A 72,089-nucleotide genomic window follows, 5' to 3' on the forward strand; every position below is an offset into this window, starting at 1 on the left:
CAGTTTATGAGCCTAGAAAGGGTTCCTATTCACAGAATGGCTTTCTGTCTACAGCCTGCCGGCTGTGGAACTCTCTGCCCAGGGCCATCCAAAACTCCCCCACTATTGCTGTCTTCAAGAGGGGTGTGGAGCCACATCTGCAACAATAGGTTGCAGAGGGTGCTTGGCCACCACTCTTGAAGAACAGGAACATGACATGCTGTAATGAGGCTCTTAGAAAATTGTGTTGTCTATTTTATCTACTTGTTGTATCTATTTTATCTTAACTCTTTCTTTGTGATTTATTGTATTTTTCTTGGGACCATGTTGGAAACAAGTCGACAGACTTTCACATGTTATCCTTGTACCCCTTGTTTTTATACTATTGTAAAAATTGTATGTACTAAATAAAAATCAAATCAAATCATCAAATCAACACACGCATGCACACCACACTAAGACCTCCATAAAACATTCTCAAATCATTTTAGATAAAACATTTTGAACGGCATTGCAGGATATAAGCAGTAAACACACAAGCTGTGGCCGCCGGAAATAGATGACGCAATGCGGCCAAAAATATATATATTTTTATTCAATCTGCAATGGCGTCGTTTTCAAAAAACGTGTTTAACATGGGAGTCAATAGGGACGTTTTTTGACCAAAGGGGTAAAAGTGTGCAGTGTTTTGTTGCAGGGCAAACTATAGACTAAAAAAATAAAAATAAAAATGCAGACTTCATTTTGCCCCAGAAAACCTGACTGACTTAATTTCAGGGCATATGCATTAAATCAAGACAAGGTTATCCCAAGTACAGTATGTACAGTATCTACAGTTGGGACGTTTTTTGTCCCAGGGGTGCAGGTAGGAGATTGCTTCTGCACATAAATTAGAGTAGGCCTACTATCAGATTGACGCAGGTTACATGGAAATAGGCTCCTTTTAACGGCCCAATCAGTGATCCAAACATAAACTAGAAAGGTGCGCTCAGTAGACATAGGAAGTATGTTAGGAATCTTAGGAAGGGTGGTAGGTATGAATGAATGAATGAATGAATGAAAACTTTATTTAACAGATTGCAGAATGGGTACAATACAGTACGGCTCAATACATAAAATTGTTAAGGGGATGCAGACCAGAGAAAGACTTTCGTCTTGTTTACATTGTCAACGTCATTGTAAAAAACACATGTGTTGCTTATTCAATAAAATCCCGGTTCATAGTGCGCACAACTGTTTTATAACCTTGAGCAACATTCCTCTATTTTAGTCCAAAATGATAAACATGACTTGATGCTTTTTTCTTACATAGTACTGTAATATTTGTATGTTTCTAAATGTCTTGATGAATTTAAAATTAATTTAAGTACCTGTATTATTCAGTACAGTCAAATTAAACTTCCTTCAACTTGAACCTGTGTGGTATGTGTATCTGATCATCTGTGTGTGATGGAGGAGATATGGTCCTTCCTGCAGGCTGCAGCGTGTCATCCACTCTGCTGAGAAGGTGATCGACTGCAATCTGCCATCTCTCCAGGACCTGTACGCCTGCAGAACTCTGAAGCGTGCAGGTAAGATTGTGGCCGACCCCTACCACCCCGGTCACAACCTGTTGGAGTCACTCCCCTCCGACCCCTACCACCCCGGTCACAACCTGTTTGAGTCACTCCCCTCCGACCCCTACCACCCCGGTCACAACCTGTTGGAGTCACTCCCCTCTGACCCCTACCACCCCGGTCACAACCTGTTGGAGTCACTCCCCTCCGACCCCTACCACCCCGGTCACAACCTGTTGGAGTTACTCCCCTCTGACCCCTACCACCCCGGTCACAACCTGTTGGAGTCACTCCCCTCCGACCCCTACCACCCCGGTCACAACCTGTTGGAGTCACTCCCCTCCGACCCCTACCACCCCGGTCACAACCTGTTGGAGTCACTCCCCTCTGACCCCTACCACCCCGGTCACAACCTGTTTGAGTCACTCCCCTCCGACCCCTACCACCCCGGTCACAACCTGTTGGAGTCACTCCCCTCTGACCCCTACCACCCCGGTCACAACCTGTTGGAGTCACTCCCCTCTGACCCCTACCACCCCGGTCACAACCTGTTTGAGTCACTCCCCTCCGACCCCTACCACCCCGGTCACAACCTGTTGGAGTCACTCCCCTCTGACCCCTACCACCCCGGTCACAACCTGTTTGAGTCACTCCCCTCTGGCAGGAGGCTGTGGTCCATCAGGGCCAAAACCTCACGCCACAAGAACAGTTTCTTCCCCTCTGCAGTGAGCCTCATCAACAAGGCTCGGGACCCTCACTGACACCCCCCCACTGTGTTACATTAACACACCCTACTGGATTATATACTTGCCCACCGCATTGTTACTCATTCTAATTAGTGTATATAATTGACCACATCTGCCCAGTTGTACAACCCTGGCCTATTCCTATTTTATTTTTTTACTTATAATTGTACTATATTCTATTGTGCTATATTTAATTTAGTTTATATCCCATATAATTATCCCATATATAATCAACCTCTTATTTAAGTTGTACAGCCCTGGCCTATAATTAATTTCATAATTATATTATTCTATTGTGCTTAACTTAGCTCATATTTCATTTTACTCCACCTCTTTATTGTATTATCTGTCTGTTAATGTCTGTCCGCCAATGTTGTACCGATAACATCCAAAGCTAATTCCTTGTATGTGAAAACTACTTGGCAATAAAGACCTTTCTGATTCTGATGTAACTCTAACCAGTTCATTAATTAGTCTCTCCATCTATGTAACTCTAACCAGTTCATTAGTCTCTCATCTATGTAACTCTAACCAGTTCATTAATCTCTCATCTATGTAACTCTAACCAGTTCATTAATCTCTCATCTATGTAACTCTAACCAGTTCATTAATCTCTCATCTATGTAACTCTAACCAGTTCATTAATCTCTCATCTATGTAACTCTAACCAGTTCATTAATCTCTCATCTATGTAACTCTAACCAGTTCATTAATCTCTTCATCTATGTAACTCTAACCAGTTCATTAATCTCTCATCTATGTAACTCTAACCAGTTCATTAATCTCTCATCTATGTAACTCTAACCAGTTCATTAATCTCTCATCTATGTAACTCTAACCAGTTCATTAATCTCTCATCTATGTAACTCTAACCAGTTCATTAATCTCTCATCTATGTAACTCTAACCAGTTCATTAATCTCTCATCTATGTAACTCTAACCAGTTCATTAATCTCTCATCTATGTAACTCTAACCAGTTCATTAATCTCTCATCAATGTAACTCTAACCAGTTCATTAATCTCTCATCTATGTAACTCTAACCAGTTCATTAATTAGTCTCTCCATCTATGTAACTCTAACCAGTTAATTATTCTCTCCATCTATGTAACCAGTTCATTAGTCTCTCCATATATGTAACTCTAACCAGTTAATTAATATCTTCATCTATTATCACTAGTTGGGTTACATTTAGAAATATATAGTCCACTCTGAATTGCTCTTAAATTCTGACTCTACAAGATCCCATGTATAAAACTCATAAAGTGTTCATATGGAGAGTTCCTTCTCCATCGCGTTTTGTTTACCATTTCAGTCACATTGTCATATGAGAATTGCACGGGACACAACAGAAGATCATTCTTCTTTAATTCGTAACCATTAACAAAAACAAACACTTGTGTCCTCCATAGTTATGTAAATGCTGTGGACAGTGCACAGCAGATTCTAGGAGGAGTCTTCCCCATTCAAGATAGGCCAACATAAATCACCAAGCACCTTTCTCCACAAATAATCACGTGCTGCTCAAACCGTAAGTGATTTACGGAGTAGCTCTATATTTCGACGGCATATTCCCAAAGCTCTTTATGAATAACAGCACTGATCCAGCATAACTCACTGGGTCAGGTCAGATTAACTCCAATAAAACCCGGGAGATAGAGAGATCAGCAATCTTATTCTTATTGAGCGCAACACGTTTAGAGAATAAAGCCTTTTGAATTGTAAACATTTAAAACAGTTGTCATGAGAGTTCTTGCAACATGAGTTTGTTAACTAATTCACAGGAACGGTGCAAAACAAAACTATGGAGCCATAATGATCTGGAGTGAAAAGGTTTACAGCATAATCTCAATATGTAAGACACGTGTAACGACATCAGTCATCACGACACCTCCCAGGATCACTGCTGGTGGCCAAGGTGGCATCCTGCACTGCTCTCTACCTGCTGTAGGGCCCTACGAGATCAGCAGCCATTATTCCACAAATCCCCCCCCCCCCCCCCCCCCACCCCACCCCCATTTTCACACCTCAGATTGCACTAAAATTGCGTGGCGACTTAAATGTGCTTTATACATATTTGTGTTTTCCTCCAATCATATCAGGCGGGCAATCAAAAAACAAGTGTATTCTCTTATAACCAGAGCCATTGACTAAAAGTATCAGTCTGGTCATAACCATGTTGGAACTGAGCTAAAGTAAATGAGGGCACAGAAAATAGAAAAAAACAAGTATGTATTTAACTTAAATGTTGTGATCTCATTCTAAATCTATGCCAAAACATTTCCTAACCCAGATTGATGAGAAGCAACATTCAGCTTTATTGGAAGGCAAGCATTAGATGCGCACGCACACACACTTTGAAGCTACACAGAGCTTCCCACACATTGCCTTGCTCGACTTCCATGGTAGCATGTGGTTTAAAGATCGAATTGATTTTTTTTTGCCAAACTTGCCACCAGAAAACTTTACCAAAAATTACACGTATGTCAGATTTAAATTTTCAAGCTTTGATTCATCCATGTTTCGGCATCCACAGAAATCATAGGGCCCTTCTTACGCTTCCCATCATTACAACCTACGACACTAAGACTCCAGCTCCACCTTTAGACCCGCCCCCCTCGCTGTCCTTGGAGGACGCCGATTTGCCCGGTCCATCACCGTCACCTTCTCCCACCAATCGGATGTTGTAGCGTTCCCTGTACTCTGTGAGTTCCCGGCCTTTCGTCTGCATCTGTGTGTTTAGGCTCTCCACTATCTTTGAGATCTGTGAAAGACAGGAGCATATTGTAGCACATTCCATACGGTGGATGGTACGGAGAACAGGAACATGACACTGGCACGCTCCAGCTAATTATGGACGTCTGTACAGCAGTGTGACAGTTGAACAGTGTGACGCGACATGAAGACAATGTATTTCACCAGCTAATATTATCCAGGGTATCTGCAGGTTGCACTGAACTGGCGGCAGCATTTAAATTCTCGCACATTCCATACAAGCTCTCACCAGATGCACCAAGCTCCCGGTATCCCCGGGGAAAAAAACAATGACTTGAATTAAAAAACATTTCATATTTAATATTATTTCATCTTCACAGCCAGGCTGCCCCCTCCAACATCGGATACCTGTGCAAATGTTTTATACCTTTTAAGGCCACGTAGTTAGTTTCTGGCAATAAAAAACAAATGACCAAACATTCAAAAAAATGTCATGGCTAGAGAGAGTGTTTATAATTTTAGAGGGACATTAGCTTTAAAGCAACCTACCTCTTAAAAGTATGTGCATTGCAGTTTGTGGGGTATCACTCTGGAATGGTCTGGATGCGAGTATAAAATTAAGCAAAAATATCAATAGATTTAAAGGTAGCTATAAACAAGCACTTATGGACACATATAAGAGAGGAGCTTGAGCAGTAATGTGACTGCCTATTATTTTTTCTCATTTGGATATATAAAAAAACTGTACTTTTATTTTATTTTTTATTATTTGTTATATTATATTTATTTTTATTAAATTATAATGTCAAATATTGTAAGGAAGGGGCAGGGCTTGATAAGTTGTTTTACTTCCACCTGTTCCTTCTCGAACACTTATTGTATGGAAATAGTCTTTGACTATTTACCCTTTTGTTTTTTTAAACTTGTTTTATGTGTCTATGTTTGAGACAAATAAAAATCAAATCAAAGTTGTTGGTATAATCCAGGTTTGTACCAATTGCTTTGTGCAATTGAAAAGGCTAATTTTTTTTTGTTTTTGTTCACTTCTTATCCATAAAACAATTGCTCTTTAATGCTTCATACGGCCCTCAGTATCACTTGCATTTGATATAATTTGGAGCTGTACGGGAGTGAGGCGCTATACGGGAGTGAGGCGCTATACGGGAGTGAGGCGCTATACGGGAGTGAGGCGCTATACAGGAGTCAGTAGCTATACGGGAGTGAGGCGCTATACGGGAGTGAGGCGCTATACGAGAGTGAGTAGCTGTATGGGAGTGAGTAGTGAGTAGCTATACAAGAGTGAGTAGCTATACAAGAGTGAGTAGCTATACGGGAGTGAAGAGCTGTAAGGGAGTGAGTAGCTATACAGGAGTGAGTAGCTATACGGGAGTGAGTAGCATGAGTAGCTGTAAGAGAGTGAGTAGCTATACGGGAGACTCGGAAGTGAGTAGCTATACGGGAGTGAGGAGCTATACAGGAGTGAGTAGCTATACGGGAGTTAGGAGCTGTACGGGAGTGAGGAGTGAGTAGCTATACGAGAGTGAGTAGCTATATGGGAGTGAGTAGCTATACGGGAGTGAGGAGCTATATGGGAGTGAGTAGCTATACGGGAGTGAGGAGCTATAGGTCAAAGCGGTTTTAAATGGTAAATAAATGGCTGCATTTATCCAAAGCGCTTTACAATTTGTTCCTCACATTTTTACCCCCTCACTCACACACCGAAGGCGGAGGCAACCATGCAAGGTGCCAACCTGCTCATCGGGAGAAATTAGGGGTTTAAGTGTCTTGCTCAAGGACACTTCGACACGCTGCCCAGGAGGAGCAGGAATGGAACCGGGAACCTCCGGATTACCAGAAGACTGTTCTACCTCCCGAGCCACTGTCGTACACGAGGTGAAAAACCACCAGACGTGCTGCGTTCATTTAATCATTTAACACACACCTACAAGTTGATTATTCCTTGAAATATTATTCCATTTTTGGTGTGTTTTCCTTCCCGGTCGTTAGTTTATCAAGTTGATTAGTCAGCTACACTTCTCCGCAGTAGATAACGAGTAAAGCTTTGACAGCTGTGCTTAATGTTGCTACGGTTACAGGCTGGGTGGCGGATGGATTCAGAACGGTGATTAAACTTGAGCCAAACTACGCGTGCATTAAGCGGTTTTAACGCACACCTTCCGGGCCAATCAGAAAAGAGTATTCACCCAGACCACGGTAGAAAATTATAATAACCGTTTCCGTAACAACCGTGTATAAGAAAGGCAATTCTGGCTTAAATCTCACCAGATTTATCCTCTATAACAGTGGTGCCCAAACGTTTTCAATCAAGCCCCACTTGGGTAGTTGGAAATATTCTCGAGCCCCACCTAACCTGGTCCCCACCTAGATGTAGGCTCGAATTACTTTTAGGCTACAAACATGCCATTTCCTCTACAACAAGATTAACATAACAAGGCACAAAGACACAATTATAGTTTTATATTTTATTTGAAAATGAACAAAAGCTTGGCAAATGATCCTGTGCCACTGTGAAATAATTAGGCATAATTAACACTTTGGGTGCCGGGAAACGCTTAAACACGTCATTCCCGGCCATGCTCAAGTTGCCGAAGACGCTTTACAGCGTCTTTAATATCAATATTTCAAAAATCTGGGATCGGATTCATATGTCCCCTCCGCTGGCCTGAGATCCACCAGGAGGACCCACTGAGCTCTCTGGCGGTTCAGGAGCGCCATCTGGTGGCCGATCGGCGCAATCGCTTAACAGGAAGTGCCGTAGAGGTTGTGCTGGACGGCCGTATTACTTCCGGGCACTCGCTAATAGGTCCCGGGACTCGATCTCGACACACTACATAGCGATCGATTGCCAATAACTCGATAAACAACATGATTTGGACGTATATACCATTATACAAGCTGGAGATGGACCGGGTAAATCTACATCCCATAATGATACAATTTCTACTCTACGATGATCGCCCAACGGCGCGCGGTGACTGGGGTGAGTTTTAGCGTGTAACGTTACCGTCTTCGATACTAACTGCTATTATCAACATTTGACCCACATTAGATGATTGGTATAACGCTGCCCACGGAATTATAAACGCCCCCTAGCCCATCCGGTCAACATCAGATGACGTGTAGTAACTTCTAGAAGTACGTCTAGTTGGAATTTTTTATATCGCGCTGATTGCCATAAAACTGTATTGCATCTTCAATATAATGTATTTGGGGCTATAGATCACGTTCTGGAGAAAGCTGCAGAAAGAGATGAAAACATACTTATACATTAGACCATTCTTTACTATGAATATGTGAATGAAAAAGTTTAACGTTGCTACACAATGAACAATACATATAGGACTTTGAATGGGCCCTAATAATGGCAATGTAGCAATAGAATTCAAAAAGTTATAGCCCTGCAAAGAAGGGGACTTTCTCTATAGACAAATAGAGCCGGCAACCTACGGTTGATAATGAATTTAACCCATGGCAGCCAAAGTGTTAAACATGTAGTTGTAGGCCTACAGTAGGATAGATTTATTTTCATTAAAATAATAATAATTTGCATAATAATATGCCACCTTTTGTGGCAAAACGTATTTAGGCTTCTGAATGTGCTCTGTATAAAGAACAACACAACACATTACAGTACATTTCTTTATAATATTTTCTTTTCGCGCCCCACATGCAGTACCTCCGCGGCACACTAGGGGGTCACGCCTCACACTTTGGGAACCACTGCTCTATAACAACGTCCTGCCTCCAGGATTAATTAGACGTGGGCCGATGATGAGATGGGTGGAAGGATAGATCAGTGGATTAAGGGCATTACCTGTTCTTTGTTGTTTTCCAACGCCGGTAGGACTTCTTTGACCGTCCTCTCCACGAGCACCCCTCCCACCAGACGAAAACACTTCCTAGAGGGGGCCACGTCTTTCAGGGTGTCGATTACTAAGCTGGACAGAGAGACAGAGAGAGACAAACAACGTGACGCCTTTGAAAAGGAAGAAGTGCAAGACCAAAAGTTTATTATAAACTTGAATGCCTATATGATGTATTTCTACTATTACCCTGCCCATTCCTTTACCTACCCTCCCCCATGCTGCTATGATGCCGGAATTTCCCCAATGGGATCAATAAAGTATATTCAGTGTTTTCAGATCTACTCTGTCTAGCCCTGGAGAATAGAGCCACATGTTCTCTGTGGGTGGCGCCTACTCTAGATCAGCGTTTGTCAGGTCCATGGTCTGGTGCTCCTCAGTCCTTAACCCTTTCACTACCACACTAACAAATGGTTAACACGTTCACTGTGACACTACAGAAGGTTAACCCTTTCCCTACCACACTGCAGACGGTTAACTGTCTGTAGTGTGGTAGTGAAAGGTTAACCGTCTGTAGTGTGGTAGTGAAAGGGTTAAAGCTGCACTATGGGAGATTGGCACCCTGTGGCTGTGAGATATTTTTAACAAAGGCGGATACGAGAAGACAAAAAATACATTTCTTCAAGCAAGGCAACCGTGGACACCATTTTTGTCATTCACATTTTATGCTCTTGAAATGAGACTGTAGCCTTTTACACAGTTCTCTAAACAGGTAGTTAAATTTCATGAAGTATTACCGTCCTAATATACCTACACTGTAGCACTCAACACTTTGATGAACATTGTTACTCAGCTGATAAGAGTTGTACCCTTCCTGCTGACTTGTTGAACAAAACTTGTAAGTCGCTTTGGATAAAAGAGTCAGCTAAATGACAAAATGTAAATGTGAGTACTCCTTCAATAATGCAATTGAACCCGCCACAACAATAAACATAAGCCCCTTTTCCACTGCATGGTACCTACTCGACTCTACCCTACTCGCTTTAGGTACCTGGTACTTCATTCCTTTTCCACTGCAGGTACTAAGTACTCAGTTTGTCTCCGTGTGGGGAGGCGGGGCCGCTGGTGATCAGCATGAGAGCTCCAGCATAGCTATGTCCGTGAGCTTGGTAGCCCCTTTCGTGACTGTGATGCACCGAGTGAATCCACAGTCACTTGCTCCTCAATAGGAAACCAACCTAGATTTACCCTGAAGGACTGGTTCTGGCCGAACCGTTCGTTATACAAGTATCACAGAGACATCTCAAAGGTACTCACAGTTGCACGAGGGTTTCGGACAGAGATACGGGATGATTTGAAAGCTCGGCGTTGCTAATAAACATTTTAAATATTTTTTATAAACTTCTCAAAACTGCATTATTTCCGGCGTTGGGTGCATGATGCGCATGCGCTGTGATCACACCAGGCAGCCAACGCCGGAAATAATGCAGTGTTTCGGCAACTTGAGCATGGCCGGGAATGACGTGTTTAAGCGTTTCCCGGCACCCAAAGTGTTAATTATGCCTAATTATTTCACAGTGGCACAGGATCATTTGCCAAGCTTTTGTTCATTTTCAAATAAAATATAAAACTATAATTGTGTCTTTGTGCCTTGTTATGTTAATCTTGTTGTAGAGGAAATGGCATGTTTGTAGCCTAAAAGTAATTCGAGCCTACATCTAGGTGGGGACCAGGTTAGGTGGGGCTCGAGAATATTTCCAACTACCCAAGTGGGGCTTGATTGAAAACGTTTGGGCACCACTGTTATAGAGGATAATTCTGGTGAGATTTAAGCCAGAATTGCCTTTCTTATACACGGTTGTTACGGAAACGGTTATTATAATTTTCTACCGTGGTCTGGGTGAATACTCTTTTCTGATTGGCCCGGAAGGTGTGCGTTAAAACCGCTTAATGCACGCGTAGTTTGGCTCAAGTTTAATCACCGTTCTGAATCCATTCGCCACCCAGCCTGTAACCGTAGCAACATTAAGCACAAAAATATTTAAAATGTTTATTAGCAACGCCGAGCTTTCAAACCATCCCGTATCTCTGTCCGAAACCCTTGTGCAACTGTGAGTACCTTTGAAATGTCTCTGTGATACTTGTATCAGCGTTTCCGTTAGCCGGTAATTACCGGTATTTGACCGGCAAAATATGTTGAAGTCCGAATATTTAAATCTCTCCGGTCTTAATGTCCGGTGAAAATAATTCCTCTAAGCACAATTTTATTATTTGAATTGTATTAATTAATTAATAATTAAATAGCCTATGCGATGAACGAAACAATAATTCCATTTTCAGTTTAATTGTTGCTTCACTCTGATAGGATGGCGCCGCTCAGATGTGAAACTTATTTTTCATTTTTTTTGAGCCTGCACGCTCTGGCCACCATAACGACAAACAGGTATACGAGGAAGAGAGAGAGATGGCGAAACAAGCTAAGCTTAGTAAATATTTCATGAAACCAAGCACAAGCAGGTCTAATAATGACAACGAAGATGAGTCTTCTGAACTTGAAGTCACAGAGACCGCTGACGCTGATGCCGTGGTGGCTCCCGCGGAAAAGAAACAAAAATGTCGAGCGTACTTTTACTATTAATTTATTGATTGAACCACAAAGAGCATCCCCAGTCTGCTGCTACCGTTGCGAGCCTCGCCTGTTCCAATGGGGATCTATTAAAGTCGAACCAGCAACTAAAGTCGCTGTTCTCGCAGCCGTCGCAGGTACAAAACGGATAGGCACAACGAGAGACGGGGTGAGTGAGTGTTGACATTTTTAATCATATGCAACTGTTGGTTGACTGCCGTGTCACATAGTAATGCATATTATTGATTATAACTAAATGTAGGCTATAACCTATAATGAAATTAACAAATGCGTTACACGCATGTGGCTCGTCCTCTCTGCATGTGGCGACGAGCTAGCAAACGAGGCAATGTGATGATCAACTACAGTTTGCTGTGTGTAGGCCTGCCACGATAACAAATTTTGCTGGGCGATTAATTGCCCCCGAAAATATCGCGATAAGCGATATTATTGCGACCGGTTAAAAAAAAAATTTGAGAAATGTATTTCCCAAAACTTTTATTTTGAAGCCCACCGCTCCGTCTTTTCCGGTTTAAGACTTTTATTTTGAAGCCCACCGACCGGACCGGAAGTATTGTTGCGATTATCCTAGCCGACAACTTGTCTCGTCTGGTTGTGTTTTTTAGTTTTAACGTTAGCTACTAACGTTAGATGCAGCTACTACAGGCAATCAACGATGAGGAGGACGCGTCAAAGCCGTATATAATAGAATAGCTGTGGTGCGTAGGCACTGCAGCACGACTCGAAAACGACCCGTTATAATAAATTAATTCATGTTTAACTTGTCCCCGTCTCCAGTGCTTTGACTAGCCCCACCCGTTCATTGTAAACAATGATGCATGTAATTGTATTAACGTTATTCTGTGTTATTCTAACGTTACACTACAAATAACGCTACTTGGTTAAAAGGAGCAACACTATTGAGAAATGTAGGTAAGCTAAATATGTGGCGTTGCTACTGCCCCACGGAGCTCCCGTGCTGTGCTCTGTAGTAACGCCAGCGGCCAACCCACACGGAGAGTGACTGACAAGGGGCACTGGTTCCGCCTCATTAAAACAAACGCGCAAATAGCAATTAATCGCGCCCGTCAAAATCATTGCATTCATTTTAATTATCGCGGCAATTAATCGATTTATTGCTTATCGCGGCAGGCCTAGCTGTGTGTGAAGTTGAACATTATGATATGTGTGACGTGTCTGATACAACGAGGTGAAGCGATGTCGACTCGAGATTCATTTGGGGGTGCGTGTGACAGAGCTTAGAGCCATATGAAATCCGCGATCACGGAATCGCGGACGGAATCGCGGAATTGAGCAATAAAAATGGAATTACCTGTTAAACGTGGAATATTGCAGAATTTGCCATAATTTGGACTGTAATTCCGTTTTCGGGATAACGGTAGGGGTGGGAATCACCAGTTTCATCATGATACGATACGATATCGATTCTTTGGACAACGATACGATATTTGCCGATATCACAAAGTCTCTCACGATACAATACGATACGATTAGATTCAGGTGCCTGCGATCGATATGAGATGATATCATATGCCCATTTAACACAATCAGTTATGAGACTCGCCACAGGATTTTCAAAATAAGAGTATCGATATGAATCGATCTTATTACATCGCATCGATCCGATTCAATCGTTGATAATTACATCGATGTATCGATCTGGATCGATGTATCGTCCCACCCCTAGATAACGGTGGAACGTTTGGTGCAAAGCAAACATGACCGGGACGCTAAAGCGTGTTACACCGCGCGCGTCACTTCCACACTGCTTCACAACAACACAGCAATGTCCAAGCGTGTAGCTGCCCCGGTATTAACAGCGTCCAAAAAGCTACGAAATACCACACTAAACCCTAAATTCAGAGCAGAGCAGTATCCGAATGATTTTTATGCCTCCGGCGATAAGTTGTTTTGTAAATATTGTCAACATACTGTGATTGGACCCGCAAAAATACGTGCGATGATCATTTGGTCTCGAAAGGGCATGTCAAAAACAAGGGGAAACACCGTGCTTCCCAAAACACTATAGATGGAAATGATAGCTTCTAGAAGTTCTAGCTAAATCTGGTGCACCCATCCATTTGTTTAATGCAAACGATTGTCATTATACACTGCCCTTTATAATCTAAATAAACTTAAATAGCTATGAAACGTTACAGTACATAGGACTATAGATGGAAATGATAGCTTCTTGCTAAATCTGGTGCACTCATCCATTTGTTTAATGCAAACGATTGTCATTATACACTGCCCTTTATAATCTAAATAAACTTAAATAGCTATGAAACGTTACAGTACATAGGACTATAGATGGAAATTATAGCTTCTTGCTAAATCTGGTGCACTCATCCATTTGTTTAATGCAAACGATTGTCATTATACACTGCCCTTTACAATCTAAATAAACTTAAATAGCTATGAAACGTTACAGTACATAGGACTATAGATGGAAATGATAGCTTCTTGCTAAATCTAGTGCACCCATCCATTTGTTTAATGCAAACGATTGTCATTATACACCGTCCTTTATAATCGAAATAAACTAAACTAAAGGTGCCTAAATTATGCATTACTATATTTCATCACAATATAATAGATATAGCTAGGTTACTGACGTTGTCATTGTGATAATGTCAGTAGTAGCTAGCTGTATCTATTGTTTACACTTGAAATATGTATTTTTATTTTGTCACAATATTAATTGAAAAATATTGTGTAAAATTGAACTGTGTTTCTGAGTTGCAGCACTTAAAAACATTAAAAAAGACTGTTATATCTTATTGAATTGTGGACATTTATTCATTCCCACTTATTAGACACAATTTCTGATGGTAAAATGAGCGTAAAAAGCAAAATACAGAATTCTGCAATATTAAAACGGAAAAAACGGAATTTGGGAAAAAATAAAATGGAATTTGGAAAATAATAAAACGGATTTCATATGGCTCTAACAGAGCTGCTGCAGCGCAAGCCTGCGGGGCGGGAGCTTGATGCTGGTAGCGTATCGCACTAACTTGAGAGGCGAGAAATAGTAATTTGATTCTGCAAATCAATTTCTCATTCTTCGCTTGATGTAATTAATACACATGTCCAATTATAACGGAATTCGTTAGCTCATAAAAATGTGATTATAATAGACTGCTGTTTAAAACTCTGACCGGAATATCTCGAATATGTCCGGTGATAGAAATCTTGCAGGACACCCAGACCGGCACGAATATGTTCTAACGGAAACGCTGACTTGTATAACGAACGGTTCGGCCAGAACCAGTCCTTCATGGTAAATCTAGTTCGAGCGACTCCAGCAAGCTGGTGAAGAAGGCTAGCTCCGTAGTGGGTGGTGAGCTGGCTAATCTAGAGGTGGTGGCTGAGAGGAGGATGAGGGTAAAGCTAGAAGCCATCCTGGAGAACCCCTCCCACTCCATGAGGAGTTAGCCAGAATGAAGAGCACGTTCAGCCAAAGACTCATCCCCCCGCCCCACCACAAATCGCCCGGGCCAGTCCTTTATACCGGCAGCGTGTTGCTTTTTAACAGCGGAGGAGTGCAAGAATGTGACAATGTGACCATGTGACCGCGGCAGCGCGAGAGAGCGGCAGTGCGGAAATAGGCTGTCTATTGCCATTCTCTAAGACAAACGCTAACCTTAACCAGCTCCTTAACTCTTTCAGTGCCACGCCTGGTTTTCCGTTTTACCGCTTGAATGCCACCATCGGCGCCAATGTTAACGTTAATATCGCCTAATCTATGTTTTAAATTATGGCTATGTGTCTAATCTGCCCATCGCATTATCAAAGACTATTTTCCAGTCAGTGCTGTGAAGACAGATTGTTTTTTTATCGCGTCGTTTCCATTTCAGAGCAGTTAGAAAAGCCCCCGTTTTGATATAAAAAACAGCTCATTCAGGAGCATTCTATGAAAATCGTCTTTTAGTGGAATATTCCACAACGTTGATATTCGTCGGCCTTTTTATGAATCGTTTTCAAATAAACGCTAGATGATCAATATTATACGTGCACGCAAGCACATTACGGCCGCGCACTGATAATCGCTCCGTTGATTACCTCACGGAGTTTTACAGTGAAACCGAAAGAAGACATTTCACAAAACAGCTTATAACTTCATCAAACTTACTCCGATTATCCTACCACTGATAACATAGAGTCCTTACCTGACATCAGATGGTATCCAACTGGTATATTCCAATTCCTGATCACCATTCGAAAAAATCGATACGTGTATGGATCCAACGCGACACAGTAGATCTCTATGATCCGCGGGGATCTGAGGCTCCAGAATGAACTCTGGTAACCCCGGCTGGATCAGTGAACTGGAAAATGTGGAGTACCGGATTTTTTCCCCCATTCATTTTCATTGAGTCCATTCCAAAATCACTTATGTCATCTGGGAGACGACAGGGGGCGCTTTTTTCCACAGTGATCGTCGGCGCCCCTCGGCTATACTCGGGTAGGCTCGGGTGATGCAATAATTTTTCAGATCGCAAAAATAAATAAAAAAAAAGAAAATTAGAGAAATCTCGTGAGTGGCATGCAACCACCTATAAAAAAAACACGTGAGTGGCACTGAAAGAGTTAACAGCGCCTAAACTTAACCTTTCTAACCTTAACCAACTCCGAAACAATGCCTAACCTTAACCTTAACCTTAACCATGCCTAACCTTAACCGGCGAAAGAATACACGTTTATAAAAAAAAAAAAAAAAAAAATTGATGGGATTCGAACTTGAAACTGGACCGCCGCGCTGCCAGGTGAGCTTCGAATGAGAATCATGGCGGTTTACGGCTAAATAATGCCGCAAGCTCTGCCGCTCCGCTCTGCGGTTGCCGCGCCTGCCGCGGGGCGTGTCGCAGCCAATCAGGGAAAACGTGGAAGCATTCGGCAGCACTCCTCCGCTGTTTATAAGCAATAGGCAACCAAGGGCTCGGACGACTGGCCCTGCTGCCAGAACTATCGCTGTCAGAACTCGGGACGTGAGAACTCATATCCACGTGCACTCCTTGTACTTTTTTGTATTTTGGACTTTTATATTGTATTTGTATTTAATATTGTATCTATAGTGTATATAGATAGATACTGGATTGCATAGGACTGTGAAGCTCTGTACCCCCCCCCCCCCATGCTGCTTTGACACCTGAATTTACCCAAGGGGATTAATAAAGGATCATCTTATCTTATATAAACGCAGCCCCAGACGCCCCCTGCACGGACCAGCCAATAACTTTCCAGTCAAAACACTATGTCCAAAGCCACGCGGGGGTTGGTCAGGGGCGGGTGAATAGATCTCTGCTACCAACCTGTGTTCATTGATCTCCATCTCAAACTCTGCAGCCTTGGAGGCCATGCTGCGCTGTTCCTGACGCATCCTCTGGAAGGTTGCCACAACCTGTCACACACACACACACACACTCAGCAGTTGCATGTATTTTCATATTCTGATTGATTGAATGGCTGAGACGTCGTTCAACTTCAATATAAAACTGTTAAGATTAACTGGGCTAAAAGAAAACGGAATCAACTGTCTAATCTGTAGTTTGCATTGCTAAACAAATGAGCGTGTGCCCGGCAGCTACTATGAGGTTGAGGCAGTGGCGGCTCGCCACTGGTGGCGCTAGGGCGCCGACCCACCTGTTAAATGAGAGAAGAAGAAAAAAAAACTTTTTTGTTTTTTGTTTTATAGCCCTATAAATAATATAAACATGTTTAAAATGAATAATATTTACTCATTTTAAGTATGTTTGTATTTCCAATGCACAATATAACGTTATTATCTAAATAAAAAAAACAGCGTTTTCATGGGCAGGAAGTGACGTTTTTTTTTATTTTTTCGTATTTCTCGCCCGGGCAAGAAGCGATAGCGCTCTGACTGCGCGTCACAGTTTGATCGCTGTCTCCGTCACAGCCAATCAGTGCATACGCCGTTGTGCGTTGAAATATGACTATTATGTTGGAATCCGAGCGCGATTTGAAGCGGTCTAGGCAGCAAAAGTGAACTTCCGTGAAGAATTTCCATAGCCGCATTTCGCGGAGACGCTCTCTGATTGGCCGACGCGATGCCAGTTTTTTTCCATAGCCGCATTTCTCGCGCCAGGAGGAGGTAGTTCTTCTTATCACAGCAAGTCAGCAAGTTCAGTCGACTCGTCAACAAGTAACAACAGCAACTACAGTTCAAGAAAAGACGCCTTCGGTTTATTCAAGGACTGAGTATTTTCATTTCGATTTATAGTTAGCTAAAGCTACCACCATGGAATTGGATAATTCTGTTAAATCCATCAAATCAACACCGTTTGAAAGACGGACAATGCAAGAAAAAAAAGACTTGAAACTACTTGGACCACACCAACCTGAGATCACCATTAAGCAAGTCGCCACCGTGGACAATGGATGGACATCAACCAGGGATTAAAGCAAAAAAAAATCTCCTGACTGAAATTTTTTTCAGGCCAAGTCATATTCTTATTTTAACCTCCACTGTATTTCTTTTTAATAGCGTTGGCGTTTTAAGGGAGCCTACTTGTTTCGGTTTCGTCGATAATCCAATGTACAGTTACCCCCCCACCCCGCCTACCCAACCCTTCCCTCCCCAACCACCTCCAATGTACAGTCCCCCCCCCTCCACCCAACCTCCTCCAATGTACAGTTTCTTCGTCAAATGTATATGCTCTCTTTTTTAGACTCTTATTGTATCACAAACAATACTGTGTAAATCTGGTACGTCATAAATGTATAGATGTAGCAGTATTATCTATCTGTATGTCATGTATGTCATATATGTTATGATGAATTGAAAATGGGGGACCCTGATGTAAAGAGGAAAGTCTTTCTCTGGTCTGCAACCCCTTGACAATTGTGTGTATTGAGCTGTACTGTATTGTACCCATTCTGCAATCCGTTATAACAATCAATCAATATTTAACCGATTGCAGAATGGGTACAATACAGTATGGCTCAATACACACAATTGTTAAGGGGATGCAGACCAGAGAAAGACGTTTGTCTTGTTTACATCATCAGGGTCCCCCATTTTCAATTCAGTGACATTTATGACATGCATGACATTGACATCATGACATTTATGGCATAGGGACATACTACAGGTATATAGTAGTTACATTTGTGACATATACGATATGCAAATATACAGTAATGTTACCCATAGATCCTGACAGAGAGAATATATACGGTGGGGAGGAGACTGACTACAGATACACCTGTGTGATGTTGCTACGGAGTTAAGCTAATAAACGTATACTCACAACCACAGCAGGGGACTCGCATATTGTACTGTGAAGTAACACGACAATGACAAACGTGTTGTTTCTGTTTTTCTTTTTGACATCGTTGCGGCACACGGAACAAGTTAACTCACCACTACAGCCCCCAGTAGCGCTGCCTAGCCAGTCTCTTCAAACGTCCTCTCCTCTCGAAACTTTTTGTTAGGTGGTCCCGCTCATCCTTTTCATCTGAGAACCCCGCGGTGGGTTCTCTTTTTAGTGGCCGGCTTACTCCTTCCATTTAACAGACGCTATTAAGCTAACGTTAGCTAATCGGTATATAGCAGCGAGTGCAAGCAGCGTGGTGGCTGTGACGTTGGTAAACAAGCAGTTGACGCGTGAGGCTGCAAAAAAGGCGACCTGTCTCTCGAGTCGCTGAGTGATGATGACTGCTTGGCGCGATAGGGAAAAAAAGCCCTTTTCCATATTTGGCGCCTCTGATTGGCTCAATTTTGTTTCAATCTGTATGCATCTACAAATCATGCAAATACTTCCGTCAGACTGCGAATCAAATGGACGGATCTCCCCAATCAAATTGACGGAAATCCGTCTGGAGACGGAATGCTTTAATGCATGACATCAACACAGGCTGGATGGACAATGCCATGGAGTGGATATACTTTATCAACAAGCCAACAACAAGGTAGATTAGCGATCTTAACTCTAGTTTAATACATGATACGTTGTCTACTGATGCCGTTGTACTGCTAGCTGTTAGCTCCGTTAGCTTAGCTGGCCACTTAGTGCATGGAACGGAGTAACGTTAACGTTTAAACGTTATGTCGAGGTCATACAATACTACAGTCGACATAAGGTTAACGTTACCCCGTTTCCATGAAGTGTTTAAATAGCAGCAATCTTGTTGAAAATGTAACTACTAAAATGCTCTCTGATGCTGCTGATGCATAATGAATGAATGGTGAGTTGTTTAAAATGACAACATACATGTGTTAATTATTTGATTTGATTGATCCGAGAGACAGAGAGATCGTCTATGTTTGAATGAATGAATGAATGAGAACTTTATTAACAGATTGCAGAATGGGTACAATACAGTACGGCTCAATACACACAATTGTTAAGGGGATGCAGACCAGAGAAAGACGTTTGTCTTGTTTACATCAGGGTCCCAGATTTTCGATTCATATCGATAGTTTAATAGCTAGCCTTGGCTCGTTTAACAATATGCAAAATATGTGTACAGCCCTGTACTCATACTGAAGTTATTCTTGGTATATAATAGGTCTGATTGTGTAACGAATCGATTTCACGTCGCGCTGTGTGTGAGAGAGAGAAGGAGAGAGGGAGAGATCTGCCTGTGTTTGTAGACGGGCAAGTTTTGTTTCTAACTTTTCTATTTATATATTGTGTTTCAAGTTGTGAATTAGAGTCTAGACTATACTTTATTTGACTGGTTGTGTGTTGTTGTAGTAACAGCTGAGCGACTCGTTCATAAGAGCCGATTCATTGCCGTGAGCGTGAGTCGAATCGCTCACGTCTTGCCATGAGTGTTGCGTGGTACTGTACTGTACTGTACAAAATATTTGGTATAGCGCCCCTAGTGGCGAATACCCACCGGCCGCCACTGGGTTGAGGTGAGTGTTCTACTCCACAATGACGAAAATAGCAAGTCCGTCTGCTAGTGCTAGTCAACCTACAGTAATATCCCCTTATGGGAGGCTCGCGTTATAGTTAAGTCAAGTCAATATAGCCTAGTACTAGATCTTGCTTTGTCAGTGGTAAAACAAACGTGTCCGTGTGCTACCGTATCACCTACATCTCACAGTTTGCAATTCGTTGGAGCCTGATCCGGTGCAAAACCACATAACTCTATAAGTGCAACGCGCTCGTGTGGTGAGGAAGCAGCGGAATGAGACATGGCGATGGGAAGCTAGCCTGTTAGCTTCTGCTAGCTGTCGGTGTGCGGCGTGGCAGCGTTATTATAGCCTCATTTGGACACGATTCAAACGCGAGGAAACGCACAGATGGACTGAGATGACTGTGGTGGAAGTAAGGGTACCTGTTCGGCTGATGGCCCGGACTGTTTTCCTCCAGTACTGTTGCTGGGTTTGGTCACCGTGTTGCTACTGTTCGCTGCCATCTTGGAAGGGTGGCTGCGTGATTTTTTTCCGTAGCCTATGTTTGCGAAGACGCTCTCGAGATAAAGCTGGGAACGAGGTTACCAATCATAGAGGGGCTTCGCTCAACCAATCAGAGAGGGGTCTGCAGAAATGGAGTTCAACCAATCAGAGAGGGGTCTGCAGAAATGCGGCTACGAAATGTAGAGACGCGCCGCGCACAGCGAAGACCCTCTCTGATTGGTTTAGCGCCGAAGGGTCTTTTCCGTCAGTGGCCAATCAGAGAGCGTCCTGCAGAAATGCGGCTACGGAAAGTATAGACGCATATTCTCTGCTTCAAAGTGGTTATGCTTTGGCCCTCTTTCGAAGTGGGTTATGCTTAGAGTTAGGGTTAAGGTTAGGGTTAGGGAACAACATATCAATTGTTGTCAGTTGAATATGCGGAAGAGACCCTTCGGCGCTAAACCAATCAGAGAGGGTCTTCGCTGTACGCGGCTAGCCAATCAGAGAGCGTCTTCGCAAACATAGGCTACGGGGAAAGAATCACGCGGGGGCGTTGGGCTTACAGACTTTAGAGTAGTAGTCTCGTGTGATTGCCTGTGCGGAAACGCAGTCTACTTTGTAAACACAACGCACGTCGTCCCCGCGTTGCACCTGACACACTTGAACGATGTTGCTCAGCAGTTTGCTAAAAGGATGACATTTTGATCATTCAGGACTAATGTATTCGTATTTTTTCTTCATAGATCATTGACCATAACCGAGTTCAAAGTAGAGTCTTGCAGCCGAGAGCAGAGCTGTCCAGTTTCGGAGGTGACAGCTTTGAGACACATGCATGCTCCCAGACTGTGCTGTTTTGGAGGGCAGGGGAAATATTTGGTCTATCAAGCTTGGAGATACAGCGGCGGTTTCCATTTCAGGTATGACGGATGAAGAGGGTAAAATAAATGTTTTGTCAACAATAATGCCAGTGAATGCCAGATTGCTAACTAGTCCTTGCAATTATTTGCTGTTGAAACCGTAATTCCTCAATTTCTTTTGAGATTCAAGGGTGCACTGGAGAACATAGGTCAACCACAAGACCTCATCTTAGTTCTTACAATGGGATAGTTTGATGTTTGTATGTCTGCCATGCTTCTATGAAAGAAAGTGTCTCCGCTTTGAACTGGACTTCTTCACACATATCCCCAGAATGTCCTCCTCCTCATCACACCCAGTGGCTGCAGTCTGCCAGGTGACGGCCACCCCAGACAAAGAGACCAACTTCTCTGCTTGTCAGCGCCTGGTGGAGCGGGCCAAGGATGGAGGGTCCAGCATGGTCTTCCTACCAGAGGGCTTCGACTACATAGGATCTAGTCCAGAGGAGACCCTGTCTCTGGCTGAGAGTCTGACAGGAGACACAATCGCACGATACACGCAGCTGGCCAGGTGAGGGGAAATGTGAGGTCTTCATTGTATTCTCAAGACGTGTCATGCCTTAAAGGGGAACTCCAACATTTTGGGAAATTAGCTTATTTAACATCTTCCCTGGAGTTAGACAAGAAGATACATACCTTTTTTGTCTCTGTGCGTGCATTTTAGCTTTGGGAATAGATGCTCCGTTAGCATAGCTTAGCTTCATCACTGGAAGTGAGGCAGGACAGTAGCCTTACAGTGCCTTACAGTGTATTGCAAGGTCTGACATTGACCAAACTTGATATGCATGACCTTGGTGGGCTCTAGGACAACTCCTGAAAAGGGGGTCAATGTCAGACTTTGCAATCAAAAGTTAGGGGGCTAATAACCCTTGCCATAATTTCAGTGCGCCCCCTAACTTTTGATTGCAAGGTCTGACATTGACCCCATTTTCAGGAGTTGACCTAGAGCCCACCAAGGTCATGCATATCAAATTTGGTCAATGTCAGACCTTGCAATACACTGTAAGGCACTGTAAGGCTACTGTCCTGCCTCACTTCCAGTGATGAAGCTAAGCTATGCTAACAGAGCGTCTATTCCCAAAGCTAAAATGCACGCACAGAGACAAAAAAGGTATGTATCTTCTTGTCTAACTCCAGGGAAGATGTTAAATAAGCTAATTTCCCAAAATGTTGGAGTTCCCCTTTAATATGAGGTTGTAGGAGCCATTTCATTTGATTTAATAGTTTTGACTAAATAGCGCCGCCACTGGTCGCCTCGTAAAATGGCACCATGGTGCTCCTATTAATTATGGCCCAGCTGTGTGTAAACGCACGCCAGACGAGAAACAGTTTTTCAATCGCTCGCTTGCTACACACACACACAGCGCAGATTGAATGAATGAAAGACTGAAAAGAAAGACTTTGCTTAGAATCATTATGAGTTTATTTGAAACCCTTTTGCTGCGCCTGTTTGTTTTGAAAGCTTTTTAGTACAAGTCTGGAGCCTGTTTTGTTTCATTTGTTTGCCCCGTTATTATTTGAAACTTTACGCAACTCCTTCCATAAAACTCAACCGGTTCGAACCCATCGGATGCAACTATCAACAACATCAAACAGTGAGTAACAAGACAGCCCAAGTCAATGTGGTGTGAGCGCGTTGAAGACGTATCCTGGCTTAGATAGGCAAATTGAGCCTACAGAGGTCTTCAGTGTATTCTCATTCTCAAGGCGTGTCATGCCGGTTATGGAACTGGACTCATCGATTACGATCGTGGACTGATCTTCATGATCGATATAGGTTTAATAGTGAAACACGAAGTACAAAATACATGTAGGTTAAATGAGCTTTGCTGAGACAAGTGTTTTCCAGTGGCCTCCTGGGAGACACTGAGGTGGAGAAGGGGATTCAGCTCTCTTGTGGACAGATTGGGGGGGGGGGGGGGGGGGTGTAACAAAGCTATTATTAGGACAAACACAGGGATTCCATCACACTACCAATAAGACACAATCACAATGCCATAAACACATCTCATTGGCCACGGTTGTCATTGAATGAGTATCGCTTGTTATTTGATTACAACCACCTGTTCTTAGCCTACCCTGTGATCCCTGTGATGAGGATGTAATGGAACACTAAGGATAGGCCATTGTCTGTAGAGAATATGCTGTACAGTGCCTCTATAATAGACAGCCCTGCACGGTAGCGCAGAGACCGGAACAGGAAGCATATACGTTGTTTGTAAATACACCCGCAGTTCGGCCCGTCCGAGACTTTGTTTATTGTTGATTGATTGATTGAACATTTTATTAACAGATTGCAGAATGGGTACAATACAGTACAGCTCAATACATACAATTGTTAAGGGGATGCAGACCAGAGAAAGACTTTCGTCTTGTTTACATCAGGGTCCCCCATTTTCAATTCATCATAACATATATGACATACATGAGATACAGGTAGACAGTACTGTTGCATCTAGACATTTATGACATACCAGATCTAAAAACATACAGTACTGTTTATGATACAAAAAGAGTCTAAAAAGAGAGTATATACATTTGAGGGGGAAGAAACTGTACATTGGAGGAGGTTGGGTAGGTGGGGTGGGGGGGTAACTGTACATTGGAGGTGGTTAGGGTTGGGCACCGAAAACCGGTTCTAATTAGGAACCGGTTCCTAACTTCCGGTTCTGGAAGTAACATATCTGCATTTCGATTCTTAAATTTTTTTTTTTTTTTTTTTTTTTTTACTTTGTTAATTAATACCCTAGTTACAGTACAGCAACCAAATTAAACTGTATCAAGTCAACTGAAAATGTGAATAGTATGAAAAAAAAAATTAAAATGTTCACAAAAAAAATTCTCCTGCGAAATAAGCTGTGACCTGCACCTCAAAGAATCGGAATAGAGAATCGTTCAGAACAGGAATCGATATGGAGAATCGGAATCGGAACCGGAATCGTTCAAATCCAAACGATGCCCAACCCTAGAGGTGGTTGGGTGGGGGGTAACTGTACATTGGAGGTGGTGGGGTGGGGGGTAACTGTACATTGGAGGTGGTTGGGTGGGGGGTAACTGTACATTGGAGGGGGTTGGGTTTGGACATTTACAGGAGCCAGTTTTGAATTGCAGTCTCCCGTAGGTGCTCTTTAACACTTCCAGTGCCACTGGTTAACATGGTAAAACGTGGTTGAATGCCGGCACCCACTTCAATGATAGCATTGTGAACGCATAATCTCTGTCTTAAATTATGGCTATGTGTCTAATCTGCCCGTCGTTTATCAATGACTTGTTTGCAGTCAACATTGTCGAAACGGATTGTTTTTTAATCGCTTAATTTCCGTTTTTTATAACATTTTGAAAAGCTCGTTTTCAAGGAAAATATAAAGATTCCATGATAATCGGCATTTACTGGAATATTCTGGCATACACAAAAACGTTGTAATTTTTCGGCCTATTTATTAATAGTTTTCAAATAAACGCTAGATTATCGATAGTATATGTGTACTTATGCACGCTATAGAAGCGGGCTGAAATATCGATTCTCTCATTTCCTGATCGCACACACACACACACACGCATAGGGCAAACGCTGATATCGCTGTGAAAATAGCTCTGATTATCCTAAGACTGGTAAAATAAATTCCTTACCTCAGATCAGATGTTATCCAAAAAGATGATTCCAATTCCTGATCGCCATTCCAAATATCGATTCGCGTTTATTGATTCAGCGTTGGGTACTGTAAATACATAATCCACACGTTTTCCGGGCCGGCGATCACAATGGATTCTTCAGTTGGCTTGACGGAAAAGTAAAATGAGGAAACTGGCCCGCCCCCCCTATCAGTCTAAACTAAAGGGGTGCAGTTACACAGGGAGAGACGATCGGGGGCGGTATCTTCCCAATTGAGCTCAGAGAGAGTCTGCAACACTAACCTGAGGCTCGATTGATGAAATATGAATTCAAATCGCCAAATAAAAAAGAATACGAGTGTTGTGTACTGACGTGCCACACTGTTACGTGGTTACGTCATAGTAGCTGACGCTGTGCGTTCAATCCAGAGAATGCATACTGAGAGCGAGTCTAGTGCGTGGGCACTAGACCGGAGAATGGAAATAAAGACTTGTTTAAATATGGAGTTGATTCTTAAATGAAGTACTACTTAATATCTAACAACGACAAACAAACGCTATATAGCGTTGGCGGCACTCAGCGGTCGGCATGAACTAATGACAAAACGCGTTGCTGGCACTCAAAGTGTGGTTTTGAAGGTGGGTAGTGATTCACATTCCTTTACAGCTGTGGGTAGGGCGTTCCACATTGATGTGGCATACTTGCGAAACATGTTTAGTCCCTTGTTTGAGCCGAATTTGGGTTTAACATGATTTGTGGAGCTCCCTCTGGTGTTGTGGTCATGGTATATTGACTGACCTTTGGGAAGTATTTTGACATGTACATGTACCTTTTGTGTCATCTCAACCATCTTAGGCTCTGATATTTTGTTGTTATCCTTCTTTCAGCGCTCCAGTAGTTCGTGTTGATTCCTTTTTCCTCTTGGAACAGAGTTTTCTTACTAATATGAGGGCCGACGTTCCACTCTACTGGTTAAAGTTGCTTACTCGTGAGTAGTACGCTCATTGATAAAGAAAAATAATGTCCACAGCCGCTCCAGTGTAAAACAAATATATCCAAATGGTTTATTTCTCTTCCACAGCGAAGTCTTTCTTTACAGAAGTGATCCTAAAGCTATTTTCCTAAATATTCACGTCACTACTACAAGGTAAGAAAACTGTATTTTCCCAGTCTCCAAAATCACTGCCGACTCGACACATGACAAAATTCCTCCACACCTGAAAGCCGTAAATCAACTTGCCGGCTCTTTCCACAGCAAAACGGCAGGCAAAGCACCCGGGTCTAGAAATGCAGGCTTCAATCTATGTTGTTTAGTCTATCTGTTCAGGGCCCTATTCCCCGTACCTGGTTCAACTAAGTCGATCAAGAGTCCCATTATCCAGATTCAGTTAACCCGATGTTTGAAGCCGGGATTTTCCTGTTCCTCGAAGGTGGATTCAGTCTCGTTAACTCGATCCAGACTTGAGACCCAGGATGAGTGCGCGCGGCCGCTTCAGTTGAAAAGCCAGCACTTATCGATAGCAGAGATCCTGATTTTCTAACGGCATTGATTGATTAATTGATTTAAAACTTTATTATCAGATTGCAGTACGGCTCAATCCCCTCGCCGACAAGTTAAATGCGTTATCTATAGGCTAATTTTAAGTCCCTCATTACCTCAATCAATCAGATTATATTTCTTGAAACTTGCCTGCTGGCAGTAGGTTTATGGATTGAATAATCAAATGAGATCTTGCTAGCGAAAATAATTAGTTAAACTGTTATACAGAATAACGATACGGCTCTCTTACCCATTGATTGATGTATGGTGGATCTTTTACTTATCTGCACTGTGGTGTAACGGGTTCTTCTTTTGACTTTCACGCAGACGACCGGGGTTCGAATCCTAGTCTTTTCCTTCTTTTTGCAATGTAGGAATAATTCAATTTGGTGCACGTTGAGAGCTATATAAATAATGACATCCTCAATGCATGTAGATTTATAATATTTTAACTTAAAACTAGGCTACTTTTGCGTATAATCATTAATATTATATTCCAAAAAATTATATTGGAAACGCGGGGTCTCGAACTCGGGTCGCCCGGTTGCCAGGATTGAGCACTACCGCTGCGCCACTGTGCCAGACGGGATAGATTCATTGTTTATACATTAATGAACGAGAGACCCGTGTTTAGAATATTTTTTCTTTTGAATGACGTTTTATCTCTTTATTCTCAAATGCATTAATGTGACGTCAACGGCTCATTCAATTTCTCAAATCCGTCAAACAGCGCATCTCATCAGACATTTTAATCCCAGTTACAATATCACACAAAATCCACAATCCACGCATAGACGCTTCAATTTTATGCTTGAATTAAACAAAATCCAGGCGCTCCTCTCCTTCCTCGCTCCTCATCCACAGCGGAGAATATGAAAGGAATCAGAGCCAAACGAGCGATAGGTTTCAATCATTAAGGATATCCCCGCGGGATTCACATTTGCAATGCTGCGCGTTGTTAAAATAACCACATAATGTGTACATCGCACCTAGCGAGCGCCACGGTATATATAACGTGCATTATTTAGGACAAAGTGAATTTAGTATCAGCATTTTGGGTCTATTTTACATTTCAAAAGCCCCCTCTGGAAGAATGGAGCACAAAAACGTAATTCAGAATGGTATAATGCAGATCCTAGACTGTGAGAATCATTTCAGGAAACGAGCTGTCACTTCTTTGCGGGGGCGTGGCCATGGTTCATCCGGCTAACTTGAACTTAACCCTGCTCCCGACCAGGCTCAAACTTTTTGATCTGTTGTCATGGTGATTTAGACAATCGAGCTTCGGGGAACAGGAAGGTCCGGCTTAAGTCAGGCTTGACCGAAAGTTATCCAGCTAACTCAGTTATCCAGGTACGGGGAACGGGGCCCTGTACTGCTGAGCACTGTTTCAAGATGCACACTGACCTCTTCTTCTTCTTCTTCTTCTTATTTGAATTTCCGGCAGAGTAGACGCATCGTGGCGTATTACTGCCCTCCGCAATTCTTCTTATGGGCTCTTCTTCTTCTCCTTCTTCTCCTTCTTCACCTTCTTTTTCTTCTTCTACTGGACCTCTGCCAACGACGAGAGGGCCTACCTGGAAGAGGTCAAGGTCCTGGCGGGATGGTGCCAGGAAAACAGCCTCTCCCTGAACGTCAGCAAAACAAAGGAGATGATTGTGGACTTCAGGAGGTCGGGGGTCAAGGACTACAGCCCCCTCAGCATCGACGGGGCACCGGTTGAGAGAGTCAACAGCTTCAAGTACCTCGGAGCCTACATATCCGAGGACTTGACATGGACCACACACATTAACAGTGTGGTGAAGAAGGCACGACAACGCCTCTACTTCCTCAGGCGCCTAAGGAAGTTCCAAGTCAGCCAGAAGATCCTTAAGAACTTCTACTCATGTACAATAGAGAGCATCTTGACCGGCAACATCACCTCCTGGTTTGGGAATAGCACTGCAAAAGACCAAAGCAGACTACAAAGAGTGACACGTTCAGCCGAACGCACAATTGGAGGGGGGCTCCCCACCCTCCAGAACATTTACTACAAGCGTTGCAAGGGGAAGGCTAAGAGAATTATTAAGGACTCGAGCCACCCGAACAACTGCCTCTTTGAACTGCTGCCGTCAGGCAAGCGATACAGGAGTCTCAAGGCGAGCACAGAAAGACTCAGAAGTAGCTTCTATCCCCAGGCCATCAGGCTGCTAAACGAACAATGAATGAACACTACACAACAACAACCACCAAACACACATAGCACACACATCCACACGCACACACTCACTTTAAACAAACACACTGTAGCACCCACTACACACACTTTATAGCACACACCCACTTTAAACAAACACACTGTAGCACCCACTCCCCACACAAGTTAAATGCGACAAGTTAAATGCGTTATCTATAGGCTAATTTTAAGTCCCTCATTACCTCAATCAATCAGATTATATTTCTTGAAACTTGCCTGCTGGCAGTAGGTTTATGGATTGAATAATCAAATGAGATCTTGCTAGCGAAAATAATTAGTTAAACTGTTATACAGAATAACGATACGGCTCTCTTACCCATTGATTGATGTATGGTGGATCTTTTACTTATCTGCACTGTGGTGTAACGGGTTCTTCTTTTGACTTTCACGCAGACGACCGGGGTTCGAATCCTAGTCTTTTCCTTCTTTTTGCAATGTAGGAATAATTCAATTTGGTGCACGTTGAGAGCTATATAAATAATGACATCCTCAATGCATGTAGATTTATAATATTTTAACTTAAAACTAGGCTACTTTTGCGTATAATCATTAATATTATATTCCAAAAAATTATATTGGAAACGCGGGGTCTCGAACTCGGGTCGCCCGGTTGCCAGGATTGAGCACTACCGCTGCGCCACTGTGCCAGACGGGATAGATTCATTGTTTATACATTAATGAACGAGAGACCCGTGTTTAGAATATTTTTTCTTTTGAATGACGTTTTATCTCTTTATTCTCAAATGCATTAATGTGACGTCAACGGCTCATTCAATTTCTCAAATCCGTCAAACAGCGCATCTCAGACATTTTAATCCCAGTTACAATATCACACAAAATCCACAATCCACGCATAGACGCTTCAATTTTATGCTTGAATTAAACAAAATCCAGGCGCTCCTCTCCTTCCTCGCTCCTCATCCACAGCGGAGAATATGAAAGGAATCAGAGCCAAACGAGCGATAGGTTTCAATCATTAAGGATATCCCCGCGGGATTCACATTTGCAATGCTGCGCGTTGTTAAAATAACCACATAATGTGTACATCGCACCTAGCGAGCGCCACGGTATATATAACGTGCATTATTTAGGACAAAGTGAATTTAGTATCAGCATTTTGGGTCTATTTTACATTTCAAAAGCCCCCTCTGGAAGAATGGAGCACAAAAACGTAATTCAGAATGGTATAATGCAGATCCTAGACTGTGAGAATCATTTCAGGAAACGAGCTGTCACTTCTTTGCGGGGGCGTGGCCATGGTTCATCCGGCTAACTTGAACTTAACCCTGCTCCCGACCAGGCTCAAACTTTTTGATCTGTTGTCATGGTGATTTAGACAATCGAGCTTCGGGGAACAGGAAGGTCCGGCTTAAGTCAGGCTTGACCGAAAGTTATCCAGCTAACTCAGTTATCCAGGTACGGGGAACGGGGCCCTGTACTGCTGAGCACTGTTTCAAGATGCACACTGACCTCTTCTTCTTCTTCTTCTTCTTATTTGAATTTCCGGCAGAGTAGACGCATCGTGGCGTATTACTGCCCTCCGCAATTCTTCTTATGGGCTCTTCTTCTTCTCCTTCTTCTCCTTCTTCACCTTCTTTTTCTTCTTCTACTGGACCTCTGCCAACGACGAGAGGGCCTACCTGGAAGAGGTCAAGGTCCTGGCGGGATGGTGCCAGGAAAACAGCCTCTCCCTGAACGTCAGCAAAACAAAGGAGATGATTGTGGACTTCAGGAGGTCGGGGGTCAAGGACTACAGCCCCCTCAGCATCGACGGGGCACCGGTTGAGAGAGTCAACAGCTTCAAGTACCTCGGAGCCTACATATCCGAGGACTTGACATGGACCACACACATTAACAGTGTGGTGAAGAAGGCACGACAACGCCTCTACTTCCTCAGGCGCCTAAGGAAGTTCCAAGTCAGCCAGAAGATCCTTAAGAACTTCTACTCATGTACAATAGAGAGCATCTTGACCGGCAACATCACCTCCTGGTTTGGGAATAGCACTGCAAAAGACCAAAGCAGACTACAAAGAGTGACACGTTCAGCCGAACGCACAATTGGAGGGGGGCTCCCCACCCTCCAGAACATTTACTACAAGCGTTGCAAGGGGAAGGCTAAGAGAATTATTAAGGACTCGAGCCACCCGAACAACTGCCTCTTTGAACTGCTGCCGTCAGGCAAGCGATACAGGAGTCTCAAGGCGAGCACAGAAAGACTCAGAAGTAGCTTCTATCCCCAGGCCATCAGGCTGCTAAACGAACAATGAATGAACACTACACAACAACAACCACCAAACACACATAGCACACACATCCACACGCACACACTCACTTTAAACAAACACACTGTAGCACCCACTACACACACTTTATAGCACACACCCACTTTAAACAAACACACTGTAGCACCCACTCCCCACACTTTATATTTATGGATGAAGGATTGCACTACAACTCGTACACCTTACTGTAAATTGTACCTAAAATTGTACCTCATCCCATTTCTGCTTTGCACTAGATAGTACTGTACATTAGTACACTGCATAGTATTGTGTATTGTATATTATATGGTAACTCAGAACATTGTACATATGTCTATACCGAACAACTGTGACCTCATTTTCTTCTTCTAAATTCATGCTATATTATGTTATTATGTTATTTGATACTATCTTGTCTAGCACAGTCTCTGGAGCGTAACAGTAAGAAGCATTTTGTATGAAAGTATTCTGTACTTCTGTATGACAACTATTAAAGAACTTGAACTTGAACTTGAACTTGACCCCGTCATCAACTACATTGACCATTGGAGTGCAGCTACTGCTGCTACTTCCTGTCTGAGCCCCCCTCCGCGGGACCCACCTTGCCCCCTGCTATCTTATCCTGGGCTGCTTTGTCCCTCGCAGCCTTGTCCCTCGCAGCCCCCTCAGCCAATTCACTATACACCTCCTTCCAGTCCAGACCTTCCAATCCCAGATGTTGAACCGCTATCCTAACGATCATCTTCACCATCGCTGTTTTACCCTTAGCCTCTGCCATACCAGTAACTACCCCTGCCACGAAGGCCACAATACCTAATTTCTCCTCCCTTCCCCTCTCTCTTTCCACCTGCTCTACCCTCACTGCCAAATGCCCTCCTTCAACCCCCTGCACCCTTTCTTGGCTACCCTGTCCCACCCTGCTAACCGCCCCAGCATACGTCAACTTACCCTCCCTTCTCTCTCTCCGATCCGCGACCTCCTTCATCATCACCTCGCACCCCCTAAACGCTACACTATGCTCCCCACCACAACTACAGCACTTCGGCTTCACTCCCTCTCCACACTCCCCATATTCATGTTCCCCGCCACACCTAGCGCACCTCAGCCCCTTCCTACACGTGGTAGCTATATGGCCAAACTCCTGGCACCTATAGCACCTAAGAGGATTATGAACAAATGCCCTAACCCTATACATCCTACGCCCTACAAACACCTCCCTAGGAACAACCCCACCCTCAAACGGAGAATTGTTGAATATATATAGATACACAAATGTTCTAGAATGTTTGGTTATGACATCATACTGTGACATCACAAATGTTCTAGAATGTTTGATTATGTTTGACATACATGACTACATCACAGAGGTCACAGGGACGGAGTATGATTTCTGTTCTGGTTTATATATCCTGGGGGATCCCTGCAGTCTTAGCCATATCGCAAAGCCCCTAGCTGATTGGATACAGACTAGTATAATGATAGGCAAACAGATCATAATGAGAGGCTGGAAGGCACCAGAAGGCCCGTCATTCCGAGAGTGGAGTGGAGAACTGGGTAGGGTAGCTGCCTATGAGAAAATATCCTTTAGTTTAGGAGAGAAAGGAGACAAATATATTAGCAAATGGGGGAAATATTTGCAATTTCACTTACTATAAAAGGAGGAGGGGCACACTTGTCCAAGACAGCGACGATGCACATGTGTATAGAATACCTGACAAATGCACCATGTTTATGTAGACAAGAATGGCTCTATGTTTGAATGTAGATTTATTTTTTCGTTTGGTGTTTCCTTTCTGTTTTGGTACTACTTCCCATTATATTCTCGGCTTAGTCTAATTTATCTTTCTATTTTTTATTTTTTATTTATTTTTTGTTATGGTAGAATTTTTCGTTTGTTTAGGTTTACTTATTCTAATGTCTTTATTTTTTATTTTTATTTTTATTTTTTTCTGTCTTCCCCCCCATATGGGGGGTATCAGTGTAACCTAGACGTTAGGGGTCCAGGTGTCTGTTGTCCTTCAGGACTGACCCATGCTGATGCAAAATATGTCATTCATTGTATTGTCCTGAAGTACTGTGTGCAAAAAGAAAAAATATGCAATAAAGTATAAGTCATAAAATAGAATGTTTGATTATGACATACTGTGACATCACAAATGTTCTAGAATGTTCTATTATGACAAATAAGACGGTTCAATGACAATATTCCTAATGCCGTTTCAATGTAAGGTTATAAAAATAAACATATAAACATTCATATAATACAATAACCTAAATATATAGCTTTGGCTCCTCTACAGGTACCTTAGTGGTGTAGTGTATCTTTTTTTTTTTGATCACATTTTTTTTATTATTATTTACATGAAAACAAAACAACACAATAACCACAATAACAATACACAGAACTTCACAGGGAAATAACAGAAACAATAATAATACAGAAATAACAAATTATAAAGACAAAAAAGAAAACAGAGTACAACCTTTTAAAATTTAAAGGGGTACTATCTAATAAATGGCCTTTCCCAGTATTCAGCACCGTTTCCCGGCCGTGTGGCCCTATATTAATAAAACGTATATCTCTAATTCTCAAAAAGGCCCATTCTTCCAATTCACCTCACAACATTCACCCTCACCGAGCTGAGTCATCACAAAATGTGCATATCAGTGATGTCAGAGATTTCCCAGCTGCATAGCAATGTGGCAGAAGCCACCGGGTCACACAGTGGTTGGAGCCCAGCCTCAAAACGGCCTAAGGTCCTGAGGTAGAAAAACGCCGCTTTTGAGTACACGACTAGAAAAACAAAACAATGAACCTTCTTGAAAACAAAAACCTACAGAGGTGTTCCCTAGACTCACAGGAACCGTGTAAAAGTGTCCAAATAGTGAAGAAATAGCTAAATAGTTCCCCCCCAATAAAATCCCCAGTTATAGTCAAGAGAACAACACAAAAGACAAGACAGACAAGACATTTCCTCCTCCCCCTCCCACGAGACCGCCGGACTCCCCCGAACAAGCACCCCAACCCCCGCTCAGCCGCACACGGCGGTCCTGACCTTCTCAGCTGCTGCGAACCACAGGTCAATCCCAGCCTGCCCCACCCCAATCACCCGCGCCGTGGATATCTCAAGATAAATCACATCCAACAGTGTTAGGGGGCTTTCACACTCAGCCTTTTGTACCGAATCACCGTCCCGGAGCACGGGGGGCAGTGTTCTCACTCACCACTTTTGTGGTGCGAAACGGCGCTGAATCGTTTCACCCCCCCGCTGAACGGGACCAGCTGGCAGAGGTGGTCTCGGGGTCGGTCCCGGGAGAACGGGGGGTGTGGCTTTGCGAGCTTGTACCTTTTCACGGGCGTGGCGCCTGGTGCTGACATAACGTCATAAATTTTGTTTGCCATTGCTATGTCTATAACATTGTTCAAATGCATTTATTTCTATTAGACCAGTGGTGCCCAACAAGTCGGCCGTGGTCGACCAGTAGATCGCTCAAAACGCTCAAAAGCGGACTCTACAACACCATCCATTCGTGATAAAATATAACTTCATATTTATTGGCAATTTGTTCATTTTATATCAACATCCAGAGTCCGCAGTCGTGTTAAGACATTCCCGTTTACATTTTCGGTCGACCAGTAGATCAATGACATTCAATATAATCGATGCGAGTTACTAGTATGTTGCAGTAACGTTAGCGTTAGCCGTTAGCTTAGCGTTATTGTTAACGCTGCAAAACGATCAAAAGCGGACTCTACAACAGAGTTCCATTCGTGAGAAAATGGGGGTGGGTTATATTGACAAGGCTTGACAACAGAGGTTCAAATATAACTTCATATTTATTAGTTATTTGTATCTTTATATCAACATCCATTCTCCAGTCTCCGTGTGAACACTTCCTGTGTTTACATTTCGAGCGTGACATCATCGACTACGGCAAGCTTACAAGCTCAAAACGCAAACCGTAAACAAAACCCAGAGCGCACCCAGAATGAAGTGTGTACACAAACTAGAGGGGGGAGAGGGGGGGGGGAGAGTTCGGATCAGATCTCGGTACGGGAAGAACGGAACGAAATAGAAACGAATAGAGTGAGTGAGAAAGGGCCCTTAGGGACCAGTTAATCACTGTGAGCTTCTCAGGCTCCTTCCACCTCAATGCTATTAGCTTCTTCGCTGCTGTGACGCCCGCTAGGACAACCCTTTTTAGTTGTACGGACGCGGGTATGGTGTAGTGTATCTTGTAGACCAGGCCCATTGCAAGTTGCTGTACTCTGTCGTCTACTCTAAGCCATCCTAGGTTGTCAAAGTGGGCAGGGGTAAGGTGGGTTCTTGGAGTAAGGTCCAGCAGTAGTCTGACCAGTTTGTTTTGAGATGTTTGTAATTTAGTTTTTAGTGCCTTTGAGGTGCTTTGGTACCATGAGGTGCAAGCATAGTCGTAGTACCCTTGAATGAGTGCTCCTGCCAGAGTCTTCAGGGTATTCTTGTTTACCAGAGAGGAGATCCGGTACAAGAATCTAGTTCTTTGGTTGACTTTTTTGATTACATTGGATGCCATTTTGTCACAGGAAAGATTTGCCTCTAGGATGGAACCCAGGTATGTAATTTCATCTTTCCTTGTGACAATATTGTCACCCACTGTAACTGAGAAGCCGATGAGTAACCACTGTAACCGATGAGAATGGACTCTGTTTTACCCAGGTGTAATGGTAGTTTGTTATCAGCGAGCCAGGTAGGTGCAGTTTCTGCCGAGTTCCGAGGGTTTTTTCAACCTGTAACTTGTTCTTGTCAGAGACCAGCAGGGCTGAGTCATCCGCAAACAGGAACAAGTTGCAGTCACAAGCTGACGACATGTCATTTGCATAAATTAGGAACAGTAACGGTCCTAGTATGCTTCCTTGTGGAACACCACAGCACACGTGGAGGGGGGGGGGGGGGGGGTAGAGTACCGTTTACCTCCACCATCTGTTCTCTCCCCTCCAGGTAGGATTGCATCCAGCTCGCTGATAGACTATCAAAACCAATTGCTTTTAGCTTGTCAATCAGAATGGAGTGATTGACAGTGTCGAAGGCCTTTTGTAGGTCCAGCATGCAATGGCGATTCTAGGAATTTTTTAGGGGGGGCATGAGCTAGTATGGGGGGGGCACCAAAAATAAAATAATAAAAAAAAACGTAAGTAAAATTTTATATATATATTTTTTACATGCATTTAAAAAAAATGTATAGCTACATATGACCGGTAAGTATAAAGGAAGTTGGGTTTATCTAGACAGGTAGCCTAATTGTAGCAGGTAAGGTATAAATGTAAGTATATTAGGTTACATTATTTTACCAATAGCAGATCAGACAACTCTTCAGCCATTGGGGTTAATAGAAAATATTTTATTGGCACCACTGCCGTACAAGTCTTTTTTTTTCACATGAAAGACACAACAACACAATAATACACAAGACATCACAGGACAGAAACGTATTGCAATAATGACAAGACAATAGAGATAAAATAGAATAAATAAAATTAAAACTGAAATAAAAATGTAATTATATTGATAGACATTACAAAAGAGATTCCTAATTACAACAATAATTGTTCACCCAAGGGCTGTCTAACCAACCTAAAACATGTTAGCCAGTGTAGTGCTGTACAAGTATTTTAAAGTGTTTTATCACTCAATAAATTTAATTAATAATAAACTCAATTAATTGTATCACTCTATCAAGTTGCCCCATGGGCCATGGCATGAAATTATTCATTCATATTAATTCAAGTATTTGCATGTGAGTGAAAGGTACATGCATCGTTTCAAATATTGTACTGCCACCAACTGGTTACAAATCAAACAAAGTATTTTAAACAAGTGTTTTCTCACTCAATTATCAAGTTGCCCCATGACATGAAAGGGATTCAAGTATTTGCATGAATGCAAGGTACACATTGGTTAATACATAATATTGTATTGCCTCCACTGCTGTCAGACCAGAGTCTGTGCCAGAACCAATCTAACAGGGGGCATATGGTAACAGCGGGGGGCATACATTCCCATTCAAGAACTCAAACAGTGACATAAAATATAGGCTTCAGAAAACGAATTTCCCGTAAACCAACACACACATTTCAAAACATGAGTGCGCATAAGAGATAAGACAGTCTCTCTCTCTCTCTCTCTCTCTCTCTCTCTCTCTCTCTCTCACACACAAACACACTCGCACACACACACTGAGTAGCACCGTGTCAGAGCATCAGTGAAACGAAACCACAAGTGACAAGCCTACGCATATTTAAGTAGGTACAGTACAACTATCACCATTGCCATCAATAAATATATGATAGCCATATAATAAATATACAAGGCTGGGCTTAACAAGTCAAAGTATTCTTAATAATAATAGCCCGACATAAATGGCACAGGCATTCCCTATTTAATAACAATTGACTCCTTATTGCACAACAACCTATCAGATACCCTGGATGGGAAAAGAAAGGCATACATACATTGGGGGATGTCTTCGATGACCATGGTTTCCGCAGTTATCAAGATATATTCAACAAATTTAACCTCACCAGTTCCACTTATTTCTTCTATCTACAAATAAGAGCAGCTTTGAAGGCTCACAGAGTCCCATTAGATGTTCCACTTGAGCACCACAGATTTCACAAATTCTTTTATGACAAGGAGACGTCGAGAGGTTTTGTCTCTGACTTTTATCGCCACTTACTTACGTCCTCATATAAGGTCCTTCCCCTAGACTCTGTTTGGAGGAAGGATATCCCAAACTTGGAAGCAGATTTTGATTGGGATGTAGTCTGGGAAAATGTTCGGCTTTCATCACGTAACCCAGATCACCAACAGATTAATCTTAACTTTGTTCATAGGACTTACCTGACCCCTAGACGATTGCACTTAATGGGTCTCAGACCGGACTCTCTATGCTCCTTGTGTTCAAGCGATGCTATTGGTACATATATGCATATGTATTGGGAATGCCCTCCTGTCAAAACTTTCTGGGAAAATGTCACCACTCTATTATCAGAATTTTTGTCTCTGACCATACCGATACTGCCTTCTGTATTGTTGTTGAATGATGTTTCTCAGTTATCGACCTCTGTACATGTAAAGAGACTAATTTTGGCGGGTCTTATGGCTGCCAAAAAGTTGATAGCGTCACGCTGGATTCAACCGGATAAAATGTGCCGGAAGGTATGGATTCTCACCTATCTCGATGTGATTTATCTAGAGATATCCACTGCACGAATTTTAGGTGTTAACGAAGCCAGCATTGCAATATGGGTAGCTGTGGTGGATAAGATAAAGGAACACAGATAAATTAGGAATTTCCTGGTGCTGAATGAAGTAGTGGATGTATAGTCATGCATTAAAGCATTCCGTCTCCAGACGGATTTCCGTCAATTTGATTGGGGAGATCAGTCAATTTGATTCGCGGTCTGACGGAATTGGCTACCTGGTATAATATGATTTGTAGATGCATACACATTTAAACAAAATTGAGCCAATCAGAGGCGCCAAATATGAAGAAAAAAAATCGCGCCGCGCCAAGCAGAGTCATCACTCAGCGACTCGAGAGACAGGACGCTGCTCGCTCCGGAGGCTCGCTCCGCGGTTGCAGCTGCAGTCTATTGGGCGAGTTACACATTTGCGAGGTCTGAGAAGTCTGTCCACCACATGGCAGGGTAACAAGATAGTCATGTAAAATAATTAAAAACTGCGTGTTTTGGTTTAACGAGTCGCCTTTTTTGCAGCCTCGCGCGTCAAGTCAACTCTGCTTGTTGACCTACGTCACAGCCACCACGCTGCTTGCACTCGCTGCTATACCGATTAGCTAACGTTAGCTTAATAGCGTCGGTTAAATGGAAGGAGTAAGCCGGCCACTAAAAAGAGAACCCACCGCGGGGTTCTCAGATGAAAAGGATGAGCGGGACCACCTAACAAAAGAAAGTTTAGAGAGGAGAGGACGTTTGAAGAGACTGGCTAGGCAGCGCTACTGGGGGCTGTAGTGGTGAGTTGTTAACTTGTTCCGTGTGCCGCAACGATGTCAAAAACAGAAACACTTGTCATTGTCGTGTTACTTCACAGTACAATATGTGAGTCCCCTGCTGTGGTTGTGAGTATAAGTTTATTAGCCCCTCAATGTACAGTTTTGCTTGTATATACAGTGTGCCCCCCCCCCCCCCCCCCCAACCACCTCCAATGTAGATTACCCAGTATGGTTGTCAATATCCCAGTGTACCCAACCCCCCCCCCCACCCAACCTCCTCCAATGTACAGTTTCTACGTCAAATGTATATACTCCCTTTTCCTGACTCCTTCTGTATCACAAACAGTACTGTATTTGCAAATCTGGTATGTCATAAATGTATAGATGTAGCTGTACTGACTATCTGTATGTCATGTATGTCATATATGTCCAGATGAATTGAAAATGGGGGACCCTGATGTAAACAAGACGAAAGTCTTTCTCTGGTCTGCATCCCCTTAACAATTGTGTGTATTGAGCTGTACTGTATTGTACCCATTCTGCAATCTGTTAATAAAGTTTTCAATCAATCAATCAATCAGCTTAACTCCGTAGCAACATCACACAGGTGTATCTGTAGACAGTCTCCTCCCCACCATATATTCTCTCCCCACCGTATATCTTTTTTCTACCATCCCCTCCTAATGTACGGTCTCCTCCCCATCATATGTATATAATCTGTTAGGATCTATGGGTAACTACTGTATATTTCTCTCCCACCCACCCCCTCCTAATGTACAGTCTCCTCCCCATCATATCATGTATATAATCTCTGTTAGGATCTATGGGTAACAGTACTGTATATTTTCTCCCACCCACCCACCCCCTCCTAATGTACAGTCTCCTCCCCATCATATGTATAATCTCTGTCAGGATATATGGGTAACATTACTGTATATTTGCATATCGTATATGTCACAAATGTAACAGTACTATATACCTGTAGACTGTAGTATGTCCCTATGCCATAAATGTCACTATGAATTGAAAATGGGGGACCCTGATGATGTAAACAAGACAAACGTCTTTCTCTGGTCTGCATCCCCTTAACAATTGTGTGTATTGAGCCATACTGTATTGTACCCATTCTGCAATCTGTTAAATATTGATTGATTGATTGAACATTTTATTAACAGAATTGCAGAATGGGTACAATAGAGTACGGCTCAATACACACAATTGTTAAGGGGATGCAGACCAGAGAAATACTTTTGTCTTGTTTACATCAGGGTCCCCCATTTTCAATTCATCATAACATATATGACACACATGACATACAGATAGACAATACTGCTACATCTATACATTTATGACATACCAGATTTACAAATCGACGTCGTCAGACCACTGTGGGACAGACATGGTGGTCGGAGGCTGTCTCTTAATGAGAGGCGTGTATGTGGATACAAGCCTCACAAGGTTGTGGTCTGACTGGCCGAGGGGGGGCAGGGAAGTCGCACTGAAAGCCTCCTTCACATTAACATACAGGAGGTCCAGAGTTTTGTCTCCCCTGGTTTTGCAGGTGACATACTGGGTGAAGTTTGTCAGGGTCTTGTTCAGTCTGACATGGTTGAAGTCCCCATTGATAAAAATAAATGCATCCGGGTGTTTTGTCTGAAGCGCCGCGACGGTGGAGTGTATGACGTCACTCGCCTGCGCCGCCGCCGCGCTGGGTGGGATGTAAACAGTTAGAGCCAGGACGTGTGTTATTTCTCGCGGTACCTTGACTTACAGGTATAGTACTGTTACATTTGTCACATATATGATAAGCAAATATATACAAACGGTGGGGAGGAGACTGTCCATTGTTGTTGTGGCATAATTGCTAAACGTGTTTAGTCCCTTGTTTGTATGATAACAAGACGTTTAGTTCATGGTTCAAAGTAATGGGAAAAGGGTGCTAGCTCGCCATCAATCAGAAGCTAGCCACAAGACTTGCATTCACGCTCTCCAGCACACAGCCTCCCTGCCTGGCACAACAACCACAACAGTAGGGTCTATAGTCAGTCAGGACAGTAGGCTCTACAAGTAGGCTCCCTTAAAACACTAACGCTATTAAAAAAAATAGTGGAGATTAAAATAAGAATATGACTTGGCCTGAAAAAAAGTTCAGTCAGGAGATTTTTTTTGCTTTAATCCCTGTGTATAGTCCAAGTGGGGGTCCTGAGGGGGGAGAGGGGGGGGTGAAGAACGAGCAAGAGCCCATGTATTGTATTGTATTTATTATTTTTATGTCTTTTAATCTTTTAATCTACTTTGATTCTGATTTAATTACTGGACTATCATTATTGTTATTATTATTTCTGTTATTGTCCTGTGATTTATCGTTGATTATTACTGTTATTGTATTGTTTGTCTTGTTTTATGTAAAAAAAGGGAAAATAAAAAACATTTGGCCAAAAAAATATATAATAATAGCCTGAGGCTGGGCTTAACAAGTCAAAAGTATTCTTAATAAATTATAGCCCGAGGCTGGGCTTAACAAGTCAAAGTATTCTTAATAATAAATTATAGCCTGAGGCTGGGCTTAACAAGTCAAAGTATTCTTAATAATAATAGCCTGAGGCTGGGCTTAACAAGTCAAAGTATTCTTAATAATAAATTATAGCCTGAGGCTGGGCTTAACAAGTCAAAGTATTCTTAATAATAATAGCCTGAGGCTGGGCTTAACAAGTCAAAGTATTCTTAATAATAATAGCCTGAGGCTGGGCTTAACAAGTCAAAGTATTCTTAATAAATTATAGCCCGAGGCTGGGCTTAACAAGTCAAAGTATTCTTAATAATAAATTATAGCCTGAGGCTGGGCTTAACAAGTCAAAGTATTCTTAATAATAATAGCCTGAGGCTGGGCTTAACAAGTCAAAGTATTCTTAAACCTTTACCAGCCAAGTAACCATTTTTGGCCACTTCCCCATACAATATATTTAGCCAGGTGGGAGAGGGGGGGATCTTTAATCTATGAAAAAAAACTTCTTCCAGCCAATCAGCACAGGTCAGGCTATGACACAAATATTGTCACCATCCCATCTGACCAATCAGGATAGACCCTGGGGATCTGCAACTTCCTTCTTTTCACCACAGCAAAAGAAAATCACATTTTTGCACCTGCTTCTACTCTTCAAAATCCATTATTTCCTCAACAAGTCATGGTGAATTGATAATATTTACAAATTTTTGCAGTTGAACAATCATTGTAAAGGATGGGATAGGTGTTTTTTGCATAGGATTAGTGAAATCAGGATTTGTTGTTAGCTAAAAAGTGGTGAAGCCATAAACAGTCATATGCCCCTTCAGGTGAATTGACATAGTGTCCATTTTTAGACATATGCCCGATGCATCTAGTCAGTCACACTTAGGGTATTACTACTACCATGTAGTGCCATGTAGTACCCTGTAGTGCCATGTAGTACTCTGTAGTACCATGTAGTACCCTGTATTTCCCTGTGTAACTGTAGTACCCTGTAGTACCCTGTAGTACCATGTAGTATCATGTAGTACCATGTAGTATCATGTAGTACCATGTATTACCCTGTAGTACCATGTAGTTATATAGTTTTGTCCGCTATTCTTCTTTGGGCCTTTATCGGCTACTGTTGCCATGGCAAGGCAAATTCAAGAAAACTCCCAATACATTTTATTATTTATTTTATGTTATGAATCAGCCTGCCAAGTTTCATAGATATGCCCCCTAAGGAAAAATATGCCCCATAGCCCCCACATTTTTAGGGTACTGGTCGAGGGCCTGTTCACAGACACTTCGGGTAACCTTAATTTACAGGGGGATTTTTTTAGTTTATTATTTATTGTAGATAACTTTTGAAATAGCACCAAAATAACATTCTAGAGTTGAAATTGTGAATTTCCAGGTATTTCAAGAAGTGACCGGTAAAGGGTTAATAATAATAAGGGCCAAGGCTGGCTTAAATTAAACATTATGACTTACCATTCTTGTCCGCGTCCTCCTGATATGTCCCTCCACCTCGGTCTCACCTTGACGTTGAATCAACCACGCCACGCGGGCACTTCTCTATGGTTCCATAGAAACGTCTGTCCTGGCTGTGCCCGTCCGGTATAACGTTGATTCCAAAAAGGATGTCCCAGTTATTGATCGCCATCTGGTAGATCGATATGTCCATTGGCTGATGCTATATTCCTTTACTGCATACTGAATTCAGCGTCGCAATAACTAAGTATTCCATGGGGCTGGGGGCAGCCCTGGTGCTGCTAGCTTCTTCCCCCCACGAGGCCCTGCTGTGGGCTGGGGGCAGCCCTGGTGCTGCTAGCTTCTTCCCCCCACGAGGCCCTGCTGTGGGCTGGGGGCAGCCCTGGTGCTGCTAGCTTCTTCCCCCCACGAGGCCCTGCTGTGGGCTGGGGGCAGCCCTGGTGCTGCTAGCTTCTTCCCCCACGAGGCCCTGCTGTGGGCTGGGGGCAGCCCTGGTGCTGCTAGCTTCTTCCCCCCACGAGGCCCTGCTGTGGGCTGGGGGCAGCCCTGGTGCTGCTAGCTTCTTCCCCCCGCGAGGCCCTGCTGTAAGTATTCCATGGGGCTGGGGGCAGCCCTGGTGCTGCTAGCTTCTTCCCCCACGAGGCCCTGCTGTGAGTATTCCATGGGGCTGGGGGCAGCCCTGGTGCTGCTAGCTTCTTCCCCCACGAGGCCCTGCTGTGGGCTGGGGGCAGCCCTGGTGCTGCTAGCTTCTTCCCCCCACGAGGCCCTGCTGTAAGTATTCCATGGGGCTGGGGGCAGCCCTGGTGCTGCTAGCTTCTTCCCCCCACGAGGCCCTGCTGTGGCTGTGGCTGCTTCGGTTGGGTCGCTGTTTTTTGTGATAAATGTATCCAACAAGATACAAGATACAAGAGTTTTATTTGTCACGGCATACAGGTATACAGTGAAATGCGGGGGGTCTCGCCCGCAACGATGTGCAATAGTACAAGTAATAATAATAAGAGTCCAACCAATAGAACCTCTCATCGAGTTATTGAACACTTCTTTTTTCTTTGCCTTCTTTCGTTGTAAATTACCGGAGCCAAATTTCCACCCTTTATTGCGTTCTCTCGTCGACATTGTGTTAAAAAAAATGTTGCACCACTCTGACTCAGTCATCCACCTCACTCTACACACCTGTGAGTGACCACCACTGCCACCAGTCCACGTGCCATCGCTTAATGGCAGCTTTTTAAATGCTTGCCGCTTCAGATAGATGACGCACGCATCACGCTGCCTGTCGCAGGCATAGTGAGGAGTCTAATGTGAAATATATAAGCATGGATGTAAGTCACATTAGACACCTGTAAGCAAAACTAGATTTTCGATCTGTGATGGAGAGTGATTGTTAACATTATATTTATTTTTATTTGTATATAAGAAATTAAAAATAATAATAATAATAAAAAAATAATAAAAATCTGGGGTGGCACCTCAGGGGCACCTGAGATTTCAGGGGGTGCACGTGCCCCTGGTGCCCCAGTGGTCAAATCGCCACTGCCAGCATGACCATGCCGCAGTATTTGCCCACGTCCACCTCTTGTTTGATGTGGTTGTTTAAATAGAGAAGGCATGTGTCAGTGGAGTGGGATGTTCTGAAGCCAGATTGGAATTCGTAGATTAGATTTTTTTTCCGCTGGGTACTTTTCGACCTTATCGTCCCGTTCCTTTATTAAACTGGATGTAACAAATATTGTTCTTATTTAGTCTGGGGCTGTTAGTGGTACCCGTTTGCTTTTTGAATTGACCCTCTGATGAACCGTAACATCAACCCATCCATCTACACTCACTCCACACACGTCCGCATGCACACACTCACCTTAACACTCACTTTAGACACTTTAAACACTTTAGCACTACATCATATTTATCTATTTATTAAAGAGATTTGCACTTCATCCATACCTCATTTGCATTTTGCTCCTTATTTGTAATCTTTTATTTTTTTAAGTTTTTGTACCTCATTGTCTGCATTTTGTACCTCAGCTCATTGTCTGCATTTTTACTTCATTGTACTTAGGTTGCACTTTAGTTTGTGTATTGTATAGTGTTGGGACTTATTCCTCTTTTACTTACTTTTTTTTTTACTGTATGAAGCACATTCTCAGGGGCTCATGCAGAGCCAAGCATTTCATTGTAATGTACATGTACTTTATACGTGACAAATAAAAGCAAACTTGAACTTGAACTTGACCCCCTCCCCTAGGAAGCTGGAGATGTGGCTGTCTCTTGGAGGATTTCATGAGCGAGGACACGAGTGGGAGACGGACAGGCGGATCTACAACAGCCACATTATTATTGACCATAAAGGTATTATCAGCTAAACAGTATCAGTGTCTTGGTCTCTTTCTCAGACACTTGAAGAATGGTGTTTAAAAAAAAATCGTTTCTATTTTATTTTATATGCTCATGTCTGTCTCTACTCAGGCACACACACACACACATGTAAACACTTGCACATTGTCTTTACTCCAACAGGTGATATAGTATCGGTGTACAGGAAGTCCCATCTATTTGACGTGGAGCTTCCAGGGAGGGGTGTGTCCCTCAAAGAGAGCGCGTTCACTGTTCCTGGACCCTCTCTCATGCCCCCCGTCCAGACTCCCGTTGGCAAGGTCTCGCTGCGTTTACCCTGTTCATAATGTATTATCATAAGCGTAGAATTAGAATGAAATATGAAATATAGTCTCAGCTGTCCATGTACTGGTTTGGTGTTGTGTCAAAATAGATTTTTACTAAGTGGAGAAAGTTGTCTTTGGCCTCGCCTCAATAATGTGCCTAAAATGTAGTTAGATTCATTGCCTCTCTACCCTTGCCATTTTATTATTTGTGTTCCAGGTGGGATTAGGCATCTGTTATGACCTGAGATTCCCTGAGTTGTCATTGGCTCTGCAGAGACAAGGGGCAGAGATCCTGACCTATCCATCAGCCTTCACCATGGCAACAGGAGCTGCTCATTGGGAGGTGCGATCAGTTACAATAAGAGAACATAGATACTGTTTTTCCTCCTACTTAGGCTAATCATGAATTCATGACTTGGCAGCATTTCCACAACTGCTTTAATTATCATGTTATTTTCCTTAGGTTGTGGTTAATCTGAACGATTACAGGATTACTATAAAATAGAGCACAGGGGGCGACTGGGTAGTGTAGAGGTCAAAGCACTCACCTACCACAGCTGAGACTTGGGTTCAATTCCCGGCAGCGGTACCTCCGGTTTCGGCAGTCGTCCCAAGTTGTCAGTGTTCGTGGGTGGGATGCCGGTGGGGTATGAGTCCTGGTCGCTGCAACAGCGACTCCTACTGCACATTACGCTCTCCCAGTGAAACTCCTTGCTGTCGGTTGAAACAGTAGGGCAGCATGTGGTTGAAACAGTAGGGCAGCATGTGGTAGTCTACACCATCCCCAGACCGACGGTAGGGCAGCATGTGGTAGTCTACACCCTCCCCAGACCGACAGTAGGGCAGCATGTGGTAGTCTACACCATCCCCAGACCGACAGTAGGGCAGCATGTGGTAGTCTACACCATCCCCAGACCGACAGTAGGGCAGCATGTGGTAGTCTACACCCTCCCCAGACCGACAGTAGGGCAGCATGTGGTAGTCTAGACCCTCCCCAGACCGATAGTAGTGCAGCATGTAGTAGTCTACACCTTCCCCAGACCGATAGTATGGCAGCGCAACGACCAGGAGGGAATTTGCATAATGAAAGAATTGGGGGATGAGAGAAAAGTTAAAAGCAAAGCGGCCTATTCTCGGTCCTCACTACACAATGGTGGAACAAACTTCCCACACTGTCACGACAACTGAAACCCGGACAATTTTCCGACGTTGACTAAAAACACACCTAAACAATATCTAAAAAAAAATTTTATGGAGTACCTTACTACTATGCTAGTATACTTATACCTATCATGCTAATATGTCTATACTACTATGCACTCAGAGTGTAATACTCAAGTTCGATACTATTTGACGAACAATGCCACTGGTCCGTAGTTGCCAGACATGTCCTGCTGACTTGTTGTTCACACTTTGTAAGTCGCTTTGGATAAGACTTACAAAGTGACTAAATGTAACTAAAGGTGAAAAGGCAAAGAAAAAGAAAGATGGAGCACAGAGTACAAACCCAGCATTTCACAAGCACTGGGTGCAACCAAGCCTTGCTATATTGAACAACACTTCAAACACGGACAACAGCAAAAACTGAATTTCCCGCTCATTGATTGCAGGTGCTGCTCCGCGCCCGAGCCGTCGAGACCCAGTGCTTTGTCTTGGCGGCAGCACAGGTGGGTCGGCACCACGAGAAGCGCTCGTCATACGGCCACGCCCTGGCGGTGGACCCCTGGGGGACGGTGCTGGGGGACTGTGGAGGGGAGAGGACGGGCATGTCCCTGGTGGAGATCGACCTGGACAAACTCAGGGAAACCAGGACAAACATGCCCGTCCAGCAGCACCGCAGACCGACTGAGTTCTACTACAGTCTGGAGCGCGGAACCTGAGCAAGATGGTGGTTGGATTTCTTTCAGATGTTTAGTGGGAGAGAAAATGTGTCTTTTTGCCGGATTGGTGTATTTGTGTTTATGAGGCTGCCGGGTTAAATATAATTTCTTTCACTCATTGTCTGGTGTGAAGGGAAGGGCAGGACTAAGAGGGAAACAATGAAACATTAATAGGCTGAAAACAACAGATGATGGAAGACCAGAAACATCAACTGATGATCTCAGAGAGACGAGTTACAATATATATATTTTTAATATTGATAATCAAACATGGTTATCGACTTTGAGTCCTGAGCTGTGTGAGAATTAGATCTGTCAATTGTCTTTATTCCTACTGTTCTTGCTACCATCATATTTGACTGTTAAAGCGTATTTTAAGTGAAATAAACGTAATACACGTATCTCCAATTAATAGATGATAACTGTTTTGTAGATCCCAATAAGGATAATTGTCTCAGTTGCAGGTAAGTGGTCCCGCAGTAATGTATTTAAGTGCAGTTACTCATTATGAACAGTAGATGGTGGTGCTGATTAATACGAATGTAAGAAATCAGGAGTTTGTTAAATTTGTAGTTGTCTGTTATTGTACTGATTGATTGATTGTATTAACAGATTGCAGAATGGGTACAATACAGTACAGCTCAATACACAATTGTTAAGGGCATGCAGACCAGATAAAGACTTTTGTCTTGTTTACATCAGGGTCCCCCATTTTCAATGCATCATAACATATATGACATACAGATAGACAGTGCTACATCTATACATAGGTTGCTACAAAGCATGTCATCTAACAGTGAAGTTAGAGGTTATTTGATTGATTGAAAACTTTATTAACAGTGAAATGACAGTTGTAACTCCTTCCAAGCACTGCAGACACAAGTGGTTTCCTTTCGACGGGTTTATTAAAGGCTTGGTCCTCCAATCCACCGTGAAAACTTAAACAGAGACACACGTTGCGTCAGGTCAACACAAACAATAATATACACGGTATGAAAACAACACATCAGAAAAGCAAAATACAAACAAACATTAAATACCTCGTTGGCTGCATGCTACATAAAAAAGGGGTCTTGTTCTTCTGTTCTTGGTAACAGTCTTAGTGGTACACTACACATAGTGGTACACTCTTTAGAATCTAGAGAGCCTGTACAACTCGTCTCTGACCATTCCTGCCGCTTGCTCGCAGGTGTCTTAATGAGTCCCAGTCTCCGACCATCCCTGCCGCTTGCTCGCAGGTGTCTTAATGAGTCCCAGTCTCCGACCATCCCTGCCGCTTGCTCGCAGGTGTCTTAATCAGACCCAAATGTAAAAACACAACAGCAGCCTAACGGGACACCATATATGACCAGACGTCAAAATGAATATATTATAAATTGTAGCAAATTAAATAATAAAGAAAATAAGAAATGAAACATAAATACATTCTCAAATATTACACTTACAAACTGAAATATCATATAAATGATGAAACCATATAATGGCCACAGTTACAACAGTGTCCTTTTGAAGGAGAGGGAGGTTCTACAATGAATGGCATCTAACAACACTTCCCGTGATTTATATTTTGTTTCACAATGAGTCATGACCAACCAATTACATAATCCAACATTGTGTAAGCAACTAACACATTCCACGTGACTATCGTTTTTGAATTAGTCGTTATGGCGATATCAATACATCCATTCATAAAGAGAAAGACTTTCGTCTTGTTTACATCAGGGTCCCCCATTTTCAATGCATCATAACATATATGACATACAGATAGACAGTGCTACATCTATACATAGGTTGCTACAAAGCATGTCATCTAACAGTGAAGTTAGCGGTTGTTATTTGATTGATTGATTGAACATTTTATTAACAGTGAAATGACTGTCCTTTTGAAGGAGAGGGAGGTTCTACAACGAATGACATCTAGCAACACACTTCCCACGATTTATATTTTGTTTCACAATGAGTCATGACCAACCAATTACATAATCCAACATTGTGTAAGCAATTAACACATTCCACGTGACTTTATCGTTTTTGAATGAGTTGTTTTGACGCTATCAATACATCCATTCATAAAGATTATTGTCCGCCATCTTGGTTTCATTCCTAAAAACACGAACGGCGGAGTGATTCAGAAACAAAGTAATTCGGTTGTGGGCGGGTTCTGGGATCACGTGGAGTGTGTTATGAGAAATAACAACGTCTGAAAGAAGTGTTTCAGCCAATCAGAATCAAGAAATGTGCATGCCATTGTATAACGTTACTTACTCCATAATTCCAGACTCAGTTAGTCTGCACCTTTTAACATGTAACAAATGAATGCTGATCTATATAATTTAGCTATAACAATTATTAGGTAATGGTCTACATCTAAATGGAATAGTTTATAATTTCCCTGATGCCCAAATCAAATGAACATACAACGAAATACAATGCAATGCTGATGAATTTTAGAAGAAAAAAGAATTGCGCTATCTATCGTTTGGGGCCCAGTGTTGTCCCATGGCAATTTATTCTAACCATCTGATTGCAGTGACTTGATGAATAATTAAAACGTATTTTTTTTAGCTGCTTATCCTTTCTGGCTGTGTCAAGCCAATTAAAATTACGAATTCTACGTCCGGTCTGAAATTGACTAGAAATAAAAATCACAATTCCATTACACAAGTCTTTCTGAGTGAAATGTGTTAACTACAGTTAAAAAGAAAGCAAATTAATGATGAAATGTCTATGACACACACACACACATCTCTTCCATAGCCATCTGTTCCTCCCTCCCCAACACCCTGGACTCCCTGCAATTTGCATACCGCCCCAACAGGTCCATAGCCCATGTGCTGCACACGGCAGCATCACACCTGGACAAGAGGCAGGGGAACTATGTGAGAATGAACATACCCGTGAACTTTGGAAATTACTCAACAACCAACTAGGCTGCAGTAAAAAACTACATCAACATAAAGACAGAAAACACCCTCACCACAGACAAACTGGAGGTGGCCAATTACTTAAACATTTTCTTTACAAACATAGCCACAACACTGGTTAATAAACTACCCTCCCACTCAGGGCATTTTGGGGTAGAGCACATCCTAGCCTTCTACAAAAACCTAGGGGTCCGCAAAGACGACTTCAAACTCAAAATGGTAACAACAGATGAGGTGCTCAAAAAACTGAGCGCCCTTCAACCTAACAAGGCCACTGGCGCCTCAAGGCCACTGAGCGCCCCTCCAAATTCCTCAGAGACTCAGCAGCCGCCATCACCCTAGTCATCACCCACATAATAAACCTCTCCATAAAACAGGGATACGTCCCCAAAGACTTCAAAATTGCGAGTGACACCAATGCACAAAAAGGCAGCAAATTAGACCCAGGCAACTACCGCCCTGTTTCTATTCTTACCTCCATCTCGAAAGTCATGGAAAAAATAGTCTACGAACAGGTTGAAAAGTACCTCACAGGGAAAAAAGCGAATCTACGAATTCCAATCTGGCTTCAGAACATCCCACTCCACTGACACATGCTTTCTCTATTTGAACGACCACATCAAACAAGAGGTGGACGCGGGCAAATACTGCGGCATGGTCATGCTGGACCTCCAAAAGGCTTTCAACACTGTCAATCACTCCATTCTGATTGACAAGCTAAAAGCAATTGGTTTTGATAGTTCATCCGTGAGCTGAATGCAATCCTACCTGGAGGGGAGAGAACAGATGGTGGAGGTAAACGGTACACTATCCTCCCCCCTCCCAGTGAGCTGCGGTGTTCCACAAGGAAGTTCGCGGACGACTCAGCCCTGCTGGTCTCTGACAGGGACAAGTTGCAGGTTGAAAAAGCCCTCAGCTCTGAACTTGGCAGAATCTGCACCTGGCTCGCTGATAACAAACTATCATTACACCTGGGTAAAACAGAGTCCATTCTCTTTGGATCAAATAACAAACTCAGCAAGGCTAACGGCTTCTCTGTTACAGTGGGTGACAATATTGTCACAAGGAAAGATGAAATTACATACCTGGGCTCCATCCTAGAGGAAAATATTTCCTTTTTTTATCTACTTTTTCTCCCCATTTTTCAATTTTTCTCCCATCCCAATTTCGTATTATCCAATTCTACCCTCCCCTGTCGCGAACGTTGTTAGACCATGCCTCCCACTGGTCGGCTGCAATGTGGACCAAGCCTTGCATCACGTGTCTCCTCCGGTAAACGAGGAGGCAGCTGTCGCATCTTTTCACCTGTACAGCGCGATCTCTCAGCGGCGAGGAGTAACCCGTGGGAGGCTCACGCTGCCTAATACTAATACTGCCAATTGTATTAGTATGAACGACCAGCCAAGCCGGAAGCAATGCCGAGAGCTGGGCTCGAACCCAGTATATCCTGCGTTAGTGGCGAGCGCCTTGCCCACTGCGCCACTTAGCCGCCCGAGGAAAATCTTTCCTTTGACAAAATGGCAACCAATGTAATCAAAAAAAGTAAACCAACGAACAAGATTCTTGTACCGGATCTCCTCTCTACTTTAAGACATCCTAGGATGGCTTAGAGTAGATGACAGAGTACAGCAGCTTGCAATGGGCCTGGTCTACAAGATACACTACACCAGTGTTTCTCAACTGGTGGGTCGCGACCCAAAAGTGGGTCGCGGGGCCATTTTGAGTGGGTCGTGGATGTGTGTGTAAAAAAACATTTTTTCACTACCTATCTTTGTGAAAGTGGCTTCTCAGCTCTGGTCCAGCTGAAGACAAAGCAGAGGAACAGATTGGACATGGAGCATGACCTCAGAGTTGCTTTGTCTACCATCACCCCAGACTTTGAGACTCTTGTCAGGAGCAAACAACATCCCCAGTTATCCCATTAGTTCCCTGGGATGTTAAGCTAAGAAGTCTGCTAAGAAGGATATATTATTTATTATTATTATTGTCGTATAATTTGCCTTTGTTCAAATGATACTTGTTCTTAAGTAATCAGTGTTAACTTTCATTTTGGACCCCAAGATAAAGTCGTCAACTTAGATCCTTAGGTAATTTGGCCAGAAAATCATTACAAAGACACTAACTTTGCATACAGACCTGTGACCCCTTAGAGAACAATAGTGTGGAGTGGAGTGTACAATGGAGGAGCGATGATGCTCCAAAGAACAGATTTAGGTATTAGATATTTCACAATAGGTGAGCCAAAGACTAATAAAAAATTTAACGATTATTACATAAATGAGAGGAATATAGACATGCGAAGACTAACAATAGGAACAGGGAAAAGTGTGAGACTAATGAAGTGGAAAATTGTGAGTATATAGGAAATTGAATACTAACCTTGAGTAAAATATGAGAATAATCTTTTGTTTATTATTTTTCTTTTCCTTTTCTTAGATACCGGCGAGCTGGGAGAATTTTTCCGTCTGTCGGGCAGGTTGTATGAGTAGCACGTCAGGGTTAATAGGGGACCTATAAAATGAACTGATAAGTGAAAAGTGGGCTAGGGCTGGCTCACTGCCTTCTCCGTTCATTGGACTCAAAAATACATAGAAAAAAAAAGTGTTTATTTTTGAGTGGGAGCAGTTATGAATTGAACGTTGTTTATATTATGCATGCATGCAATGAGTTAAGTAACGAAGTAATTGACGTTATGAGGTACATTGAAATACCATTATGAAAAAAATTAAATTGTTATTATTTTTATTAATTTAGATTTTTATGAATATTAATGTTTCTCGCATGGTACGTACAGTATCAACGGTTGTACGGTGGTTTATGAACCACAGAAGAGTGGTTTGTCATATAATTTGCCTGTGTTCAAATTATACTTGTTCTTAAGTAATCAGTGTTAACTTTCATTTTGAACCCCAAGATAAAGTTGGCCAGAAAATCATTACAAAGACACTAACTTTGCATACAGATCTGTGACCCCTTAGAGAACAATAGTGTGGAGATGTAGCCGGAGGTCACAGTTTGCCAAGAGCCTGGTTACCTAGCAACCGGTTCTGGAACAAAAGGTGACCCACGGAATTTTCCTGCAGGCCACACACCTCAGGGAGCTTCAAAGGAACACAGAGATGTAATTCACCCCCGAAGACTCAAAACAATGATTCGGCCGATGAAGGTGTTAACATTCAAATCACATGCATATGTGATAACAGCCATATCAACACAGCGTTGTGTGAGCAGATAGTCTGCTCTCGAAAATCATTCAAAATCTAAAACATGGCTTGAGCTGCTGATTGAATAAGTCTTTTAGGAAATAACTTAAAGTAATAAATCTTCAAAGTGTATCAAAGGTACAAACAATACACACTATGTGGTGTAATATTAGTTAAAGTTCACTAAGTCCACGGTTACTTCAAAGATAAACCTTTTGATGAAAAATGACATGATTTGTTTATTTTGTCTTTTGATATGATTGAACTGATGTTTGAGTTGAGTACCCATTGCTAATGGTTAAATTAGTATTAGTTAATATAATTATTTAGAAAAGCTCTGTTTTAAGAAATCTAGGTGAAGAACGGAAGTAAGTCAAATGCTTGTATACCATGAAATGAGAACAAAGACTTTTAAGCATTATGTTGTAATCTGGTATATTCTGGTAACAATTTATGTTGACATGTGCGTCTCTGAAAGACATAAATTAATATCTATGTATCAGGTTTGGCAACTATAATAGTAACAATGATTTAGGCCTTAAAATGATTTGGTAAGAAATGCTGTCTTAAGCAGAGCCGCTAAGGGTAAGTCACGCCTACATTTCAAATTCAAAATAGCTGTTTGGAGATTGGAGGAAAACCGGTTGTGATGTCACTTTATGTGATGTCATCACCCTGCAATCTGGGCCTTTATAACTGAGGCCCCAGGACTGTGAGGAGCTGGGAGCAGATGAATGAAGGAGATGATTGAGATTGGAGAAGAACATTGAACAAAGCCTCAACCACGCTTCATATTCACGCCGCTATACAGAGACAGAGATCACGGACGACGGTATTGACAAATACCAAGGAACATTCTTGTAACAGTAGTCTGGAGATCCAATGCAAACCTTGAATATTGTAACCATCCAGTGTTTTTGAGCTACTGCAAGAAGTTATTAAGAAGCCGTTATTGTATGCTTTGGTTAATAAACTTGCAAGAGAAAACCAGGAGCGCTTAACTGGACAACCCGTTTTTAAGAAGACATACTATTTCTTTCACTATTTGGGCAATTTTACACAATTCCTGTGAGTCTATGGAACACATCTGTATCAGCGGACTAAGCGTTTGTCTACCACCTCAGAGACACTGGTATCGAATCCGGCTGTCAGCGGTGCCTCCGGCTTGGCCGGCCGTCATACTGGCACAATTGGCGGTGTCAGCGGGAGGGAAGCCGGTGGGTGGTAATCTGGTCGTTGTAAAACAGCGACTCCTACAGGTTGGTCAGGGCGCCTGCACAGCAAGGGAGGGAAATGGTGAAGGTAGTGTGACCTCCCACGCGTTACACTTCACCAATGAGAGTCCTCGCTGCCAGGTGAAAAGAGGCTGCTGGCTGTCTCCTATGTATCGGAGGAAGCATGTGATAGAATTCAGGGCTCCCTAGACCGACCAGTGGGGGGCACATGCGCGCAACGACCAGGAAGGGGAGGGGGGAATTGGCATAACGACAAAAAATTGGGATGGGAGAAAACACAGAAAATAGGAGGAGAAAAAGTTATGGTTAAAAAAATCATTGTTTTGTATTTCTAATCAAGTACTGTAGAGCAGCAGTTTCTGCCCTTCAAGATTCCAAGCTGTTTTTGGCTGGGCTCCGCCCATACTCGCAATGCGCTTTGAGTGACAGTCACCCACTGCACTGCAATGCACTGGCAGATACCTTTTGGGGGAGAGAGAGAGATAGAGAGGGACTAATTAATTTTGCCGCAAGTAGGCATAATCCCACGGGACAATGCATTGGTAACTTGTTTCAAATGACAATATATACCCCGTGAATATTATTGCACGGATCGGAATACGCGTGCGAGCGTGCGCTATGATATTTTGCAACAGGTTGACGGTGATACAAGCGAGTGCTGATACTACGAGAGAGAGAGAGAATGAGAGAGAGAGAGAGAGAGAGAGAGGGAGAGAGAGCCTCCTCCCAGTCCCATTACCTTCCCACCCGTTTTATATAGTTCTCTGGTTGATTCACAATGTGTGTGAACAGCTGAAGGTCTCTGCTAAATAACCGCTTCTGCATTATTTCCACTTACTGCTCATATAAACGTATCACAGTTTACTGTATGAAGCACAATCTCAGGGGCCACATACAGAACCAAGCTTTTCACTGTAATGTACATGTACCTTATATGTGACAAATAAAACAAAACTTGAACTTGATATGCTGTATATGTATTTAATATTTCATGTAAATCCCAGTTATACGGTTATATGCCTGATATAAAGTAAACAAAAGAAGACTCATATACCACATGATACAGGACACCCTCTTCCTTCATAAACACATCAGTTTACACCAATAGTCACGTCTAATTAATATCTGGAAGCAGCCTAAATACTACTACCTGTTACAGCCTTTTGGCCACACGTAGATACCTTAAAAAAGGTGAACAAAAGAAGAGTATATGCTACTATAATAATAATAATAATAATAAACTTTATTTGTATAGCACCTTTCATACAAGAATTGCAGCTCAAAGTGCTTCACAACGGAAAAAAGACAGGCACAAAATGAGCACATAAAGTGCAGACATAAAATCACAGTTTTTCACATTAGGATCTAACATCCCAATAGGCCACCTTGTTTATGGTTTTATTCTATTGCAGTTTAAAAATAGGCAATAATAAAAAGAGTAAAATAGAATAAACAGAGTAAAAGAGTGCAATAGTGCAGTGCAATAAAATAGTAGAATAGAATAGACAGAGTAAAATGATGCAACAATAAAATAGTTCTGAATTAACAGTTTAAAGCCGTCTTTACCTTCCCTGTTTGATATCCACAGTTTTAAAACCTGACAGTCTTCCCTCCTGTTTGATACCCACTTTGACCCTTCGAACCTCCCTCTCAGGGCGCAGTTCCCTCTCAGGGCGAACCTCCCTCTCAAGGCAGACCTCCCTCTCAGGGCGAACCTCCCTCTCAAGGCAGACCTCCCTCTCAAGGCAGACCTCCCTCTCAGGGCAAACCTCCCTCTCAGGGCAAACCTCCCTCTCAAGGCAGACCTCCCTCTCAGGGCGAACCTCCCTCTCAAGGCGAACCTCCCTCTCAAGGCAGACCTCCCTCTCAGGGCAAACCTCCCTCTCAAGGCGAACCTCCCTCTCAAGGCGAACCTCGCTCTCAGGGCAGACCTCCCTCTCAAGGCGAACCTCGCTCTCAAGGCAGACCTCCCTCTCAAGGCAGACCTCCCTCTCAGGGCAGACCTCCCTCTCAGGGCAGACCTCCCTCTCAGGGCGAACCTCCCTCTCAAGGCAGACCTCCCTCTCAGGGCGAACCTCCCTCTCAAGGCAGACCTCCCTCTCAGGGCAGACCTCCCTCTCAGGGCGAACCTCCCTCTCAAGGCAGACCTCCCTCTCAAGGCGAACCTCCCTCTCAGGGAGAACCTCCCTCTCAAGGCAGACCTCCCTCTCAAGGCGAACCTCCCTCTCAAGGCAGACCTCCCTCTCAGGGCAAACCTCCCTCTCAAGGCGAACCTCGCTCTCAGGGCAAACCTCCCTCTCAGGGCGAACCTCCCTCTCAGGGCAGACCTCCCTCTCAGGGCGAACCTCCCTCTCAAGGCGAACCTCCCTCTCAGGGCGAACCTCCCTCTCAAGGCAGACCTCCCTCTCAGGGCGAACCTCCCTCTCAAGGCGAACCTCCCTCTCAAGGCGAACCTCCCTCTCAGGGCAGACCTCCCTCTCAAGGCAGACCTCCCTCTCAGGGCGAACCTCCCTCTCAAGGCAGACCTCCCTCTCAAGGCAGACCTCCCTCTCAGGGCAGACCTCCCTCTCAAGGCAGACCTCCCTCTCAGGGCGAACCTCCCTCTCAAGGCAGACCTCCCTCTCAGGGCAGACCTCCCTCTCAGGGCAAACCTCCCTCTCAAGGCGAACCTCCCTCTCAAGGCAGACCTCCCTCTCAAGGCGAACCTCCCTCTCAAGGCGAACCTCCCTCTTAGGGCAGACCTCCCTCTCAGGGCGAACCTCCCTCTCAGGGCGAACCTCCCTCTCAAGGCGAACCTCCCTCTTAGGGCGAACCTCCCTCTCAGGGCAAACCTCCCTCTCAGGGCGAACCTCCCTCTGAATGAATGAATGAATGAATGAATGAATGAATGAATGAATGAATGAATGAAAACTTTATTTAACAGATTGCAGAATGGGTACAATACAGTACAGCTCAATACATACAATTGTTAAGGGGATGCAGACCAGAGAAAGACGTTTGTCTTGTTTACATTAGGGTCCCCCATAGTGACATTTATGAGTAGTGACAACATATATGACATCATGACATTTATGGCATAGGGACATACATGACATACAGGTATATAGTACTGTTACATTTGTGACATATACGATATGCAAATATACAGTACTGTTACCCATAGATCCTGACAGAGTATATACATATGATGGAGAGGGGACTGTACATTAGGAGGGGGTGGGTGGGTGGGAGATAAATATACATACGGTGGGGAGAGAATATATACATACGGTGGGGAGGAGGCTGACTATTAGGTGGGGGGGGGGGGGTGGACATTTACGGTGGCCAGTTTCGAATTGCAGCCTCCCGTAGGTGCTCTTTAAGAGCAGTTTTGAATGTGGGTAGGGATTCACATTCCTTTACAGCTTTGGGTAGGGCGTTCCACATTGATGTGGCATAATTGCTAAACGTGTTTAGTCCCTTGTTTGAGCCGAATCTGGGTTTAACATGATTTGTGGAGCTCCCTCTGGTGTTGTGATCGTGGTATTCACTGACCTTTGGGAAGTATTTTGACATGTACATGGGTACCTTGGTCGTGTAGTGTATCTTGTAGACCAGGCCCATTGCAAGTTGCTGTACTCTGTCGTCTACTCTAAGCCATCCTAGGTAGTCAAAGTGGGCAGGGGTGAGGTGGGTTCTAGGGGTAAGGTCAAGTAGAAGTCTGACTAGTTTGTTTTGTGATGTTTGTAATCTTATTTTTAGCGCCTTTGAGGTGCTTTGGTACCATGAGGTGCAAGCATAGTCGTAGTACCCTCTCAGGGCAGACCTCCCTCTCAGGGCGAACCTCCCTCTCAGGGCGAACCTCGCTCTCAGGGCGAACCTCCCTCTCAGGGCGAACCTCCCTCTTTCTGAGGAGGGGTGTAAATTAAACGCATGTGTTTATGAAAGAAAAGGGCTTCCTGTATAATTTAGTATACGTTTTGTATCCAAGTGTTCTTTTTCCATAAGGACTTTACATCTAGTCCATGGGCAGTAAACACTGCAGAAAACAGTGGTACCTTATAGCTGTCACTGCTACTTATTTGCACACATTACTAACTTGTACACAATACTACGGAAGCGTATTGCTGCCACACAAGAAAAAAAATCCGTATCACGTTATAACATAAAGGTTTATAACGTGAAACGTTTTATGTTAAAACAAGAAGTTATCACGTTATAACGTGAAACCTTTATGTTATAACGTGATAAGAAGTTATCACGTTATAACGTGAAACGTTTTATGTTAAAACAAGAAGTTATCACGTTATAACGTGAAACCTTTATGTTATAACAAGAAGTTATCACATTATTACGTGAAACTTTTATGTTATAACGTGATACGGATATATTTTTTTTTCTGGTGTGGCAGCAATACGCTTCCATACAATACTGACCTGCACAGTAAAAATATATATTTAATATTTGTTAATACTATGCTGCTATTTTAAATAGTTTTTATTATTTTTCACTATTCTTATTGTTTGTACTACTGTGACATACTTTTACATATGTTGTTGTTAGGCAGAGGAGACAAGAAAAAAATATTTCACTCCTGTACTGTAAAAAGTAATGGATGTGACAAATAAACTTGAACCATGATAAATAGCAGTCTAGTTTAGTCAAGTTTCAAGATTGTTTTTATTTGTCATGTATAAAGTACATGTACATTACAGTGAAATGCTCAGTATGAGCCCCCTGAGAATGTGCTTCATAATAATAATAATAATAATAATAATAATAATAATAATAATAATAATAATAATAATAATAATAATAATAATAATAATAATAATAATAATAATAATAATAAAATTTTATTTGTATAGCACCTTTCATACAGAAACTGCAGTTAAGGTGCTTCACAACAGGAAAAAGACAGGCATAAAATGAGCACATAAAGTGGAGACATATAAAAGGATCACAGCTTTTCACATTAGGATCTAACATCCCAACAGGCCACCTTGTTTATGGTTTGATTCAGTTTTAAAAATAATAAAAAGAGTAAGATAGAATAGACAGAGTAAAATAGTGCAATAGTGCAGTGCAATAAGTAGTAGAATAGAATATAGCACATAAAGTACAGACATATAAAATCACAGTTTTTTTTTACAGTGCAATAAAATAGTTCTGGATTACTGTTTAACAGTTTAAAGTTGTCTTTACCTTCTCTGTTTGGTATATCCACAGTTTAAAACCTGACAGTCTTCCCTCCTGTTTTATACCCACTTTGACCATTCGAACCTCACTCAGGGCAAACCTCCCTCTCAGTGCGCAGTTCCCTCTCAGGGTGCAGTTTATAGGCCTGGGTCCTACAGTTTTAAAGCCTGACAGTCTTTCTTGTTTGATACCCACACAGTTTAATACTTGACAGTTTTGAATCTGTAATAAAAAGAAATAGACAGAGTAAAATAGTGCAGTGCAATAAAATAGTAGAATAGAATAGACAGTAAAATTATGCAACAGTGCAGTGCAATAAAAAGTTAAGTAAAATAGAAGTGCAATAAAATAGAATGGACACAGTAAATATAGTGCTACAGTACAATCAACAGCGGAGTGTATTAAAAGGCTACAGTGAAGAGGTATACGTGTTTAGCTTATTTTAAGAGATATTAAGATATCTAGCTTCCCTAATGTCCATAGGTAGTGTGTTCCATAACTTTGGTGTATAGTTTGCAAAGGCTGCATCCCCGATTCTCTTTAGGCTGTGGTTTGGAACCTTCAATAGACCAGTAGTAGATGATCGCAATGTTCTATAAGGCACATAGTTGACTAGAGAATTTGCAATGTAGCTTGGTCCTGTTCCATTTAGTGCTTTGTATATAAGAAGGAGGGCCTTGAAATCAATTCTAAATGTTACCGAAAGCCAGTGTAGGTTAGCTATTAATACTGGACTGATGTGTTCTCTCCTCTTGGTTCTAGTTAGCTGCCGACTTTTGAATGAGTTGGAGTCGTTCTGTAGTTTTTTTTGGGAGGCCGGTGAGGAGTGCATTGCAGCTTTTCATACAGTAATTTTTTTTTTAAGAATAAAGTCCAAACACTATACAAAACACTATACAAAATATACAATAATATACAAACACTCGCCATAATTACTACTTGTTTTTACATTATGTGTGGCAGCTCTTTCTTCTATACAGTAGATCTCTCAGGAGTATTGTGAGATTTGTTTGTTTATTTGTTTATTGTTTATTCTTCTCTATGTCTCTCAGGAGTATTGTGATATGATTGTTTTTGTGCTGACGCTCCACAATTCATAATGGATTTGTTGTGGTACATTTCCAGACTTTTATTTTGAAGGCAGAGCCTTTCCACGTGAAGTCTTATTTCAGCTCTTAATTAAGACTGCTTGACACAGCTCAGCGTGGGGTGGGAGGCACGCGGGGAGGGCGATTTGGCAAATCAAGAGACCGGAAGTTAACGTCATTGACACAGGAATGGGACTGAAAAAAACATCATGAGGAGGAGAATGTCAAATACATTTCTGTAGAAAAACTGTCCGTTTCAACTCAAGGAAAAGGATGAATTATTCTGTCCAAGGTGGAATTGAGGCATTAGGAAGGTATGGAATTTCGGTTGGTTACGTCGCTGTTTGAAATATGGTACAGAGCAGCTAGCTGTGTTTCACCACCAAGGCCATTCTCTTATCGTTTGCAATTTTGTGAACTCCGGTTGATTTGCACATCCATGCTGCCGAACCAGCAGCTAGTAAGCAAGGCTATTGAAATGTGATATACATCAGTACCACAATGTATTTAAATATCAACAATGTCACAACGATGTTACTGCATGTATGTTATTATGGTTATGACTAGCTAGATTGCTAGTCAGAAAATGCTGTGCAGAATTGATGCTTTGGTGGAGCTGCATTCAAATGGATCAGGCCCCAGCTGCAATTTATGCTCAATTTTAATATGTATTTAGTTCAGTACCTATCCCTGACCGTGCCATCCTCGGGTACAGCAAGGCAACGCTGCCACGGGTCTAACTCTGGAGCATTTGTGCTGCAGGCATCATTTGTGGATCGTGGCACTTGATTGCATTTTATATTGGTTCAGCAATTATGTTTTATGTGATTATATTACCATGTTGGTTGTATCTAAGTTGTTTTGCCCATGATCACTAAAGTGAATAAGTCATGTGTCTTCTATCACGCTTGATTAAGTTACCTTTTTGCCTTGACTGATGAGGCAAATATGACAGTTTGGTATAGCTGCCTGGTGCACTCTTGAGCAGTTGTACAGCAACATTAAGAATGTTCCCACTTCCATTTTGCTGTACATGATAGCCTACACAAAGTCACACAAATAATAATAATAAGTATCAATTTAGGGTCCCTTGATCCAGAAGCAGTTGAGAACCACTGGTCTTCTAGCCTATGCACGCACAGTAATCATAGTAAACATATTGTTACACAGTCATAGGTCTGTTTCCTCTTTATGTCATCTATCGTAACAGATTCATATTTTTAATTGCCTTAATTTCACAAGTTACCAGAATTAATGCCTAAGAGTCGGGTTGGTCTCGTAATCATTGTTATTTTTGTACAACCAGGTCAACACAATGACACGGTAACTGCTTGAGTTCTGTCCTTGTTTCGTTTTTCTGTCAGCTGATTGTGTTGTTTCTGTCGTCCTGAAACCATTTGAAAAGGGGTTGACGTTCATCCATCCACATCCACCTCACTGTGTCTCATGTGGGACAGCCATGGCATCTGTATCGGCACGCTTCTTCCTCCTCACACACCAGGATAGCCTACACTTTATCCCCAAATAAGTGTTCCAACATGTGCTCATAAATGTTCAAAGTGTTTAGGAGCACAAGAAACATTTAGATGCATGATCGGTGAGCATTTTCTTTTTAATTTAATCCATTCCTACGTTAAAGAGTTGCACAGATGATCCCTTTAAACATTTTCTAGGTAGCATGGATTTATTTTGAGGAGCATATGCTATGAAATGGTAGCACTGCAGAGATCTGTACACCCTGACCCAGCTTTTAAGCCTATGTAGAAGTCACCTTCCATGTTGTTGACCTGCAAAGAGTAGCTGCTATAGGTCCATGAACGAGTCATTCACTTTCATTTGACTATCTCCCTTGTAAAGCTATGTTTTGCTTACTACAGGCCTAGCCTAGTAGAATGTCTTTCAGGATTTCACACCCAGGCAAAGACTGACTTGCCTCATGAAAAAAGCCTCATTAACACTTTAACTGCCGAGGTTAAATTCATGATATACCATCCCTTGCCAGCTCTATTTGTCTATGGAGAAGTTCCCCTTCTTTGCAGGGCTATAACTTTTTAAATTCTATTGCTAGATTGCCATTATTAGGGCCCATTCAATGTCCTATATGTATTGTTCAGGGTGTATGAACGTTAAACTTTTTCATTCACATATTCATACTAAAATATGGTCTAAAGTATGTTTTCATCTCTTTCTGCAGCTTTCTCAGAACGTGATTTATAGCCCCAAATGCATTATATTGATGATGAAATACAGTTTGATAGCGATCTGTGCCAGATAATAAATTTCAACTGGATGTGGTTCTGGAAGTTACTACACGTCATCTGATGTTGACCGGATGGGCGAGGGGGCGTTTATAATTCCGTGGGCAACGTTATACCATTCATCTAATGTGGGTCATATGTTCATCATAGCAGTTTATATCGAACACGGTAATACTACACGCTAAAACTCACCCCAGTCTCCTCGGGCCATTGGGTGATCAGCGTGCAGTAGACAGTTTTCCATTATGGGATGTCGAAATACCCGATCTATTTCCAGGTTGTATAATAGTATATACGTCCAAATCATGTTGTTTTTTCGAGTTATTTCCACCGATCGATGTTCACTGTGTGAAGACTGAGTCTCTCTAACATTAGCGAGTGCCCGGACCACATATGGAGTGAGTCCTGCCGGGTTAAAGGTTGACATCCGGTTTCGATCTGCCGATCGGCCACCAGATGGCGCTCTTGAACCGCTAGAGGATTGAGAGGAGATCAGAACTGTGTGTCAAGGCTGCAGAGGGGAAATATGATTCCGATCACAGTTTTTTGAAATATTGATATCAAAGACGAGTTACGGCGTCCGCGGCAACGTTTTCGGCAGTTAAAGTGTTAATAGCACAAGAGTCAGTGTTCCTTTAATGGAATAAGCTTACGTTTTCTTTGATTTCACTCAATGCTAGATTGCAGCCATGATTCCTGCCCCAGTTGTCATTTTCAGTTCTGAAACAAAGCATCCTCTGAGGCATGCACGATAGGAGCCAATAACAATTTGGGTCCTAAGCTAACTAGCCTATAGACAAAAAACTATAGGCTAAGACAAGTAGTGGTCGATACCAAATACAGAGTCTTTTTAAAAAATAAATTGCTATATGAACTGGTTGGTTGCTGCTTTGATTGGATTGTTTCAACCTGTTGGTCGCTGCTTTGAATAGAGCGTGTCAACCTATTATTTCCTCTGGTGGCCAGGTTTAGGGAGAGGTGTAATCCTCATGCCGCAGAGGGCTGGGTGAAAAGCTGAGTCATATCCCAGTCAGGGGGCGATACCTCCTCCTACTGTACAGAGAGCGAGAGAGAGATGAGGCCCATTAGCAGCTCCACTAGCTGTGTAACACTAGTTATGTTATGATTAAGTATAACTCTAGTCATATGAATGTGTGCAAAGTATCTTGCTTTGCCAATAGACCACTTCCGCGTTACATGGAGCTGATGGGAGCACGGCGGGATAAAATGAATGAATGTTGATTAGAGCCTTGATGTAAGTGGTTGTAGCTACGGCTGTGGGGGTGCTGGATCCAATAGACCTTTTTATACGCCCGAGTCTCCTGAACACTGTTGGCTCTAAAAATCCTGGTGAAGTTGACTCCTGTGACTTCCTAAACGTCGCAATGCCATCGGATTGAAGGTGGGGCCGGCCGGTGAGGGGAATCCCCTAGCCACCGACACAGCCTGGATATGCCTGGGGAAGTCCTGGTGACGACTGCCAGGCCCCAGGTGATTGCGTTTCCCCACGCATGGAGTGCTGTAGCTGTGCTGGGAAGGTGGAGCATAGCCGTCTCATGGATGGGGCTCTTTTTGAGGTGGCTGAAAGGTCTACCTCAACGCCGATGTGCGAGGGAGGGACCACCATGCCGCCGGAGATGGGAAGGTGGCCCTGAAAAGGGCTGTTGAGTTGTCTTCGCCTGCATTGTTGAGAGCGTAGAGAAGAGTTTTTAACAGCGTCTGGAAAGGTGCTGCGAAGCAAATTTCTCAGCTGAAAGGAACGGAAGGGAGAATGTACACTACATCCCCTGCTTATAGAATAGCTGTGGGGGGGCGTAGCCCTGGTCGGCCATACATACATTGGAAAATTCTTTCAGCTGGTGCCTGGTGCACTCACGCACATGAAGCCCACGTGACATGTAATGGAGCCCACATTGTTTTGTTTCCCCCCCAGTCGATAACACGCTTTTCATTGATCTTCAAACACAAAAGCTGACTCCTCTTCTCAGCGTTGCCCTTGTTCTCAGACGCTGGAGTGAAATATGATATGTATGTAGGTTTACTAGTAGCTCTTTACACTCCAGCTTTCATGGCATAAGTTACTAGTCTACAGGGCTCCATTTTAACATAAAAAATAAACATGGATATAATTACATATAAGTAATTTGATATTGGATTATTATTGTGTTTGTGTGAGAAGGATCGGCCTGCTGCTTGGCTTTATTACATTCAATAATCACACACCCTTTTAGTGCCCAGCTTCAAATCTATCTTCTACATCATATTTATCTCTCTACATTCTTTAAATGTATCCAAAATGTGGACTGGTCACGTGTGAATCGCCATTCCGTCTCCTGCTGCATTGGAAGAATCGCAATAGATTTAGATCCAAACAGGACAGAGTAGGAGACGGCCTGCAGTCTGCTGCGAGAGACGTTGGGTGGTGAAGCGGAGCGGTTCTACCTTCGGCCCGTTGTGTCAACAGTTTTTTACTACCGGCTTCGTTTTGACGAGATTTATGTTTCTGGCCTGATGCCTAACCTCATGACCGCTGGGGCCCGTGCCAAGAGATCCAGTGTGCTGTAATGAGGAGCGAAGAGAATGGAACCGGAACATGGGACACTACTGTAGCATAGAAGCTCTCTCCTCTCGACCTGGTGGTGGTGGTGGTGGCAGACATTTACTCTACAAAACAAGCTGAATTGAATTTCGTCTTCACTGAGCGAGTGAGTGTCGTTATTGGCTCATTGTCGTTTGTTTCAGAAGGTATTTGGGGTTATTGGTTTCACTGATGGTGTAAAGGACAGAGCGCATTGGGCACAATATCGCTGTCACAACAGTATGTCAGTTGTCATTTAGCTGAGCTGAATGGTGTTTAACAAGGGCACACTCAACAGTTCTCTCCCAGTCATTTGTGGCAGCTCTTATTAATCAAATTATTTAGACTATGTTTAGCAATAACCCCCCCCCAAAAAAACCTTTATCGATTTTCTTGACTTGATTCCGTTATGGACGTGAATGACCTAATTCTGAGTATCAGATTTACTGATTGAGAAAGTTGGAGGCAAGTGTAATTGGAAATCAAATCCATTAGCCTAAGTCTCATGTATATTTTTCGGCAAAGATTCAGAGAAAGAATCCTAGAATCCTTTTTGATTTTGATCATTATCATAAATGATCAGCACAGAACAGGCTTTGGCAGAGAGGCACATCGCTCTCTTTTTGTTAACTATTTCTGCCGCTAGACAGAAATCCCTATACATGACCCCTAGCTGTTCTTGCTGGGCTCATTTAGGTCTCACTGAGCTGGTTCAGGCTGGGATCCTTTAGGTCTCACATCTCACTGAGCTGGTTCAGGCTGGGATCCTTTAGGTCTCACTGAGCTGGTTCAGGCTGGGATCCTTTAGGTCTCACTGAGCTGGTTCAGGCTGGGATCCTTTAGGTCTCACTGAGCTGGTTCAGGCTGGGATCCTTTAGGTCTCACTGAGCTGGTTCAGGCTGGGATCCTTTAGGTCTCACTGAGCTGGTTCAGGCTGGGATCCTTTAGCTCTCACTGAGCTGGTTCAGGCTGGGATCCTTTAGGTCTCACATCTCACTGAGCTGGTTCAGGCTGGGATCCTTTAGCTCTCACTGAGCTGGTTCAGGCTGGGATCCTTTAGGTCTCACTGAGCTGGTTCAGGCTGGGATCCTTTAGCTCTCACTGAGCTGGTTCAGGCTGGGATCCTTTAGGTCTCACATCTCACTGAGCTGGTTCAGGCTGGGATCCTTTAGGTCTCACTGAGCTGGTTCAGGCTGGGATCCTTTAGCTCTCACTGAGCTGGTTCAGGCTGGGATCCTTTAGGTCTCACTGAGCTGGTTCAGGCTGGGATCCTTTTTCTTTTTTTTAACCACTTTTTCTCCTTATTTTCTATTTTTCTCCCATCCCAATTTTGTATTTCCAATTCTTCCCTCCCCTGTCTTGAACGTTGCTAGACTATGCCTCCCACTGGTCGGCTGTAGTGACTGAGGATAGAAGCCTTGCATCACGTGTCCCCTCCGGTACACAAGGAGGCAGCCTGTCGCATCTTTTCACCGCAACAGCTCGAACTCTCAGTGGCGAGGAGTAACGCGTGGGAGGCTCACGCTGCCCCCGATACTTCCTGTTTCCGCCGCACCGGCGTCACCCAACCGACCTGTAGGAGTCGCTGTCCACAACGTCCAATCCCCACCCACCGGCTTTCCCACCCTCTAACACTGCCAATTGTGTTAGTATGACGGCCGGCCAAGCCGGTAGCAACGCCGAGAGCTGGGCTCGAACCCAGCGTATCCTGCGTTAGTGGCGAGCGCCTTGCCCACTGCGCCACTCAGCCGCCTTGCTGGGATCCTTTTTCCACGTTATTTCATTCATCAAGCACGCAGCTTGAGACTAGGGCTGACCTTCGAAGCTTTTTTTGGCAATCGAGCTTCGATTTTAATTCGAAGCTCCGAAAAAAAATAAAAAAAAAAATAATTTTTTTTTTTTTTTTTTTTTTTTTAATTTTAAATTTTAAATTTTTGTCTTATGTTGTGGGACTTGTACAGCACTTTCGTAAACTTTGTTGTTTTTAAATGTGCTCTATAAATAAAGTGGGTTGGATTAATTAATTAAGTAGCCCCTTTCGTGACTGACGCATCCAACAAGGTTTCACTCGGCTGTGTGATTTAATTCAAGGTGGATCGCTGTTGTCGTTTGAACAACTTCAGATTTCATGGGAACTACTAATCCCCCAAATCAAGAATGTTTAAGATGAATGAAGTAATATTTTGATTATTTGAAATATGGCCTGTGTAGACTAAACTATGCACAGAATTATGTCAGTCTACAAGGTCCGGATTCTACATGGTCCGGCAATGTAGACCTTGTAGACTCCACTACAGACCAATTATCAGTGAATGTTCATGCATTTTTAAGAAGGGCAACTTCCACAAAAAAACAAAGAACTCACCAAAACATCTCAGTAGCACCTTATCTAAATGTTATATTTCATATATGGAGATTCATATTTATTTATGTATTGCATGCATTTCTACATTTTATTTCCTATTTTGTTTATTCATCCCAGTATCTTTCTTTCTTATGTGTGGAATTCTACAAGGCGCGCGCGCACACACACACACACACACACACACGCACATTTAGTCATTTAGCTGACGCTTTTATCCAAAGCGACTTACAAGTTCTGTACGACAAGACAGCAAGAAGGGTACAACTCTATCAGCTGAGTAACAATGTTCATCAAAGTGTTGCGTGTTACAGTGTAGGTTAGTTTATTAAGACAAGTGCATGACAAGATAATGGTTGAAGAAGTGAGTCTTTAGTCGACGGCGAAAAATTTGACGGGATTCGGCTGTCCTAACTGGGATGGGTAGTTCACACACACACACACACACACACACACACACACACACACACACACACACACACAAATCGAAGTAAAAAAAAAAAAATGTTGAAATTTTTTTTTTTGAAAACAAAATTAATATTAATATATATATATATATTTTTTTTTAACTTCGATTTTTTTTTTAATGTTCGAAGCTTGTGCCATCGAATCGAACGTTCGAAGCTTCGAAGCATTTAAGACAGCCCTACTTGAGACACTGTTGCACTTCACCCTCTTTCCACAGGGGGGCGGTGTTTGAAGTAGAGTGAGGTGATGTTATGTTACCGTGTGCTAATGCCGCTCTGCTCTCCAGGCCAACATCATGATCATTATGGCATCACCATCGGGAGGATGTTCATGTGTTGGTTCATCCTAATCCCTTGTTCTAAAAATAGACTTCCTAGCTCTACAGCCAGTCAAAGCAGTGCTGCTCGTTCATGATAATATCCTTTATGCCTGGTGAAATCTGCGATTCGAAACGTAATACACGGTGCATGATGTTCGTTTCGGATCAGGGTAATATGATCTTCCATTGGAAGGTAAAAAAAAAAATCCATTCGCCCACAATGATACTGCAGTGGAGCGATGGCGCCCCTAAGAGGATCTGGCCGGTATTGCATGTTGCCGATTCCACAGAGGAGGGTAGATCTGCAGAGCCGGTCGGGGATCTTGATTCGGTTATTAATATGGAATAAAACAATAACAACTTGCCACGGCTATATACGTGCCTCTGGTCCACAACGCATGGCACCGAAACCTGTATAAACTCGTCCTTAACACTTTCAGTGCCACCAGGGGGCACACGACTTAGTGCTTGAATGCCACCATCGGCGCCAATGTTAACGTTAATATCGTCTAATCTATGTTTGAAATTATGGCTATGTGTCTAATCTGCCCGTCGCTTATCAAAGAATCATTTTCCAGTCAGTGTTGTCAAGGCAGATTGGTTTTTTATCGCTTCATTTCCGTTTGAGAGCATTTTGAAAAGCACCCGTTTTGAGGTGAAAAACAGCCCATTCTGTGATAATCGCCTTTTACTGGAATATTCCAGAACCAGGGTTTCCGCTAGAATTTTTTTTTGCAGGTCTGAGTGTCTGGTAGATTTCAATCTACCGGACAAATGGGATAAATTCCGGTCAGAGTTTATTGAGCTTAAAAACAATTGATAGGCCTATATAAAGAATGACATCCTCAAGGCATTTATAATATTTTAACTTAAAACTAGGCTACTTTTGCGTATATACAGTCATTAATATATTCCAAATAAAATAAGTCCCTCGAGACTTCGTGCTGCTGCCGACTTGAGGTGTCGGTGGGCAGTCTGCCCGACATTAATAAACAGCAGTCTGTTATAATCACATTTTTATGAGCTAACGAATTCCGTTATATTGGACATTTGTATTAATTATATCAAGCGAAGAACTGAGAAATTTGGCAGAGAGAGATGGCAACATTATCGTGGGTTTGCGTGATGTATATCTCCACCTCCCAACGACTTGGTGCTGGTCATAATGTCCGGTGAAAATAATTCTCTCTAAGCACAATTTGATTATTTGAATTGTATTAAAATAGGCTAAAATTAAATAGCCTATGCGATGAACGAAACAATCATTACATTTGTTTCATCGTTGCTTCACCAAGCAGCCGGTCTAATAATGACATCGCTGTTGTCAGCGCAAGCTTGCTGCTCCTAGATTTGCGAGAAGCTTCCAGCTGCAGACCCACAGAACAGCTGTGTTTTTAGGTCCGGTCTGGGGACCGCTCAGCAGAGCCCCCCACCCAACAGCTGAATTGCCAATGGCTGAATTGGAGTACTGCACTCTGCCGGCAAAGCTGGCGGGTTCTGTGGGTCTGCAGCTGCATGCTTTTCGCAAATCTAGCAGCAAGCTCTCGCTGACACAGCGTTGTCATTATTAGACCGGCTGCTTGGTGAAGCAACGATGAAACAAATGTAATGATTGTTTCGTTCATCGCATAGGCTATTTAATTTTAGCCTATTTTAATACAATTCAAATAATCAAATTGTGCTTAAAGGGAATTATTTTCACCGGACATTATGACCCGAGAGATTAAATATGTCGGACTTCAACAGATTTTGCCGGTCAAATACCGGTAATTACCGGCTAACGGAAACGCTGTCCAGAACGTTGATATTTGTTTGCCTATTTATTTATGAATCGTTTTCAAATAAACGCTAGATGATCAATAGTATACGTGCCAGGGTTTCCGTTAGAAAAAATTGTTGCCGGCCTCAGTGTCCGGTAGATTTCAATCTACCGGTCAAATGAGAGAAATTCCGGTCAGAGTTTATTGAGCTTAAAAACAATTGATAGGCAAAAGAATGACATCATCAAGGCATGTAGATTTATAATATTTTTACTTAAAACTAGGCTACTTTTGCGTATAAAGTCATTATATTCCAAATAAAATAAGTCCCGAGACTCGTGCTGCTGCCGACTTTAAATCAAATAGGTGTCTGTGGGCAGTCGCCCGACATTAATAAACAACAGTCTGTTATAATCACATTTTTATGAGCTAACGAATTCCGTTATATTGGACATTTGTATTAATTATATCAAGCGAAGAACTGAGAAATTTGGCAGAGAGAGACGGCAACATTATCGTGGGTTTACTTTGCGTGACGACTCTCTCCACCTCGCAACGACTTATTTGCAAAGAGTATGGCGCTGCAGAGCAGCTGATTCGGCTGTTATTGGCTCTTTTCTGGGGACCGCACAGCAGCGCCCCCCACCCAACATTGGCTGAAAATGGCTGAATTGGAGTACTGCTGGAGTACTGCATTGTGCTGCTGCTGCTCCGGCTCTGCAGCTTCACAAAAGTTTGCACACCCAGCACTAAGCTCTCGCTGACAACGTCGTTGTCATTATTAGAAGCAACGAGGAAACAAATG

The 72,089-nt window shown here is 42.8% G+C and overlaps 3 protein-coding genes across 3 annotated transcripts in view; 2 read left to right on the top strand and 1 right to left on the bottom strand.

Annotated features, from left to right (window-relative positions):
- Positions 1-4,274: 4,274 nt before the first annotated feature.
- Positions 4,275-20,928, bottom strand: pfdn2 (prefoldin subunit 2). Its single transcript, XM_084312405.1, has 4 exons — positions 20,776-20,928; positions 16,779-16,867; positions 8,831-8,954; positions 4,275-5,044 (listed from the first exon to the last, which is right to left on the bottom strand). The coding sequence occupies exons 1-4, from the start codon at positions 20,854-20,856 to the stop codon at positions 4,856-4,858; spliced, it is 483 nt and encodes a 160-aa protein (XP_084168531.1). The 5' UTR covers positions 20,857-20,928; the 3' UTR covers positions 4,275-4,855.
- Positions 20,444-48,319, top strand: nit1 (nitrilase 1). Its single transcript, XM_084312404.1, has 7 exons — positions 20,444-20,765; positions 21,580-21,753; positions 22,025-22,261; positions 45,617-45,720; positions 45,889-46,025; positions 46,249-46,374; positions 47,642-48,319. The coding sequence occupies exons 2-7, from the start codon at positions 21,665-21,667 to the stop codon at positions 47,909-47,911; spliced, it is 963 nt and encodes a 320-aa protein (XP_084168530.1). The 5' UTR covers positions 20,444-20,765; positions 21,580-21,664; the 3' UTR covers positions 47,912-48,319.
- A 13,396-nt stretch (positions 48,320-61,715) lies between these two features.
- Positions 61,716-72,089, top strand: part of clcn3 (chloride channel 3) — a 170,014-nt gene continuing 159,640 nt past the window's right edge. The window contains 1 exon segment of the mRNA XM_084312301.1: positions 61,716-61,853. The gene's annotated coding sequence lies outside the window, so the exon portion shown is untranslated.

The sequence above is a fragment of the Notolepis coatsorum genome (assembly GCF_963971535.1).
Source record: "Notolepis coatsorum genome assembly, chromosome: 4".
NCBI lineage: Eukaryota > Metazoa > Chordata > Actinopteri > Aulopiformes > Paralepididae > Notolepis > Notolepis coatsorum.

What these genes read in the sequence shown, in the direction of transcription:
- pfdn2 (XM_084312405.1), bottom strand. Translation starts at nt 20,856, where the DNA reads ATGGCAGCGAACAGTAGCAACACGGTGACCAAACCCAGCAACAGTACT. An exon ending in CCGGGCCATCAGCCGAACAG is followed by an intron (nt 16,868 to 20,775) that starts GTACCCTTACTT and finishes TGTGTGTGACAG; the next exon opens with GTTGTGGCAACCTTCCAGAG. An exon ending in ATGGAGATCAATGAACACAG is followed by an intron (nt 8,955 to 16,778) that starts GTTGGTAGCAGA and finishes CTCTCTGTCCAG; the next exon opens with CTTAGTAATCGACACCCTGA.
- nit1 (XM_084312404.1), top strand. Translation starts at nt 21,665, where the DNA reads ATGCATGCTCCCAGACTGTGCTGTTTTGGAGGGCAGGGGAAATATTTG. An exon ending in AGCGGCGGTTTCCATTTCAG is followed by an intron (nt 21,754 to 22,024) that starts GTATGACGGATG and finishes ACATATCCCCAG; the next exon opens with AATGTCCTCCTCCTCATCAC. An exon ending in CGATACACGCAGCTGGCCAG is followed by an intron (nt 22,262 to 45,616) that starts GTGAGGGGAAAT and finishes CCCCTCCCCTAG; the next exon opens with GAAGCTGGAGATGTGGCTGT.